Genomic DNA, 72,089 nt, shown 5'->3' on the forward strand with positions numbered 1-72,089 from the left:
TGCACGATTGGGCCTCTGCTGATTTGAATTTTGAAAATGGTTCCAATTTCTTGGCTGTCGTTTCTTGAATCCCACACTCCTGTTATCGTGAAACTCTGGCCTTTTATAGAAATGGCCCTGGAAGTTACCTTGTTGCTGGCCTCCTCCTGAGGGTTCTATTTTCCTTTTCTTCCCATCCTTTCCTTTATGAGACATGTCACTCCTACTTTCGATCACCATCGCTTTCTAAACCACTGGCACATATGAAGTTAATTTAAACATGGCCGCTCTATTCTGAATCCAAAATTTTAATCCTTGTTCAAACCTTCTTGTTTTCTTTTCATCAGTATCAACCTGATCTGGCACAAACCTCGCTAACTCAGTAAACTTAGCTTCATACTCAGCGATAGTAAGATCACCTTGTGTCAGGTTCAGGAACTTGATCTCTATTTGATTCTTCATGTACCTCGGGAAATACTTCTCCAGAAATAGCTCTGTAAACCTCTCCCAAGTTATAAACTCACATCCTTCCAATGCTCGCGTGGATTCCGACCAATAGTTCACCTCACCTTTCAGAAAGTAGCTTGCAAACTTGGTCTTTTGTTCATCTCCCACTCCGACAAAGTCAAAAGCCTCCTCAATCTCTTTAAGCCATGTATTGGCCTCCACAGGATCAACACTTCCCTTGAACTCATGTGGCTTCATATCTTGAAACTGCTTAAAAGTCACTGCAGGTGGTGCTGCTGCGTAAGATGCAATACTTGCTGCTGCATCAGTCCCAACATCTGGAAAATCACAGGATCTGTACGGCCCTCGGTACGATCCTCTCCTGAATTACTCCTCCTCTTTGGTGCCATTATTCTGGTAAGAAACAAGCAACATATATAATAATTCTTTAAGCAGTGTGTCAAATATGTAGCAATCCTTTAATACATCAAAGTTCTCAAGCATTAACTATTTTCAAAATATCATAAACTTGCTACCATATTAACACACGCGACATGATTATCACATAATCCTGCTTATTATCTCGAAAATAATAACACAAAGAAAATTTATGAAAAATTATCCAAACCTTTTAAACTCTTGCTCAAATCTCAAATAAACCAACAAACGGTGGATAGGGTTGCAACACCCCCTTCCAACCTCTTTCATCACCTCTTACTATTCTCAGAAACCAAAAGTAGCAACGCAATGACACAAAGGCCTAAGGCTAAGTGCACAACAGGGAACCTAAACAACTTAACTATAACTCAGCCCAATAACCTAAATTTAACCCTATAAGAGCTAAACTACACACACCTATCTTATGTGATCCTCCTATAACTCATCTATAACAATCCTAAGTCTGTTTCAGTGACCATAACATGTAGCTCTGATACCAACCTGTGACGCCCTCCAAACCCGAGGTCTAGATTTGGGGGTCACTAACCAATAAACCATAATAAAATAATTACAGTGGAATAATATAATAAATATGACCCCTTGCATGCAACTGGATCGATCACAGGTTATAGTATGAAACAGATACTAAAACAAACCAACTGTTATTACAACCATAAGTCTAATTAGTTTTACAACTTATTCAGATTTTATTACAAATATCTAGACTATCTAAGCTTCCTAAACTGTCTACCTGGAAAACACACAAAACTATCTATAAGCACATAACTTCTGGTAAGACCTGGAACTCAAGCTTGCCCTGGCCTAGCTGAAAGAATCAGGATACAAAACAAGTATGAGCGAAAGAAATGTCAGCAAGCAGTATATAGCTTATGATTTAGAACAACAATAATAATATATCTGATGAACAAAACCAACCAACAATACCTGAACAATACCAAAAACTGATACACGTTTTGATAATAAACAACATTTGCATATGTATTTTGTTTTGGGATTGGAATCCTCGAACCACGGTGTGTTGCCGCCGGTGATCAGCCGCGGGGCAACACCGGTATGCCGAAGCATATCCAACTAATAAAAAAGGTACCAAAGGCACATATGGGCCTAGTAAGGTGTTATATCCTGTATAACACATACCTCATGCTCGACCGCCGCCACGACCTCTTATGCAACCATCTAACCCATAAAAAAACAATTTTCAATCAAAGGAGTCGAATCAAATGACATCCTTAACCATATAACTCCCCATTTCTCATGGTACAGAGTTGTCTCAACAACCAATGGCGAAATAACCAGAACAATTAGTTATTCTCTAATCTCAATTCAAAGCTTCACTATATAGAGTAAGTTATAGTGAAAGGTAAAATCATTTAACTATTCTGAACTTAGAATAGTATAGAAATTGAATAATAGAGTAAGAATAATCATCACTTGAACGATAAGTGAAGATATAAATATTTGCAGAATAAAATTCATAATAGTATCACTTGAACAATAAGTGAAGGTAGGTATACTTGTCTGGTATGCTCGATAACTTCTTACTATAACTCTGGCTTATTGTTGCTGGCTACTATCTCTGTCTAACACTTGACCACACTCTTGTTACTCGATTTTATAAAAAAAGGACTATCTTAATTGACAGAATCAAACTCAATTGACGTAACTATACGTCTTGACGTCTACCCGATCACTTATAACTAATTATGGCATTCTAAACTGTAAACAGATAGCATGCATATCACATAGCATGTAATCATGGTATTCATATAATACGAAATCACATATTTTATGTAACACATAAGTCGGATCGTCAAAAGATAGGTTTCAGTATGTTCGGAATTGGAATTGGGTCAATAATATCATTTACCGATCAGATACCGATTCAGAAGGAATATCAAATCAAATGACATTGCAATACAAAAGAAATCAGGTCTCAAAATTATTTTTATTGGAAGCGTAATATTTTTCTGAGTCTGTATGCGTTCGTTTCGTATTAATCGGACGAACGATTTACTTATTATGAGTAAAATAAGAAATAAATAGAATTAAATCAATTAATAATAATATTAATTGATTTTCAAATACCAAAATATAATTTTTAAATGCTTAAAAATAATTTTTAGGGATTATTTGAATGAATTATAAATAATTTACATTTATTTAACTATTTATAAATGAAATTAATTGATTAAATAATTTTAATCAATTTATAAATTCATAAATAATTAACTAAAATGAATTATAAATAATTAAATCAAATTAGATTTTTGAAAATAATAATAAAAGAAACTAATTTTAGAATTTAAAATAATAAGTAAATAATTTTTAGAATTAAAAATAATAAGTAAATGATTTTTGAAAATAAAATAAATAATTTTTGGAAACAAGAAATTAATTTTGAATTAAAAATAAAAAGGAAATCTCAAAAACACTTTTCAGAATTTGGTTTCAGGACTGGGGAATCAAAGTCGGGTCAAAAAAACAACCCGCTGGGTCGATTTGCGGTTTGCCAAGAAGCTCGCCGGATCCATGTTGAACACCGGCCGGTGTTCTTGTGAGCCCAGAATCCGTCCATCACTTCCGACTACTGCAGAAGCTTTCGGAAATCCCTTCACTGTTCGATTTCGCCTGGTTTCAGTCTAGTTTTCAATCCAAAATCGATTCCAAATTACCATATCACTTATTCCCAACATCAACAACCCGAAACAACGTACAAAGCTTCGATTCCGGCAAGAACCGGGCATTATCCGGCGACCTTGTCGGAAAATCGCGAATTCAACAATCCTTTACCAAACTCAGTGATTCTGGTCTTAAATTAAAGCTTATATCAATTACAACCTATTCTAATCTTCAAAATTATCAAGAACATCACCATAATCTCAGAAATAGAATAGAAAAATCAAGAAAAACTAAGAACTCGAACTTACCTAAATCGTAATCAAAACTAACGAAATAAAATGCTAGACTACTCCTTGGAATCCCAGGAACAATTATCAATCAACCAAATCATCAAACAATACGTCTAAAATCAAAAGCGAATTTAGACAATAAACTTGAAAAATCGAATTTACAGCATACTGCACCTCGATTCGTGAAATTGGTACCAATAGAACGGGTTTGAAATAAGGATCAATTTGATATGTAGAACGTTCGATTTGGTTTCCTGGTCAGTCCAAAATCATTGATCAAAGTTTGAGAAAGAAATCTCACCCCCAATATTGTTCTTGAGTAATTCTTTTTTTCTGAATTTTTGTTAAATAAAAAATGAATAAAATAAATGTAACTTAGTATTTATACTAACAGAAAATAAATATCCAAAAATCAAAATTGGTGTTTATCCTCTAAACTAAAATAAATAGGCCCCAAAATAATAATTAAGGGGAATAATTTTAAAAACAATAACATATAAAATTTATATCAAAATTCCCCAAAAATTGCGAATAATTCAAAAATGCAAAAATACTGGGTATTTGCAATACGTATAATTTTATAAAAATAAAAACATAATTTTTGTGGGTTTTAACGTCCCGATGGGGTCCCCGTCCGTTGATTTTTGAAACACAGAAATGGTCCCTAAATTAAGAGAAAACCCCGAAAACACATAAAATACATTCAAACACGCGTAAAACGAGATAAAACGAGTACCTCGATAAGGACGAAATTAAATGCGAGTCCAAATTGCAGATCGATTAAGATAATTGCAGTTTAAACACATAACAATAACTCGAAAATTTTCTGGCCCGCACGGGAATACCAATAACAGTTATAACACATAATATCATGACAACAATCAGAATAAACTTATAAAACATATAATATTTATTCATTTAACATAAAATATTCACAAAATTTTCCCGGATATTACATCCTTCCCCCCTTAACAGGATTCTGTCCTCAGAATCAGCCTAGGAAAATAAGTGAGGATACTTGGATCGCATTTCGCTTTCCAACTCCCAAGTCGACTTTTCAACTTTGGGATTCCTCCACAAGACTCGCACTAAAGACACAGACTTATTCCTAAGCACTCTTTCTTTCTTATCTAAAATCTGCACCGGTTGCTCTACAAAAGATAAATCTGGATGAATCTCGATTGGCTCATATTCTATCTGTTAGATATATTTGTGATGTCATGTCTAATCTGTTGTGTTTAGTTTCAGATTTTAATATCAGGACTTACTGGAAATCAGAACTTACTGAAGTCAGAACTTATATCAGAACTTAAGGCCGTCAGGATTTATATCAGAATTTAAATGCAGATACTTCAGATAAGGAAAATAACTGATTTACAGGAAAGGATCGCGACTAAAACAATAGAAGATATGCATGAAGACTTAGAAGACTAGAAGACTTGTAGAAGATAATATCTGATTGATATATTTTAGGAGACAGAATTATATTCCATATCAATTAGAAGATATCTTGTAACTGTGTACTATATAAACATAGCTTAGGGTTTACACTATATGTGTTATCATTCGCGAGAAAGATTATACATTGTAACCTAGAAGCTCTTAGTGATATTGTTCATCACTGAGAGAGAACAACTATTCTATCGTAACAGAGTTTATTATTTTGAATATACTTGATTATTGTTACATACTTGTGTTGATAAATCGATTTGATTGTATAAACACTATATTCAACCCCCTTCTATAGTGTTGTGTGACCTAACAAGTGGTATCAGATCCTCTCAGTTGATATACAAACAGTGAGATCCAGTTTACAATCATGTTTGAAGAAACACAAACCCCAACTAAGCCCACAAAAACTCAAGATACTCAAAACAATCAAACCCATAGTCGATATGAAACCATTAGGGTTCCCATACTGAGAACATTTGAGTATCCTATATGGAAAGTAAAGATGACTATATTTCTGGAAGCCACATATCCTGAATACCTTGATAGAATTAATGATGGACCATATAAGCCTACCAAGCTTTCTGTTGCAGTTATTGATCAAACATCAAAGATGATACCAAAGGAGAAAGGTGATTACACAGCTGAAGACATCTCATCTATTGCCAAGGATGCAAGGGTAAGGCATCTGCTTCATAGTGCCATTGACAATGTCATGTCAAACAGGGTAATTGGATGCAAGACTGCAAAGGAGATATGGGATGCTTTGGAGACAAGATGCCAGGGAACTGATGCAATAAAAAAGAACATGAAGACTATACTCACAAAAGAGTATGAGCACTTTGACTCAAAAGCTTATGAGTCATTAACTGATTTATATGACAGGTTTGCCAAACTCTTGAATGATCTGTCACTGGTGGACAAGGAATATGATCTTGAAGATTCAAATCTAAAATTCCTTTTAGCTCTTCCTGAAAATTGGGATTTAAAGTCTACTACCATAAGAAATAACTATGACCTTACTGAAACTACTCTTGATGAAATTTATGGTATGCTCAAGACTTATGAACTTGAGATGGATCAAAGGAGCAAAAGGTATGGAAGAAAGTTAAAAACAGTTGCTCTTAAAGCTGAGGAGGAATCTTCTAAAGTGATTGTCTCAAAGAGGGGCAAAGGAAAATTTATCTGATTCAGTCTGATTCAGAGTCATCATATTCTGAAGATGATGATTCAGAATCTGAAAATTTATCTAAAATGGATGTTGATGCAGAGATGATGCAACTGTGTGCTCTTATGGTGAAGGGTATCACAAAGATAGCCTACAAGAAATTCAGAAAGGGCAAGAAGTTTTCCAAGAAAGGTGGAAGTTCTGAAAATAAAGGGTTCAGAAAGTATGATGGCAAAGGAGGAAAGTCTGACAGAAGAGACAACTCAAATGTCAAGTGCTATAATTGTGGTGATAGAGGCCACATCTCTCCTGACTGCAAGAAAGGAAAAAGTGATAAAGGCCAGGCACTTATCACAAAGAAGAAAAACTGGGCAGACACTTCAGATTCTGAAGATGAGGTAAACTATGCCTTGATGGCAAATGTTGATAGCAGTTCTAATGCTGCTGAATTAAAGGTACCTCAATCAACTTTTGCTTTTCATACTGATGATATTTTTGAGCTACGATTATATCTTAAAACCATGTTGATTAGTTTTAGAGATCAGACTTTAACACATGAAAGATTAACATCTGAAAGTATTGCTCTTAGAAACAAAAATGACTATTTAGAAAAAGAGTTAGTTATGTTCCATCAAACTCAGAAAAAAAGAGATGAGGCTTTATATGTTAGAGATGAAGTGCTAAAATTGAATAAATCTCTTAAATCTGAACTGGAAAAGGAAAAGGAGATAATCAAGACTTGGACTAACTCTGGAAGAACAACTCAGAAAATCTTAGAAAATGGAAATTGGAAAGAAGGACTAGGTTATCTAGATGATAAAGAAGAAAAGGAAACCGTGTCATCTAAACCAAACTTTACCAAGAAAGCTGAAAAGCCTAAAGTTAATCCTGTCAAATTTGTGTCAAATTCTAATATGTCAAAATCTGAAAAGATGATAGACTCTAAAATAGAAGTCAAAGAAAAGTCAACTTCTGACAAATTAAAACAGGACAAACCAGCTTCAGTAAACATAGGTTTAATGACAAAGAAGCAGCTTAAGCATAAGCTGAAAGAGATTAGAAATGTGAACAAGGTAAAGGAAGCTAGGAAAAATAGGAATGTAAAGGAAGGTGTGAATAAAAGCAGTAATTATATGCATGTTCCTAATGCTCCTAGAAAGAAATATTATAACTGTGGAAACTCTAACCATCTTGCTTCTTTTTGCAGGAAAAATAAAGATATAAACTATTTACCTCCTAGATCAGGAGTTAAGAGTCAGTATGTTAGGTTTAAACCACAAAACCCTTGTTTTCATTATGGTAGTTTATGGCATTCTATTTATACTTGTAAGGAATATCATAGTTTGTACTATGATTATTATCAAATAAAACCTTCTCTGAAGAAAGTTAGTGTAATTCCTTCTAGTGTAAATTTTGATGCAAAGTCTGATATAAAGTCTGATAAGAAGCATGTTAGCATAAACTCTGAAACTAAATCCGCTGCAAATGCTAACAAACTTAAAAAGGCGAAAGGATCCAAGCAAGTCTGGGTCTTTAAAACTAACCAATAGTGGTCTTTGTGATTGTAGGGCAACAGGAAAAACATCCTAGTTCTGGACAGTGGATGTTCAGGACATATGACTGGGAATAAAGCCCTACTATCAGACTTTGTGGAGAAAGCTGACCCATGAGTTTCTTATAGAGATGGAAACATGGACAAACTCTGGGATATGGCAATATCAATCTTGGGAATGTCATCATTGAATCAGTAGCTTTTGTCTCAGGATTTAAACACAATCTACTAAGTGTGAGTCAAATCTGTGACAGAGGTTATCATGTGGATTTCTTTGAAGAACACTGTGAAGTTGTAAGTAATTCTACAGGCAAAATGGTTCTGAAAGGTTACAGACATGGTAACATATATGAAGTCAGACTTTCAACAAACTTTGATGGTTCTGCAATCTGTCTGTTAAGCAGAGCATCAATTAAGAAAGATGGAATTGGTACAAGAGACTCTCTCACTTAAATTTCAACAACATAAATGAGCTAGTAAAGAAAGGTCTTGTGAGAGGACTACCAAAATCAGTATTTGCTCCTGATGGCCTTTGTGATTCATGTCAAAAGGCAAAACAAAGAAAATCTTCATTCAAGAGCAAAACTGAATCCTCAATTCTTGAGCCTTATCACTTATTGCATGTTGATCTATTTGGTCCAGTCAGTGTCATGTCCATTGCAAAGAAGAAATATGCTATGGTTATAGTGGATGAGTTCAAAAGATACACTTGGGTTTATTTCTTGCACAAAAAGAATGAAACTGTATATACTCTAACTGATCATGTCAGACAGCTGGATAAATTGGTTAAAGATTCTGTTAAAATCATACGATGTGATAATGGCACTGAGTTTAAGAATTCAATCATGGAAGAGTTCTGCAAAGATCATGGAATAAATCAGGAATTTTCTGCACCTGGAACTCTATAGTAGAATGGAGTTGTAGAAAGAAAGAACAGGACTCTCATTGAAGCTGCACGAACTATGCTTGATGAAGCAAAGCTACCAACCTACTTTTGGGCTGAAGCTGTGCAGACTGCTTGTTTTACACAGAATGCTACACTCATAAACAAGCATGGAAAAATACCATATGAGATGGTGAAGAAAAAGAAGCCAAATCTGAAATACTTTCATGTATTTGGATGCAATTATTTTTTTCTTAAGACTTATCCTGAACAGCTGTCAAAATTTGATCTAAAAGTTGATGAAGGAATTTTTGTTGGATATCCACTTTCCACAAAAGCCTTCAGAGTCTACAATTTAAGAACAAGGGTTGTCATGAAATCTATCAATGTATCTTTTGATGATAAAAAGATTACTGGACTTGAAGATTTCAATGATCATGATCAACTGAGATTTGAAAATGAAGATTTAAATTCTAATTCTGTAAATTCTTATGACCTAAATCCTGATCCTGTAAGTTCTGACGGGTTAAATTCTGATGTCATTGAAACTGTGGTAATTACTCCAAAGGAAAATGCACCTATTCAGGGGGAGCAAGTTAATGATCCTACCACATCTCAAGACTCTCAAGAAGCATCAGAACCTATCACTGGTTCTTCAAGTTCTTCAAGTTCTGATTCATCAAGTTCTGATGAGCCAAATTCCGATAATTCTGGAAACTCTGATTATTCAATTCCTTGATGGATTCAACTCAAATTATGAAATTTCAGAGAGCATTACTTCAGGGGGAGCATTAGAAAATGCTGATGGAGATAGCATGGATCATGGGGGAGGATCCAGTTCTAGAGATCAACTTCCATCTGCAAGAAAGTGGACCAAATCACACACAACTGACTTAATAATTGGAATTCTGAAGCCGGTGTCAGAACTAGAACAACAACATCAAATGAATGTCTCTATCATTCCTTTCTATCTCAGAATGAACCAAAGAAAGTCAATGAAGCTCTTCAAGATGCTGATTGGGTGCAAGCAATGCAGGAAGAGTTAAATAAATTCGGAAGAAATAAAGTCTGGACCCTAGTGCCAAGACCAAAGAACAGATCAATTGTTGGCACAAAATGGGTGTTCAGAAAAAAACTAACAGTGATGGCATAATTACAAGGAACAAAGCAAGGCTGGTTGCTAAAGGTTATTCTCAACAGGAGGGTATTGACTATGATGAAACATTTGCTCCAATTGCTAGATTGGAATCCATAATAATCTTTTTGGCTTATGCTGCTCACAAGAAGTTTAAAGTCTTTCAAATGGATGTAAAAAGTGTTTTTCTCAATGGAGAATTGGAAGAAGAGGTATATGTTGAACAACCTCTAGGCTTTGTAGATCCAAAATTTCCAAATCATGTCTACAGGCTTGCCAAAGCACTTTATGGCCTTAAGCAAGCTCCAAGAGCATGGTATGAGACTTTAGCTCAATTCCTTCTAGAAAATGGATTTACCAGAGGCACAATTGACAAAACTCTGTTCTACCTCAACCATGGAAAGGACTTACTTTTGGTACAAATATATGTTGATGATATCATCTGTAACACCCCCAAATCCGGGGTTAGGAATCTGGGTCGTCACATATCCATCCAATCCTTTGTCACAAATGTTAATCCCCATGATCCAACAGAACCACATCATAGACCCCAATCCTTCACACATACAAGTTATAATATTAGAAACAATACATAACCAATAACATCTATTATTACACATCAAATATACTTTCCAGGATCTTACACTATTACTCATAACCTCTACATGAAGTTATGAATATTCCTAACTCGAACAGCATCCTATCTGCATACTCTGGTCCACCTGAGCAAAGCTGCAAAGAGTTTATGGGTAATCTACGTATTCTCCATGCAATTGCCTTCTCTCCAGCATACTGGCCATCTGTTGTGATATAATATATAAAAGCAAGAGTGAGCACTATGGCTCAGCAAGGTACATATATATATATGTATATAACAATAAATGTAATTCATATTTTTCAAAGATTTCTGAAAACATATATGCTTGTCAAACTTGTAATATTCTCAAAATCAACTGTAACATTATATCCACTTTATACTTGTATCCATCTCTTTTTCAAACTTCAAGATTTTACTCGAACCAGAATTATAAACTGGATTTAATATTCACATCATGTATCTCATGATTTAAAACTCAGCCTTATCGGCCTTCTGTTATAGATTGCACAACAATTTTACAAAATGGAAGAAAAGGACTATACTAGAATAAACCACGTATCGGTGATCAGCCAAGTACGAAATTTTCTCTACTAGTAGAAGGAATACAAACCTAGCAGCCTTTGGGCTTATCAAGACATTACACGATGGTTACCCATTTCCGTGCAAGTCCAAAAGTCAATGGTCACAGAGACCATATAACTATACACTGCGCCACTCCGCGCCTGGTCACTATCCGATACCTCTCCATACCGGGCAGACCACATTCCAGTCCCAAAACAATTATATCATTTACACAAAATCCTTTATCGAAGGAATAGATCGTTCTGAGTTGACCTTTAAATAAGATGATTTATTCATCACTTTCAATTCAATTGATCCTTGGGAGTTGTCGGATTTTTGAATTTAAAATCATTTTCAAACCCTTAATTATAGTAAAGTTTTACATATATTGTTCACTTGTTTTTCATTGAGCGAGGAAGCAAAACCCTTATGCTTCTAGACTAAGTTCCCTAATGTTTTGATAAGTTTCAGATGATTGATCTCTTCCGAGAAATTTTGAATAATTTAGAAAGTATCCTTGGGAACTATGTCTATTTTTAAATGATTTTTAGAGGTACATAATATTAAATATTTACGGTCTCATAATATTTTTAAGAAGGGTTCAATGAATTGATAAAACCTTAAGTACAAAATGTTTCTCAATAAGGTTCAGTGAATTGATAAAAATCTTAATTAAATACTTAAGACAGGATTTGACATCTTATAATTATCCTTCGAATGGTTACATACATTTTAGATAGAGTGAAATGATTTAAAAACTTTTCAATATCTCTTTAAGTATTTTCCGGATATTTTAGTAACTCTTTAGGTATTACTTATAAATAAATAATCAAATAGGATATCCCTTGGGTAAATATTCGATTATCTCTTATCGTTATAAATCAAATCTCAATCGTTCGCTTAAGATGTATGTTACGCGAAAGTACTTTGTTTATTGAAATAGAAATCTTTTGCGTCCGACTCGTTCCGCAATTAAATCGATTTAAAATATCTCTGACTCCCACTATCTTGTATTATATTAAAAATTATGCTTCAATTTCTCATACTCGTATAAAACGAAGTTTGTTTTCGTAAACAATCGTATAATTTGAATGTATTGATATCATAGACAAGCATATATTTTCAAACTGTAAATCATGGCATCAATATCACAACAGTATATATAACATGGATAATTTGTGACAGGGTTTCGTAAACTTGCCTGATGTCCAAGCTCTACCTTGATGTATCCCTCTTGGTCCTGGAACCTCTACCAAGACATAATATAACCTCGGTTAGTCGGGTTAACCAATGATCGACTTATTCTAAGTAGACTCACTCTACCCGATCTTCACTCTCTCGGGTTTATTTAATTTACGATATCTCACACCTCGTTACTGTCCATTTAAAATCTCGTTCGACACACCTATGTGTTTTTCTTACAATCCTTAACAACTCTCGTGTTTTGATCATCTCCAAATTATATTATTAACTTGGCCAAAACGGGCGGTCAAAGTAGTACTTCCATAGTTGACTTTTCATTGAATTACTATTACGCGACTTGCACGCTAGCATTTTTAATAAATCGAAAAATTAAGATTTAAATGCGAAACCACCTCAAGGACTTCTTGAACGTTTTTGATAATTATCACAAAATTTTCGATATGAATTTAAATATGTGAAATCATTCCAAAGTTCGGTCGACTATGGAGTTCTACTATTCGCGCTAGTTTTACTAAAACGCTCATAACACACAAACCGTTAAATCAATCGACACGCCGTCTTCGCATGCACGATCTAGATAACTTCTACCTTTTAATCAAAAACAAACTCTGTCCTTTTTAGAAAACAAATTTCCCATATTTAATAAAAACAGGGCAGTAGCTAGGCAGTGGCTACGCGTCGTGTAGCATTACCACGCGACTCTGGTTCTAACATTTTTATAAAATTGGAAAATTAATATTTTAATGAAATTATTTTTGGGTCTTCTTCCTTACTGTAATATCCAGTTACCATGATTTTTCCATAGTCAAATTATAATTTTTAGGGTTCCAAAATCATCACACAACTTCACAATCCGTAACTGTGTTCTCACAGAAATGCTTTTCACTAAATCGGCCATAACTCCTAAACCGTAAATCGCCTCGCGATGTTCTTTATATGTACCGAAACTACAAAATAATATATAGATTTTCATATCTTGGTTCACACTTTACATATTATTTCATGGCCGAATTCTCTGTACAAACCAGAATATGTGCAACAAGTCCACTACTTAACAACCACAACAAGATCTTGCCATTTCCACTACTTGTAACCAACATCAACACATATAATCTTCAAGATTCACTCATCTAATCATTCTTTACATCATCTAGTGTAAATCCAAGAACCACATCTCATAATCATTAAAAATTAACAAGATTTAAACATATAAACCTCAAGCATTCACAATTTCTTAAATCTTGAAACCATATAACAATAATCCTTAAAATCCAACCATAAAATCTTTAAGAGTGAAGAGTTATACCTTCTTGGATACTTAGAACACCTAGGAGGAGTGTATTAACCTTTTAGAAGATTGATCTATCCCTAACAAGCCTTAGACTAACAAGAGAAATCAAGAAAACGAGTTAGTAAAATTCGGACTTACTATTCAACATCTCCTTCAAACATTTTTATAAAATTGAAAAACAATAATTTGAGTCTGAAATTTGTTATGAAGCTTACCTACGATATGGAGCAGCTACGGTTAAAATTTCATGATATTTGAGTGGGTAGATCTTAAGTTATGAATTTTTATTTCTTGAGGGTTCTTGGAAATTCGGAAATGGAGAAGGATGGAGAGAATGGCTTTCTTTTGCTTGGCTCTTGAAAGTCTGTTAGGTTATAAGTATAAATATGTGGATATATATATAAGAGCTGCACTTGGACAAGAAATAATAGAAGTATGGCTTGTGATTGTGTGTTGAATGAGAGAAATATGGAGGTATGGTGCATGTACTCCTTGTCTCCCCCTTTACTATTCACAACACTATTGTACTTTGATTGACTAACTACTAGTTACACTTTTAACTACTAGTTGGGTGTAGGATTTTGCATGGCCAACTTGCATGGCTTCCAATTACTTCCTCATTTAATTATCGTTCATGCACATGTCATTTTATTCCGATAGTTTTCTCGTAGAACGTTTCATTTCGCAAGGATTTCGTTTATCGTCTATAATCCTTTAATCACTTCCATTCCTTTCTCTTAAACTTAATAACATCTTGATGAGATGTTTATTTAACGTAGTATTCTCGGTTCTACACCATTCTTTACGGATTCCAAAACACGTCGTATGGGTGGGAATCTTCGAATTTCGACGGCTTTTGCATTCACTTATTTCGCTCGTTAAACCAGAATACGTTCTCGGATTCTCAAGATTCCACTATTCATTTATGGCTAACTCAAAATTTTTGCATAATCAAATTCAATTATTATTCACTGAAGTTTTAAAATATTACAAAATTTAGGGTTCTTACAGCCTCCCCCCCTTAAAAGGATTCCATCCCGGAATCAGTCCAAAAATAGATGGGGGTACTTTTCTTGCATGTGCTTTCTAGCTCCCATGTCGACTCTTTAATATATCAAACTTTTCAATAAACTCTCATGCACTCGACCACTTGGCCTTGGAGCATTTTCTTCTTGCGATCTATGATATGCATCAGTTGTTCCTCATAAATTAAGTCTGGCTGAAGTTTCTCTGCTCAAATTCGATCATACGTCTGAAGTCACTGTTTTAATTCCTTATCACAGACACGTGGAATACGTTATGAACTTGACAAGGGTTTGGGTTAGTGCTCACTCATAAGACAGGTTCTCTATTCTTCTTAAGATCTTAAACGATCTAACAATCCTTAGACTCAGCTTTCCTATTCTTCCAACTCTCATCACTCCCTGCCAGGGAACCACCTTCCACAATACTAAGTCTCCTACTTCGTATTCTCAGCATATTTCTTTTTATCTATCTTGGGCTGCCACCGACAAGCCTAGCTTGATAAGATCTCTAGTTCCTTTGATCTGTTGAATCAACTTGGTCCAAGTATTCTTCGTTTGCCAACCTATTTTTTTTAACACAAGGAAGAACAACTCCTTCTCCCGTACAATGCTTCGTAAAGATATATTCTCATGTTTGCATGAAATTCGTTATCGCCCATAACTTTAATAACTAAAGCTAGTCATTCCAACTTCCTCTAAAATCCATAGCATGGACTATTAGCGCGTCCTTTATTGTTTGAATGGTACTTTCACCCTTTGGTTCCTCTACAGCACTGTTACTCGCGCTTAATGCTTCGTTCTTATTTTTTACCTATTCGGATATACACTCTCTGTCGATTGATCTATATACCAAAATCTGATCATATTTCAATGCACTTGTCTTTTATCACACACTTAGCTTCAGATTTAACATCTTTTCTTATAGACACATAAAACACCTCATGGTCTCGTCACCGTTTTGAAGGAAGCACCATCTTGCATGTACTGATCGGTGTGCTTTAGAATATTGAACGTTCGATGACCTTTGAATTAGTTTTCACTGTTGGTCGACCCGCGTCAAACGATTCTAACATACTATGCTTAATATGACGCGTCTTTATCATTGTTGTATTTCGTGTCCACTTTAGCATCTTGGACATATTCACATGCATTGGAAGTTGCCATCAGTCGCTTCTAAGGGTTTGGATGACCTTCTCCATCCTCCATTGTGCTTCTGCCTCACTTTCTTCAACTTTCCACTGCGTCCCATCGTCAGGGTATCAGTGTCTCTTTCTTATGCTTGCATAATAAGTGCACTACACAAAACTTCCTGTTGGCGATAGTTTTCCTCACTCTACCTGTCGATCCGTGTTACTTAAGCAGTGCACGCTCGATCTTATCCATAAAATAACTAGAAATTAATCCAATTATGGAATCAACCTTGGGTTCTTATTTGGTACAAACACTATTGGGGTTCCTTGTCGCTAATCGTTTCTTTCGTCTTCATAACAAATTGTCAAGGGAAGATCTCGCGTTTATGATACGATAATACGCAGGCTTATTTAACCTATAAATTATAACCCCAAATAGTACCATGGACCGACTGGGTCCTTGGTAATCCTTACTCCAAAGTTACTGAAATAAATCCTTGCACTTATTAAAATCTTTGCTGGTTTCATTTTGTCCACTAATTCTTCGATCTTCTACCTTAATCCTTTGGCGTGTTGAGTATTCTCTTACTCAGCTACCAGCATTCTTTTTCTTATTTAATCATGGTCAATATTCTCTTAAGTTTCAATATGACATTAATTCTTCCTGTTACAAGATAAGTTTCCACTCCTCGTTATTCCTTCTTGTCATAACCTTCGCTTCTTTGTCAATCTTGATCGACTCTTACTTTCCATTAATTCTACTAGTTACTTTTCTGTTATCATAATTTCAACTTCATCCCTTTCAACTCTTCTTACCAGTTGTCCTGAATTTTTTTTTTGCATCTCAAGTCCCTTCTCTTACTTACAGGGTCGGCCACCACACTGGCTCTCCCTCAGTTACGGAGAACTTCGCAATCTTATTCCTTGATTAATCTTGATTATATATTTTACCTCGTGTCTTATGATACTATATATATATATATTCTAAAAATAATCACAGTCCTCTTCACAAGTTAAAATCTTTATTTCTTGTAACACGAGCTTTATCACGGTTATTCTAGGTCATGCTTAGGATGCCTCATCATAATTCGCACAAAGGTCTTCCCTCATCGTCAATTATTCCTAACATCGATCTGTTACTCATCTTTCCAATAGACCATGAAAATTTATTACCTCTAGGTCTCACAGGCTTGATCGTTCTCTAATTCATTAACCACTAACATCGTCGCAACCTTGCAAGGGTGTAACCCCAATCACGGCAGCATTTTCCTTAACGTTCCTTTACCATCATACTAAAGGTTCTTATCATAGATTCGAAACACGTTATTCCCACTCTAAAATAATTTACTCATCATGGTACTCCGGCCACGTAATCATAGTATTGAGTTTTCAATCTCACGTCAGAACAACAGTTAACATCTATACTTCCTGTTATCCACAAGGTAATCAGCCTTGGAAGAACGATTCCCAAGATATCAATATCATCTAGACATTCTTATTAAGATTTCATCCTGCGTTCTTGCATGAAAAATGCTTATGAATTCGCTTACACAATTAAATTGAAGGGTGAACTAGTGGAACAATACCTAGTCCACCTCAAGAAACATTAACAACTAGCTAAACAAAATGGCTAGCTCAATTAATTTTGGATATACAATAACTGAGTAGAACGATTAGCTAGACTTTTCCTTACATCATTTAAAATTTCAACAAGTCAGAACAATTGGCTAGTTTTTCAAGAAATTATATGCAACTAGCCAATTCAATCTGTGAGTCAAAAATCTCAACACCATAGCCATTGAAGAAGTTATGGCTACCAGGATAATCGAGTTGAGAATACAGAGTCATTGATTTCTTGAGCGAGAGTAACTATAGACTCTGAATAGAGCGTTCTTGGCATCGGAATAATCGATAGCCATTCATCAAATATTTCATACAAAAAAAGTGTTCCACCCAAAGGTGTCTCTGTAAACAGCAAGGCATTTAATAGAATTGAACTTTGAATACCAACATCAATTTGATAGTTTCATTACGATTACAACGTTCGATGTACAACCCCCTTTTGAGATAGGGGAAAAGAATTCACGAGAAATCTCTGAACACTTGATCATCTATGAGCATAACAACTTGTTACTTATTTATGAACTCGAGGGAAGAGTCCAAGTATGAAAGAAAGTAATCGATATCCAGCAAGATTTATTCATTAATTTGATAGAAAATAATTCATCAAACATTACTCGGATAATCGAAAAAATATGGATAAGCTTAAGCCAGACAAAATAATCATAAGATTTGAGAATGAAGCATATTGATCTAATAAAAGACCTTTAGATAAGTTCCAGTTTAGAGAAAAATATCAACGGTTCGTTATCCTACGAATCCAAAGTAGGAATCAACGATGTTACTTGATATAGCTTATCAAGTTGACATGATGATGGATAGTTTGAAGGGAATCGCGTGACAATAAGTGGACAACACGATTGGTCATTGATTATCCTTAACCGTCATCATTACCCACCCGGGGATGATCTCACCTCCCCATCTTCGTAATTCCATATACCAATATTCGCGCCTCTTAGCATTTTTTTTAAGTCGCTTAATAACTTGCTTTTCTGGAAATACATTCTTCATTCCTCTTTAGTTACTCGCAAAATGTTGTGCCCACACGCCTAATTTGATACGTTAGCAAAGGACGACATCCTGTCGAGAATATACACGTAGCTTCTAGTGATATCCCACTCTTGGAATCCTGCATCAGACTCCCTGGTCTTTTCCTCCAGTAGTTCAGAGCTAGCTGTGTTGATTGCAGGAGCATGAAATTTTCAGAAGTTATACTGTTGATTCTCACTTTCCGCGCTGAACCATAATGGATTAACGGATGAAATGATTTCATATTATCGCATAGCATGCTCGTATTGGGATACGCTAAAATCTTCCACATAGGACATAGATTCCTCAATGGTATAACGAATACCCTTCTTGGTACAATCGTTGCTCGTCGCGTATTTGGCCCTTATTGTCGGAAAAATACTTTCAACCAATTTAGGTAACTTAATAGCCTTAATAGTAAAAATAATTAAGCATCTTGATTCTCGCCTGATATGTCTCCTCAAGGGCAATCTATAAAGAGCTATGAGTAGCAAGACTCGGGTTATCTAATCAACCTATGGTATTGGATGTATCGTCTTCATTCCGCTTTCTTCGGAGACCCAGCTCCACTTCTATATCAATATTACTAAAAAAAATCCTGTACAATTTTCTCCTTTCCTCATCCTGTCGATCTCAAATGATTCCAACAGTCTTCGTGTAACACTTCACATAAATACTTCAATATAACTCGTGGTAGTCCATCAACAAACTCTATTGGCTCAACCGATAGACTCTCTTTTACACAAAACTCTTAGCACTCTTGTCTTTGAGTACTACAACTCATTCTCTTCCTTTAATGCTGGCTTTTCAATCGAATGCTAATAACTCAACCGATACTTCTACTCTTAAGGCTAATGTTCCCTTGAGGTACTACCGTCGCCACTACTACGTAGTAATCTGACTACGAACTCGATGACAGTTCTCATTAATTCATTTTTATCCTTACGTCTACCCGATTTTACTCCTATCGTTTCCAAGATTTATAACCTAAAGCTCTAATACCACTTCTGTAACACCCACAAATCCGGGGTTAGGAATCTGGGTCGTCACATATCCATCCAATCCTTTGTCACATGTGTTAATCCCCATGATCCAACAAAACCACATCATAGACCCCAATCCTCCACACATACAAGTTATAATCTTAGAAACAATACATAACCAATAACATCTCTTATTACACATCAAATACACTTTCCAAGATCTTACACTATTACTCATAACCTCTACATGAAGTTATGAATATTCTAACTCGAACAGTATCCTATCTGCATACTCTGGTCCACCTGAGCAAAGCTGCAAAGAGTTTATGGGCAATCTACATATTCTCCACGCAATTGCCTTCTCTCCAGAATACTGGCTATCTGTTGTGATATAATATATAAAAGCAAGAGTGAGCACTATGGCTCAGCAAGGTACATATATATATATTTATATGTATATAACAATAAATGTACTTCATATTTTTCAAAGATTTCTAAAAACATATATGCTTGTCAAACTTGTAATATTCTCAAAATCAACTATAACCTTATATCCACTTTATACTTGTATCCATCTCTTTTTCAAACTTCAAGATTTTACTCGAACCAGAATTATAAACTGGATTTGACATTCACATCATGTATCTCATGATTTAAAACTCAACCTTACCGGCAATCTGTTGTAGATTGCACAACAATTTTCCAAAATGGAAGAAAAGGACTATACTTGAATAAACCACGTATCGGTGATCAGCCGAGTATGAAATTTTCTTTACTAGTAGAAGGAATACAAACCTAGCCGCCTTAGGGCTTATCAAGACATTACACGATGGTTACCCATTTCCGTGCAAGTCCGAAAGTCAATGGTCACAGAGACCATATAACTGTACACTGCGCCACTCCGCGCCTGGTCACTACCCGATACCTCTCTGTGCCGGGCAGGCCACATTCCAGTCCCAAAACAATTATATCATTTACACAAAATCCTTTATCGAAGGAATAGATCGTTCTGAGTTGACCTTTAAATAAGATGATTTATTCATCACTTTCAATTCAATTGATCCTTGGGAGTTGTCGGAGTTTTGAATTTAAAATCATTTTCAAACCCTTAATTGTAGTAAAGTTTTACATATATTGTTCACATATTTTCATTGAGCGAGGAAGCAAAACCCTTATGCTTCTAGACTAAGTTCCCTAAGGTTTTGATAAGTTTCTGATGATTGATCTCTTCCGAGAAATTTTGAATAATTTAGAAAGTATCCTTGGGAACTATGTCTATTTTTAAATGATTTTTAGAGGTACATAATATTAAATATTTACGGTCTCATAATATTTTTAAGAAGGGTTCAATGAATTGATAAAACCTTAAGTACAAAATGTTTCTCAATAAGGTTCAATGAATTGATAAAAATCTTAATTAAATACTTAAGACAGGATTTGACATCTTATAATTATCCTTCGAATGGTTATATACATTTTAGATAGAGTGAAATGATTTAAAAACTTTTCAATATCTCTTTAAGTATTTTCCGGATATTTTAGTAACTCTTTAGGTATTATTTATAAATAAATAATCAAATAGGATATCCCTTGGGTAAATATTTGATTATCTCTTATCATTATAAATCAGATCTCAATCGTTCGCTTAATATGTATGTTACGCGAAAGTACTTTGTTTCTTGAAATAGAAATCTTTTACGTAGACTCACTCTACCCGATCTTCACTCTCTCGGGTTCATTTAATTTACGACATCTCACACCTTGTTACTGTCCATTTAAAATCTCGTTCGACATATGTGTTCTTCTTACAATCCTTAACAACTCTCGTGTTTTGATCATCTCCAAATTATATTATTAACTTGGCCAAAACGGGCGGTCAAAGTAGTACTTCCATAGTTGACTTTTTCATTGAATTACTATTACGCGACTTGCACGCTAGCATTTTTTATAAATCGAAATATTAAGATTTAAATGCGAAACCACCTCAAGGACTTCTTGAGTGTTTTTGATAATTATCACAAAATTTTCGATTTGAAAATATGAATTTAAATATCATTCCAAAGTTTGGTCGACTATGGAGTTCTACTATTCGTGCTAGTTTTACTAAAACGCTCATAACACACAAACCGTTAAATCAATCGACACGCCGTCTTTGCATGCACGATCTAGATAACTTCTACCTTTTAATTAAAAATAAATTCTGTCCTTTTTAGAAAATAAATTTCCCAGATTTAATCAAAACAGGGCAGTAGCTAGGCAGTGGCTACGCGTCGTGTAGCATTACCGCGCGACTTTGATTCCAACATTTTTATAAAATTGAAAAATTAATATTTTAATGAAATTCTTTTTGGGTCTTCTTCCTTACTGTAAAATACAGTTACCATGATTTTTCCATAGTCAAATTATAATTTGTAGGGTTCCAAAATCATCACACAACTCCAAAATCCGTAACTGTGTTCTCACATAAATGCTTTTCACTAAATCGGCCATAACTCCTAAACCGTAAATCGCCTCACGACGTTCTTTATATGTACCGAAACTAAAAAATAATATCTAGATTTTCATATCTAGTGGTTCACACTTTACAGATTATTTCATGGCCGAATTCTCTGCACAAACCAGAACATGTGCAACAAGTCCACTACTTAACAACCACAACAAGATCTTGCCATTTCCACTACTTGTAACCAACATCAACACATATAATCTTTAAGATTCACTCATCTACTCATTATTTACGTCATCTAGTGTAACATCCAAGAACCGTATCTCATAATTTTTAAAACTTAACAAGATTTAAACATATAAACCTCAAGCATTCACAATCTCTTAAATCTTGAAACCATATAACACTAATCCTTAAAATCCAACCATAAAATCTTTAAGGGTGAAGAGTTATACCTTCTTGGATCCTTAGAACACGTAGGAGGAGTGTATTAATCTTGTAGAAGATTGATCTATCCCTAACAAGCCTTAGACTAACAAGAGAAATCAAGAAAACGAGTTAGTAAAATTCGGACTTACTATTCAACATCTCCTTCAAACATTTTTATAAAATTAAAAAAACAATTATTTGAGTCTGAAATTTAGTATGAAGCTTACCTATGATATGGAGCAGCTACGGTTAAAGTTTCATGATATTTGAGTGGGTAGATATTAAGTTATGAATTTTTATTACTTGGAGGTTCTTGGAAATTCGGAAATGGAGAAGGATGGAGAGAATGGCTTTCTTTTGCTTGGCTCTTGAAAGTATGTTAGGTTATAAGTATACATATGTGGATATATGTATAAGATCTGCACTTGGACAAGAAATAATAGAAGTATGACTTGTGATTGTGTGTTGAATGAGAGAAATATGGAGGTATGGTGCATGTACTCCTTGTATCCCCCTTTACTATTCACAACACTATTCTAGTTTGATTGACTAACTACTAGTTGGGTGTAGGATTGTGCATGGCCAACTTGCATGGCTTCCAATTACTTCCTCATTTAATTATCGTTCATGCACTTGTCGTTTTATTCCGATAGTTTTCCCGTAGAACGTTTCATTTCGCAAGGATTTTGTTTATCGTCTATAATCCTTTAATCACTTCCATTCCTTTCTCTTGAACTTAATAACATCTTGATGAGATGTTTATTTAACGTAGTATTCCCGGTTCTACACCATTCTTTACGGATTCTAAAACACGTAGTATGGGTGGGAATCTTCGAATTTCGACGACTTTTGCATTTACTTATTTCGCTTGTTAAACCAGAATACGTTCTCGGATTCTCAAGATTCCACTATTCATTTATGGTTAACTCAAAATTTTTGCATACTCACATCCAATTATTATTCACTGAAGTTTTAAAATATTACAAAATTTGGGGTTCTTACATCATCTTTGGTTCTACAAATGCTAAACTTTGTGAAAGGTTTGCAAAGCTAATGCAGTCAAGATATCAAATGAGTATGATGGGATAACTTAGCTATTTTCTGGGACTTCAAGTCAAGCAAAATGAAGAAGGTACTTTCAAAAATCAATTCAAGTACACCAGAAATTTACTCAAGAAATTTGGAATGCAAGACAGTTCCACTGCATCCACTCCCATGGCCACTGCAACCAAGTTAGATAAAGATACTGGAGCATCAGTAGCTATTACTACTACAGAGGTATGATTGGCTCTTTACTCTATTTAACTGCAAGTAGACCTGATATCATGTATGTTACCTGTCTTTGTGCAAGATTTCAGGCTGATCCAAGAGAACCTCATCTAATAGCTGTGAAAAGAATTTTCAAGTACCTCAAGGGTACAGCTGATCTAGGATTGTGGTATCCTAGAGAATCAGATTTTAAGAAAATAGGTTACTCAGATGCAGATTTTGCAGGATGCAAAATAGACAGGAAAAGCACTAGTAGAAGCTGCCAATTTCTTGGAGGCAGATTGGTTCCTTGGTTTAACAAGAAACATAAATCAATTTCCACATCAACTACATAAGTAGAATATATTGTTGCAGGAAGCTGTTGTGCACAGATTCTTTGGATGAAGAATCAGTTACTGGACTATGGGTTTGAATTTCTAAAATACCCATTTACTGTGATAATCAAAGTGTTATTTCTATGACATATAATCCAGTTCAACACTCAATGACAAAGCACATCAGCATTAGGTACCATTTCAGAAGGGAACATGTGATGTAAGGTACAGTGGAATTGCATTTTGTTCCAACAGATCAACAACTAGCAGATATCTTCACAAAACCACTATGTGAAGCTACTTTTACAAGACTGGTAAATGAACTTGGAATGGTTTCAGGTTCTTTCTCAAAATTTGCTTAGTTTTTGCTCTCATGCATCAGACTTTATGATCAGTATTTACAGTTTATCTTATCTCTATATAATATGTGCTTAAATTGTAATATATTAAATACTGATTGTTATCTGATATGATTCTATATACTCTGATAGTGTTTTGAATGTTCTGTGACTATTCAATCCAATGAGGATTATTTGTTAGATGCTGACTTAGTAGTCTTTAACAAACTGTGAATCCCATGTTTGAATTAGTTGTTTATGTGGAAATCCGTAACACAAGCAAACTCTGTTTTTTATCTTAGTCAAATTTAATTTGTGTATCTTATTACTAAGTCTCAAACTAGATTTTTGCTTCTTATCTGTCAAATTCTGATGTCAGTAAATCTTAAGGATGAACTACATGCTTGATAAGGCTCACTTATCTGAAGAAAACAAAAGAAAAGAAAATTGAAGTCAGGCACTCCTTTGAGATCTAGAGTAAATATGTGAATGGGAAGACCCAAGTGCATTGCTGGTATTAAGTAATATGCATTAGAAAAGCAAATAATTTTTTCTTGGTGACTTTTCACATTCTCTGATTACTGGAGAAATACTCAGATAATAGCATAAATTCTGATAGTAGTTGTGACTCATTTACACTGAGAAGCCATTATAAAAATAATGTCAAAAGATGCATAAAATAAGCACAAACAGTTGAGGTGGACTCTTGCATAAATTTATTCAATAGTAGACTTCACAATTAAAGACAGATTTTAAGCATGTTTCTGAGTTATGCCTTATTTCTAAGATATACTGAAGTTTATCAGACTTTAATCATTATTTGATCATTTACAAATGCACACACTCTCACTCCATATGAATGATAAAAATTACTGTGGTGATTAAGTTGTTTTTGATAAACAGTTAAGTATTATTTGCATAAATTCTGAGGACAAGTTCTGATGAAAGTTCTGATGATTAAACTCTGAAGAAATCAGTCAGTATTTGTATGAAGAATCACAGATACAGTCATTCACTTTTTGAATACATAAGCCATGTTCTGATGACCGTTAAATTCTGATAATAGTCAAGTTCTGATGCAAATCCTGATGGAAACTCTGATGCTTACGTGACATTATTTAATTACTTAGCTTATTTTTACTATTTACTGTAACGGTTATATTTTGTCGGAAAATAATTAAGTGAGATAAAAACAGTGATAATCATTTGGTTTATGGGTTGCGTGTTTGTTTTGGTAACAACATGTGAGCAATTATTACTGCATGTTTACCGTGCCTACTCATTACTTTTTGACTGTTTCCATGCTGCCAGGTGTAAAGATACTGTTCTGCTTCACAAAATTAACCGTTGTCACATGGAGTGTATAAATAAGAGAGTTAAAAGGTTTTACAATCTTTTACCTACTATTTTTTATTTTTTAAACTCTCTTATTCTCTCTTTCACTCTCTAATATTTTCTGAAGCTTTTTCTTACAGGCATTTTAACAAACACATTGTGAACACATATTTTCTCACTTATTTCTTTACAGAAATGGCACCCAAAGATCTAATCTATGATGGAGCCAAGTTTGTTCCTAATAACTACATGGCTATTATTTCTAAGGACGACGCTCCTTCAAAACTTCATTTCATCCAAGACTTTCTTGCTCGAAGTGAAATAGGCTATGCACTGACCCAACCCCAGGTTCTCTCAGGCAAGCAGATTCTGGAGTTTTGGAGGACTAGTGTTTATGATGATGGTGAAAAAGCTGGGTCCGCAAGTATTATCTTTACAACAGGGGAGGATGAGCATGTGGTGACCTTGTTAACTGTTTGATAAGCACTACATTTTCCAGAAGATTGTACCTTCAATGCATCAGTTGAGGAGCCACCTCTTCAACAAATGATGGCAAATCTAGGCTATGAAAAGCCTTTGGCAAAGCTGGGACAATTGAAGAGACCCCATATCAGGAGGGAGTGGAGTTTTTTCTTTGACTGTATTACAAAAGCTTTTGCCAACAAGTGCTCAAACTTTGATGCCATACCCATAATGAGTTAGCAAATCAGGTATGCCCTTTTGAATCAAACACATTTTGATTATACAAGTGATGTTTTAGGGTTTATTGGTGATAGGATGAAAGAAGATAGCAATATAGTCTATTTTGCTAGATTTTGTCAACTTATTTATAATTTCTGTTGTCCTGATTCACCACAAAACTTTAGTGAGACAATTTTACCCTTTAAACTTCATAAAAGGGCTTTCACTGACTTATTATCTACTAGATAATAAGAAGACTGTACTAAGACTCCTACAAATTCTTCGGTCTATTAAACAATTCTTAGTAAATGCTGATACTCACACATACAGTACCATATATCCTGATGTAGCACCATCTCAACCTCCATCAGCACCTACAACCAATACACAACCAGCTCAATCCTCTCAACCTCAACCACATCCTACCATCAGAACTTATTTCCAACCTGCACAATCCTCTCACCCACAACCATCTGCTACAACATCAAGACCCAAGCCTACAAGGGTAAAATATGTTCCTAAATCTCCACAAAGGAGAAGAAGGATGATTTTAAGGGATGAATCTAATGAAGAAGAGGAGCAAGTCCAGGTTCATTCATCAGAACCTGTGATAATAGAAGCTGAAGAAGAATTTTTTTAGAAGGAGATAGCAGCTGAAAAAGATATTTTTCAGAAGGAAACAGAAGCTGAGAATTCTGGTATTTTAAAGAGGAAAAAAACTTCAAGTTCCGATGCTGCTCAAGCAACTCCTCCACCATCCAGGATATCTAAGAAAATGAGAGCAGGAAGGCATATGGCAAAACCTCTATCTGAGGATGCTCAAGAAGCTGAGGAAGGGGATCAGGAATCTCTGATCTCATCAAGACCAATAGTGATTGAAGCCTTGGCACCTCCACCTCAATCCAAAAACACTGTTCTAGACACAGTGATCACACCTCTTGTCTCTCCTATCAAAGAAAATATTCCAGTTGAAGATTCAGGATTAAGTCCTGAAATTGACCTTCATAGGCTGATCATTCCTTCTGTCCTGTTTCTGGAAGCTCCACAAGGACAAGTGACAACTCCACCTGTTTCTCCACTACATGCTGAAGTTCCAAATACTCTCATTCTGGATGTGGAAACATATGAAGTTGTACTAGAATCTCCTACAGCCACACACACATTGTGTTGTCAGAAGATGAAGAGTTTCTTGCAAGTTCTGAAGAGTCAACTCCAGTTAACACACCATCTCAAGTTCTTGGAAATGAGGCATTGATTAAAAAGTTTGTTGAACAAGATGCTCCTGTTCCATGGGAAGAAACTCATAGAGGATTTGAATGGACCATGAAGTGGAATGAATCTGATTTTGTTCCAAGCTCCAAAGTTCTATCAGAACATATTGCTAAAGCTGATGAGTTGATGACAAACTCTGACTTTAAAGCTCAACTTAAAGTGACAGCTCTCAGTACTAAAAGCCTTCAAGGTCAACACTCCATTACTCATGCTAAGGTTGATAATCTACAGGAAAATACTGACAAGCTGGACCTGATGATCAAGCTGGAAAAGAACAGGTTTATCAGACCTATTCATGAGAAAGTAGAGGCTATTGAGAAGGTTCAAGAAAAGCAACAGGCCCAACTAACTGAGATCCTGCAGAATCAAGCCTCTCAACAAGCTCAACTGAATGAAATTCAATCTTCAGTAGAACTTCTTCTATCTTTACTCCTACCAGATGATGCCAAAAAGGTGGAGAAGGTCATGAAGTCCAAATGCTCAACTAGTCAAGTACTGAAGAAGAAGGATGATAAGGAAGATGACCAGGGAAACCCAAGCAAGGGTCAAGGTCAAGGGCAAAGCAGCAAAGTTTCTTCAAGGAAACTAATTTCTGACTCTAGCAAATATTCTACACAAAAGAAGACAAGTTCTAAAGCTGTAGATGCTCAAACTCTGAAAGCAAGTTCTGATGATCAAAGTCTGATATCAATTTCTGATCTTCTCATTCAAGGTGATAGTCAAGACTCTCAGGAGTTTTTGCAAACTCTGAAGCTCAAGGGAAGGGAGACTCAGTCTATTATAAAGATCCCAAGATTCAGACACTTGATGAAGAAATTGCCAGAAGATTATTTCTCAAGCATAATCCTGGAATGGATTTAGAGACTTTAAAGAAGGAAAAAGCTAGATTTGCAGCTGAGAAGACAAATCTTAAGTCTAAAGCTTATGATGCAAAGAAACCTCCAAGGCCTAAGGCAAAAGGCATTGTGATCAAGGAAAAGTCTGAAGCTTCAAAGCCCAAGACAAGATCACAAGTTGAAATTGATCCCAAGGATAAAGGGAAAGGAAAGATTGATGAACCAACTAAGCCACAGGAGATGAAGATTCCTCAAATCCTGATGAAACAAGTGTGCAAAATGGTTCAAGTTTTTGATAATACAGCTGCTGAAGATGAAACTGTTAAAACTATGAAAAGAAGGGAGATAATCGAAGAATCTAAGACAACCTCTGAAAAAGCTCAAGTTGTTCAGAGTGAAGAACAACAAGCTAAAGAAGAAATAACAAATCCTGATCAAATCATCAAAACATCAACCTCTGACAGTGCTCAAGTTGATTGAACAAATTGACAGTTACTAATAAGAGAAAACTCCTATGAAAGAATGTTAATCCATTAGATCCTAAGAATAGCCAGCTGCTATCTGATTTCATGATTGTTGGATTGAAAGCCAGAGAAGCAAGAGACAGAGCTGGATTAGGTTCTGAAGAAGCCAAAATCAAGACAGGAGTTGAAGTACTTACAAGAGATCCATTTTTATTGACTGACAACCCTCTTGAAGAAGTTACACAAAAACACCTTGATAAGATTTTATCTGTTCAAGTGGTACTGGATGCTCATGATAAAAGTAATGTCAAAGAAATGCTGATTCCGTTTCTTGAAGATGGAAGAACATACACGATGTCAGAATCAGATGTGCTGAATAAATCTCTGAAAGAACTTCAATTCTTTCATTATCTTTTGGAGATAAAGTCTGAGATTACTAGAAGATGGTCAAATTTCATCATGAAGACCATAAGGGATAAAGCAAGAATTTTTGGATCAAGAGTTACAGAATTTATTCCAAATATAGTTGAAGATGATGGAAGTGAGACTCCAATGAAGAAGGATTCTGCTAAACTTGAAGTCATTCTGAAAGAGAAATGTATGTACTGCAATGAAGACTCTTCTCATCCAAGAGTAATCAGACTTGGTAATGGTTTAGAAAGAAACCATATCTCAGCACTTAGGACTGCAATCTACCAGATTGGAAGTCAGGGTGAAGAATTGAAGTAAGTCAAAGCTACACTAGCTCAAGTCCTAAGGAATACAGAAGAGAAGCTGATATCAAACTTTGTCAAGAATCACTTTGGATTCAGATTGACTCAGTAAAATTGGTAAAAGCTACAGGGACTGTAAGTTGTAGTTATTTTTCTAAATAAACTCTTATTGTATTTGTACTTAAATGTTTTTGACATCATCAAATCTATTAACTTGTATATTTTTCATAATTTACAAGTTGGGGGAGATTGTTAGATATATTTGTGATGTCAGGTCTAATCTGTTGTGTTTAGTTTCAGAACTTAATATCAGGACTTACTGGAAATCTGAACTTACTGAAGTCAGAACTTATATCAGAAGTTAAGGTCGTCAGGATTTATATCAGGACTTAAGTGCGGATACTTCAGATAAGGAAAGCTGCTGATTTACAAGAAATGATCGTGACTAAAACAACTTAGAAAACTAGAAGACTTGTAGAAGATAATATCTGATTGATATATTTTAGGAGACATAATTATATTCCATATCAATTAGAAGATATCTTGTAACTGTGTACTATATAAACACATCTTAGGGTTTACACTATATGTGTTATCATTCACGAGAAAGATTATACATTGTAACCTAGCAGCTCTTAGTGATATTGTTCATCACTGAGAGAGAACAATTGTTCTATTATAACAAAGTTTATTATATTGAATATACTTGATTACTGTTATATACTTGTGTTGATAAATCAATTTGATTGTATAAACACTATATTCAACCCCCTTCTATAGTGTTGTGTGACCTAAAACTATCACATGATTTGAATCAGGAAAATAACGCTTCAAAATTGACACGTGGAACATACTGTGGATATATGCTGCATGTGAGGTGATAACGCTAACTCGTAAGAAATCTTTCCCACACGCCTTAAAATCTCAAAAGGGCCAACATAACGCGGACTCAGCTTTCCTTTCTTTCCAACTCTGGATAAACCTTTGCAAGGTGAAACCTTCAATAGAACTGCTTCACCAACTTTAAATTCCATATCTTTTCTGGAAGGATCAGCATATTTGCGTTGACGATCTTGAGCTGCTACTAATCTTTTCCAAATGAGTTTTATTTTCTCTTTCGTCTGCTGGATCAATTCTGGACCCAAAATCTTTCTCTCCCCAACTTCTTCCCAACATATTGGAGATTTGCATCTCCCGTACAAGGCTTCGTAAGGCGGCATTCCAATACTAGAATGATATCTGTTACTGTAGGAGAATTCAACTAATAGAAAATGTTCATCACAACTTCCTTCAAAATCTAGCGCACATACCCTTAACATATCTTCAACAGTCTGAATTGTCCTTTCACTTTGACCATCTGTCTGCGGATGATACGCGGTACTCATGTTCAGCTTCGTTCCGAGACAATCTTGAAAACTTCTCCAAAATCTTGAATTGAATCGAGGATCTCTGTCTGAAACTATGGATACTGGAATTCCATGTCGTGTCACAATTTCCTTCACATATAACCGAACCAATTTATCCATTAAGAATCTTTCATTGATAGAAAGAAGATGTGTTGACTTCGTCAATCTGTCAATAATAACCCAAATAGCATCATGATTTGCCTTGGTCCTCTTTAATCTAACTACAAAATCCATCGCGATATATTCCCACTTCCATTCTGGAATGTCCAGTGGTTGTAACAGTCCACTGGCCCTTTGATGTTCCACTTTAATTCGCTAGGAAGTGTAACACTTACTTACCCATTCCACAATTTCCTTCTTCATACTGGGCCACCAATAGTTTTTTCTTAAGTCTTTGTACATCTTTATACTTTCGGGATGAATTGAGTATCTGGAGTTGTGAGCGTCTCGAAGAATTTCATCTTTCAGCTCGGCTACGTTGGGTATCCAAATTCTGGAAGAAAATCTTAAGATTCCTTTATCATCCTTTTGACTCCCTATCTCTTCTCCAGTCAAACTGTCTCGTTCATGACTCAGTACTTCTTCCCGATATCTTCTTATCTTCTTTAATAGTTCTGGTTGAAAAGATATTGCACATAACACATCTATAGACATACTTGGGGTACTGACCTCTATTTCAAGCTTCTCAAATTCCTTGATCAATTACTCAGATTAAGTGATCATATTTAACCTTTCTTTCCTTCTTAGTGCGTCAACCACCACATTTGCTTTGCCTGGGTGATAGTTGATAGTACAGTCATAGTCCTTCATCAATTTTAGCCATCTTCTCTGCCTCATGTTCAATTCCTTCTGGGTGAAAATATATTTCAAACTCCTGTGGTCCGTGTTGATCTTGCACTTTTATCCATATAGGTAATGTCTCCATATCTTCAATACAAACACTATTGCTGCCAATTCTAAATCATGAGTTGGATACTTCTCTTCATGTGGTTTCATCTGTCTAGAAGCGTAGGCTATCACCTTGTCATGCTGCATCAAAACACATCCCAATCCTTTGTACGAAGCGTCACTATTGATCACAAAATTTCCTTGATCATCTGGCAAGACTAGCACTGGTAAAGATACTAATCTATTCTTTAATTCCTGGAAACTCTCTTCGTACTTCTCGTCCCATTCAAACTTCTGGTTCTTTCTGGTGAGCTTTGTTAACGGCGTAGCTATCTTCGCAAAATCTTGCACGAATCTTCTGTAATAACCTGCCAATCCCATGAAACTTCTTACTTCTGTTAGTGTTTTTGGCCTCTCCCAGTTGATTATAGCTTCAATTTTGGACAGATCTACTTCCACTCCTTTATTGCTGATCACGTGCCCAAGAAATCGTACTTCTTTTACCTAAAATTCACACTTGGAAAACTTTATGTATTATTTCTCCTATCGTAGTGTCTCTAGAACTATCCTTAAATGCTCTGCATGCTCTTCTTCTGTCTTGGAATATATCAGAATGTCATCTATGAACACGATCACGAATTTATCCAAATACTTCTTGAATACTCGATTCATCAGATCCATGAAAGCTGCTGGTGCGTTAGTTAATCCATATGCCATTACCAAAAACTCATAATGCCCATATCTGGTTCTGAATGCGGTCTTCGGAATATCTTCTGGCTTGATCTTCAGTTGATGATATCCCGATCTTAAATCAATCTTAGGAAGCCATGCTACGCCTCTCAATTGGTCAAACAAATCATCGATCCTTGGCAACAGATACTTGTTCTTAATGGTTAGCTTATTCAATTCTCGATAATCGATACACAGTCGCATACTCCCGTTCTTCTTCTTAACAAACAGCATTGGTGCGCCCCACGAAGATATACTGGGTCTTATAACTCCTTTATATAAAAGATCTTGCAACTGAATTTCCAATTCTTTCATCTCCACTGGTGCCATTCGATACGGAGCTTTAGAAACTGGTTCTGTTCCGGGTGCTAAATTAATCGCAAACTCAATCTTTCTGTCGGGAGGTAATCCTGGTAGATCATTTGGAAAGACATCTGGAAACTCATTAACAACTGGAATTGCTTCTGGTGCTGGAACTTCCTTGCTGGTGTCTATCACATGGGCCAAATACGCCTCACAATTTTAACGCAATAATTTCTTTGCTTGAGCTATCGTTAAGAACTTCTTCTCTTGCTTATTCCCTCGAAATATCACCTTCTTCTTACTATCCAAGGTCTAAAGACTTACTTTCCTATTCTTACAATCAATATGAGCGTTATTATCTGACAACCAATCCATTCCTAGGATAACATCAAATTCTCCCAACTTAAAAGGTATTAAGTTGGCATAAAAATGATATCCCGCTATCTCGATATCACACCTTGGGCATACTCGGTCGACGGGAACTTGGTTTTTATTAGCTAGTTCTATCATTAATGCTTGTTTTAATAACTTAACTTCGCAATACAGCTTATCGACAAAACTTTGAGAAATAAATAACCTTGTAGCTCCAGAATCAAATAGAACTTTAGCATCTATGGAGTTGACTGGAAGCGGACTTGTAACCACGTCTGAACTCTGAATAGCATCCTTCATAGTCATGTTGAATGTCCTGGCCTTTGGCTGGTCCTTTACTGGTGGTCCTTCAATCCTTGCCACATTAGCTGTTGGTTCTGTTCTCTGGCAGTCCCTGGCAATATGCCCCATCTTTCCATATTTAAAGTACACTGTCCCTGATTTCTGAGCTGTAGTCTGACTTCGACACTCATTAGCATAGTGCCCATTCTGATTGCACTAGTAACACAACATATTAGCCTTACAAATCCCAAAGTGCCTTCTACCATAAAACATACAATCTGATGCTGGTGGACGATTGGGCCTCTGCTGATTTGAATTCTGGAAACGGTTCCCATTTCCTGGATGTGGTTTCTTGAATCCCATACTCTTGTTATCGTGAAACTCTGGCATTTTATTGAAACGGCCCTAGAAGTTACCTTGCTGCTAGCCTCCTCATAAGGGTTCTATTTTCCTTTTCTTCCCTTATTTCCTTTCTGAAACATGTCACTCCTACTTTCGATCACCATCGCTTTCTGAACCACTTCTACATATGAAGTCAATTTAAACATGGCCACTCTATTCTAAATCCAAAACTTCAATCCTTGTTCAAACTTTCTTGCTTTCTTTTCATCCGTATCAACCTGATCTAGCACAAACCTCGCTAACTCAGTACACTTAGCTTCATACTCAACGATAGTAAGATCACCCTGTGTCAGGTTCAGGAACTTGATCTCCCTTTGATTCTTCATGTACCTCAGGAAATACTTCTCCAGAAACAGCTCTATAAACCTCTCCCAAGTTATAAACTCACCTCCTTCCAATGCTCGCGTGGATTCCCACCAATAGTTCACCTCACCTTTTAGAAAGTAGCTTGCAAACTTTGGTCTTTTGTTTAGCTCCCGCTCCGACTAAGTCAAAAGCCTTCTCAATCTCTTTAAGCCATGCATTGGCCTCCACATGATCAACACCTCCCTTGAACTCAGGTGGCTTCACCGCTTGAAACTGCTTAAAAATCACTGCAGGTGGTGCTGCTGCTTGCTGCTGCGTAAGATGCAACACCTGCTGCTGCATCAGTCCCAACATCTGGACAATCACGACATCTGTACGACCCTCGGTACGATCCTCTCCTGAATTACTCCTCCTCTTTGGTGCCATAATTGTGGTAAGAAACAAGCAACATATATAATATTCCGTCAAGCAGTGTGTCAAATATGTAGCAATCCTTTAATACATCCAAGTTCTCAAGCATTAACTCTTTTCAAAATATCATAAACTTGCTACCATATTAACACACGCGACATGATTATCACATAATCCTGCTTATTATCTCGAGAATAATAACACAAAGAAAATTTACGAAAAATTATCCAAACCTTTTAAACTCTTGCTCAAATCTCAAATAAACCAACAAACGGTGGATAGGTGTTAGGGCGAAAACACACACTAATATTCACGCAAGTATACGCGTTCGCAAGTAATATAGAATACTTTCTAGTTCGTTCCCACAGAGACTCAGACTAATTTATTGTCTAATTAAACTCACTCACCAATGTATGATTACTTCTCAATGTTAAGACACTAACACTTAGAATTGTTGACTAAATATTAACTACAATTAACTACTTAATTAATCACTTAATTAACACTTCAAATTATCAATAATAAAACACTCATGAGATCACAACTTCATTACTACTTCCTTCAATAGTCATTGTTAATTCCTTTAGCATGTGACAGTGATGATATTAATCAAATAACACAAAACTGATAAAAGCCAACTTTCATTGTACTAATACCATTCTACCAAACATCCACAATTAAGATAGAAGTTGAATAGTCATCAATTATGTTGAGTTCCTATATGTCTACAGAAATTGACAACACAACGATTTAAGCACAAGTTATTCCTTTTGATTATATAGGGCAAATAAAACTGTTAGAGTTACCCACTAATCATGCACAACGTACATGAACCTACGCTAGCATGGCAAGTTCTAAATCTCAAGATCCACCGTCGCTTCACAAGAGATTAACACCCTATCTTATATGTTCGCGACGCACATAAGACGAATACGCACAACCAATACTAGATGTCATACAATCATCACACACTAAAGTATTAAACAATTAACTAAAGAATTCCATAGTAAATCCATTGCAACCCCATGATCACGATTAGCCCATAATAGCACTTATCGTCATCATGGGTTCATATGAAATCATGATAAACAAACACAAGAAAATAATAACTAAACTAATTATATTAAATCAGAGTACGTCACAAGAGTAAATAGGTTCAAGGTAAGAAAACTAGCATCCAACGTTACAACGAATCAAGAATCACAAGAAAATATGCTTCCTCTTCGTTGCTGTGTACTAAAACGGTCTTCTTCCTTATCTCCTTCGTTCCTTGCGTAATACCACGATCCTCTCTCTTGAAAACGTCTCCAAATCTACTTATATAATAGTCCCATAAAACTCAGATTACATAGAAGTGGAAACCAAAAAGAAATAGAAGTCCTAAAATATTTTATCTTTTTTTCCCGACCCTGCGCGGCCGCTCAGCATAGCTGAGCGGGAGCTCAGCTTCCTGCGCGGCCGCTCAACATTGATGAGCGGGCGCTCAGGACCCTTCTGGAAATTTCCTGAGTTTCCTCCATTTCTTCGCCGTAATCTGCCCATTTCTTCCCTCTCTCAACGATGAACACATGCCGAGGCTTATTCTTGATGATTACTCCTCCGAAATACAACTAATACCCTGAAATGCACAAACACTAGAAAAACGCATCAAATACACAAAATACTTGATTTCAATGCACCAATTTAAGCCATTTTAAGATGTTCTAAGTGGTATAAAATGCCACTTATCACACCCCCAAACTTAAATCGATGCTTGTCCTCAAGCGTCACAGACTCAAAAACAAATAAAAACATGCATGAATGCAATCTATATGAAAATGCAGCGATCCCCCTTACTACGAACGAACCAACCAAATTGCAACATCTCAACAAATGCAGTTAGACGACTAAAGATCAATAAACTCATGCAAACGAACATACAGCCAGAAACGTGGTGTGTGCAGATGCTTAACATATATGCTTCGGAACTAGACCAATTATTATGACTCGACTATCCTCAAGGCAATCACATGATTATACAAAGAATAAAAATTCTAGGCACAAAGTGATATACAACACTACAAGAATTCTGGAGCTTATTACGGAATCATGCTTTTTATTCACAACACAAATGCTTATTTGACCGTGCAATGAGTGAGGTCCACAAAAGACTTATATAATGGTATCCATGTAACGAGCGTTAGGTTAGCGGATCCCAGACTCTAAAAGCCTTAGGTCACTAGGCACAAAGTCCCCTGAGAACTTAATAACTCGAATACCAAAGAGCCTACTCATGATCAATTATGCATAAACACCACAAAAATTATTATATATATATATATATATATATTTTTTTTTAATATTTCTGAGCAAGTGTGTTTCGCTCCATCTTGCTCAACCCTAGACTACTCGCACAACATGCGAGCCGGCTACTAGCCATTTGACGCCTAGCCATAACTAGCAACAAAGTCCATTTTTACTCCAATTTTTTCTTTTTTCATGCCTTTATCACTAAGAACCTATTATCGAATTCTAAGCATAATAAATAGATTAACCTCGAAAACAATCAAATCATAACAACAATCTAGCCCTTACGCATTCTCTAAGACTTAGTGAAATTACAAGTGCTTCTAGCATGCATATCAACCTACACGACTTAATATCACTTTAATGCTATCACTACACTCGCATCAATATCACAGTCGATAAATCATCGCAAAAGGGATCATGGTAAATGCATGAGCTACATGACATGATAAACAAATAAAGCTATATAAAAAAATTATATGGCATAAATTATACAACTATATGAACTAAACTATCATGAATATGCAGCTATATGACACACACACAGTATTCCTTAACTACCACCCCCAAACTTAAAATCTTCACTATCCCCAATGAAGGTAGTAGAAAGGAACACAGGGTATACCTACTCGGAGTCATCATCATCATCACCCTCAGTGGGTAGAGTATCAGGCGGCGGGTATGCAGAGTCCTCACCAAAAACTGGCCATTGGATATCAGCTCCAAGGCCCCGAAAAGCAGTCCCTAACGCAAGGGTGAGCCCTGAGCGGTCGCTCAGCAAAGCTGAGCGGGCGCTCAGGGGGTCACTGGAAAAAAAATTTTCAGTCCCGTTTTTCTGATTTTTTTTGTGTTTTTGGATAGGTTATTAACTTCTAAGGGTTCCTGTAACAACAAATCATGGGTTGCCTCCCACGCAGCGCTTCTTTTTCGTCATTAGCTTGACGTTGTGTACCTTTCTCAAGTAGTCAACAAAATGACACTAACCACTTCTCGGTTTCCCATATCCCCATAGTAGTGCTTCAAACGCTGACCATTAACCTTGAATGCTTGGTCCGGATCATTCTCAAAAATTTCCACCGCTCCATGTGGAAACACAGTTTTGACAATAAAAGGTGCAGACCACCTCGATTTCAACTTCCCAGGAAAAAGTCGGAGACGAGAGTTGAATAAGAGAACTTGTTGCCCCGGCACGAATAACTTAGGATGTAGCTTCCTATCGTGCCACCTCTTCACCTTTTCCTTATACATTTTGTTATTCTCGTACGCTTGAAGTCGAAATTCATCAAGTTCGTTAAGCTGAAGCATTCTTTTCTTACCAGCTGCATCTAAATCCAGGTTCAACTTTTTCAATGCCCAGTAGGCCTTATGCTCAAGCTCCGCACGTAGATGACATCCCTTACCGTACACCAACTGAAACGGGGACATACCAAGTGGAGTTTTGTATGCTGTTCTGTAAGCCCAAACAGCTTCATCGAGCTTTAAAGACCAATCCTTCCTTGACGGACAAACAACCTTCTCTAGAATGCGCTTGATCTCTCTGTTAGACACTTCCGCTTGACCATTTGTTTGCGGATGATAGGCAGTAGCCACTCGATGATTCACATTATAACGCTGCATCATTGAAGTGAACTTACGGTTGCAGAAATGCGACCCTTCATCACTTATGATTACCCGAGGTGTTCCAAACCTTGTGAAAATCTGCTTATGAAGAAAATTTAGCACTGCCTTTGCATCATTTGTCGGTAAAGCTTTGACTTCTACCCATTTTGAGACATAATCGACTGCCAGTAAGATGTACTGATTATTGCAAGACGAGACAAAAGGCCCCATGAAATCGATTCCCCAAACATCAAAGACCTCGACTTCAAACATCACATTTAACGGCATCTCATCCTTTCTCGTCAAATTTCCCACTCTTTGGCAACGATCACACCTTAAAACAAACTGATGAGCATCCTTAAACAAAGTAGGCCAGAAAAAACCTACTTGCAGAATACGAGCTGCCGTCTTCTCACCACCGTAGTGTCCACCATAAACCGTGGAGTGGCAGTCTCGTAATATCCCCTCCGTCTCACAGAACGGGATACATCTCCTGATGATCTGGTCAGCTCCCTGTCTAAACAAATATGGTTCATCCCACATATACCACTTTACCTCATGCAGAAACTTCTTCTTTTGAGCTGAGGTCAATTTAGGAGGCATTACATTGCTGACGAGATAGTTTACAATATCTGCAAACTATGGTTCTTCCTCCTGAACTGCAAACAATTGCTCATCCGGAAAAGATTCATTGATTAATGTCCTATCTTGTGAAGTAGAATCAGGATTCTCCAACCTAGAGAGATGGTCAGCTACTTGATTCTCAGTACCTTTTCTATCCTTGATCTCTAACTCAAATTCCTGAAGTAAAAGCACCCAACGAATGAGTCTCAGCTTCGAGTCCTTCTTGGAAACCAGATAGCGAATGGCTGCATGATCAGTGAATACTGTTACTTTAGTACCAAGTAGATTAGATCAAAATTTCTCGAAACCAAAGACTATAGCCAAGAGCTCCTTCTCAGTAGTGGTGTAGTTCATTTGGGCCCCATTTAAGGTCTTACTCGCATAGTAGACCACATGGAAGAGATTTTTCTTGCGCTATCCCATAACTGCACCTACCGCATAATCACTCACATCACACATCATCTCAAACGGTTCTTTCCAGTCTGGTGTTGTAATAACTGGTGCAGTGATCAAACTCTTCTTGAGAGTCTCGAATGCCGCCAAACATTCATCATCAAATTTGAAAGGCACATCTTTCTCAAGCAAATTGCACAACGACTTAGATATCTTTGAAAAGTCCTTGATGAATCACCGATAAAAACCCGCATGACCAAGAAAACTACGAATTCCTTTCACAGAATTAGGTGGTGGAAGATTTTCAATGACTCCCACCTTTGCCTTGTCCACCTCCAGACCCTTGTTAGAGACCTTATGCCCAAGAATAATGCCTTCACGCACCATAAAATGACATTTCTCCCAATTGAGCACCAAATTAGTTTCCACGCACCTTTTGAGTACGGCGCGAAGATTATTCAAACATTCATCATATGAATGTCCAAAGACGGAGAAGTCGTCCATGAACACTTCGACATTATTTCTAATCATGTCAGAGAATATAGCCATCATACACCTCTGAAAAGTGGCCGGTGCACCACATAACCCAAACGAAACTCTGCGAAAAGCAAACGTGCCAAATGGACAAGTGAAGGTAGTCTTTTCCTGATCCTCTGGTGCAATACAAATCTGATTATACCCTGAATAGCCATCCAGAAGACAAAAATACTCATGACCAGCCAACCTGTCAAGCATCTGATCAATAAACGGAAGAGGGAAGTGATCCTTCCTTGTGGCTTTGTTCAATTTTTGATAATCCATGCATACTCTCCATCCTGTAACTGTTCGAGTGGGGATTAGCTCATTCTTTTCATTTGCTACCACAGTGATACCTCCTTTCTTAGGTACACATTGTACGGGGCTCACCCATGAACTGTCAGAAATAGGATAAATGATGCCTGCATCCATCCATTTCAGAATTTCTTTTTTCACCACCTCCTTCATGATAGGATTCAGTCTGCACTGCTGTTCAACAGTCAGCTTACTACCTTCCTCTAGTAGAATTTTATGCATACAATATGAAGGACTTATCCCCTTGATGTCTGCTATGGTCCATCCAATAGCCGATTTGAATTCTCTCAAAATCCTTAAGAGCTTGTCTTCCTCACTACCTGAAAGGTCAGATGAAATAATAATAGGTAAAGTAGATGCATCACCTAAAAAAGCATACCTCAAGTGTTCAGGTAATGGCTTGAGCTCCAAGGTAGGTGATTCCTCTATTGATGGTTTGAGCTTTCCTTCAACATTCTTGAGGTCAGAAGTACCAAGAGATTCAAACGGCAAGTCCAGCTTTCGCTTCCAGGGAGAAGCGTTTAGATATTATAATTGCTCGTTGCCATCTTCATCATCGCTATCAAAATCCCCCACTAAGGCCTTTTCCAATGCATCAGACATTAGCATGCGATCGAGTTCCGAAGTAACCGCAGAATCAATCACATCCACTTTTAAGCACTCCTCATCTTCTGTAGGGAATTTCATTGTCTTGAATACGTTGAAAAGCTTATCCACCTTAACTAGCACATCCTCCACTATGCCCCTTGGGTAAGTAATGGAACGATCAGCCAATTGTAGAGACATGTATGTGGGTTTTGGATCAGGCAAATCCAACTTTTTAAAGATCGACAACGGCATCAGATTAATGCTTGCTCCCAAATCACAAAGGCACTTGTCAAAAGTCAACTTGCCAATGGTGCAAGGAATGGTGAAGCTACCTGGATCTTTCAGTTTTGGCGGTAACTTTTGCTGCAGAACAGCGCTGCATTCTTCCGTGAGAGCAACGGTCTCAAGGTCATCCAGTTTCACCTTCCTTGAAAGAATAATCTTCATAAACTTCGCATAACTAGGCATTTGCTCCAGAGCCTCAGCGAAAGGTATATTGATGTGAAGTTTCTTGAACACCTCCAGAAACTTACCGAACTGTCTATCCAGCTTTTGTTGCTGCAATCTCTTAGGAAAAGGTGGTGGAGGATAGAGTTGTTTCTCCCCTGTATTACCCTCAGGCAGAGTGTGTTCAACAGTAGTCTTCCTTGGTTCCACCGCTTTCTCCTTTTGCTTAACTTCTTCATCTCTAATTTCAGCTTCTCCTTCTTTTGCCTTTTCAGCATCAGCAACTTTTCCAGACCTTAAGGTGATAGCCTTGACTTGCTCTTTAGCTTCCTTCCTGCCTAGTACTTCCGTGTCACTGGGAAGAGTGCCAGGTTGACGATTGAGCACTGCATTGGCTAATTGACCGATTTGATTTTCCAAGGTCTTGATAGAAACCGCCCGACTCTTGCATAACATCTTAAGTTCCTCAAAATCAGCACTAGTAGGTGCAGCTGCACTTCCCTGTTGAGGATATGATTGCCTTTGAGCATATTGCTGTGGTTGCTGGAATCCAGGTGGGTTAAACTATTTACTCACTCCTTGCTGATATGGTGGCTGAATAGCATTCTGATTATTCCCCCAGCTGAAATTTGGATGATTTCTGTTATTAGGATGATAGGTCGCTGGCACAGGCTGCTGTTGTCGCTGATAATTATTCACATACTGAACAGATTCATTGACTAAAGAACACTGATCCGTAGCATGAGAACCTGCACAAAGCTCACAAACTATAGCTATTTGATTAACTCCATATGTAGCCAGCGAATCAACCTTCATTGACAGCGCTTGAAGCTGTGCTGCAATAGCGGTGGCTGCATCAACTTCCAGAATACCTGCTACCTTACCAGGCATCATCCTCTGAGTTCGGTTTTGATGCTCATTTGCAGCCATAGTCTCGATAAGATTATAAGCCTCAGTATAGCTTTTAGCCCATAAAGCGCCTCCAGCTGCTGCATCGAGCATGGGCCGAGATTGGGCCCCCAAACCATTATAGAAACCCATGATCACCATCCAATCAGGCATTCCATGATGTGGACACTTTCTCAACATTTCCTTGTAGCGTTCCCAAGCTTCGCACATAGATTCTGTAGGTTGCTGCGCAAACTGAGTAAGAGCACTCCTCATAGCAGCAGTCTTTGCCATTGGATAAAACTTCACCAGAAACTTTTGCGCAAGATCTTGCCACGTAGTGATGGACCCAGCTGGTTCAGAATGTAACTAGTCCTTAGCTTTGTCCCTTAGTGAGAATGGGAAAAGTCTCAGCTTGATAGCCTCATCAGTCACGCCATTATATTTAAAAGTGCTGCAGATCTCGACAAAATTCCTTATGTGCATGTTGGGGTCTTCAGTCGCCGCTCCTCCAAAAGAAACAGAATTCTGTACCATCTAAATAGTGCCCGGCTTGATTTCAAAGGTGTTAGCTTGAATGGCCGGATGAAGAATGCTTGACTGAATGTCATCAATTTTTGGCCGAGAAAAGTCCATGAGAGCTGGATCAGCTTGAACAATACGATCACCCATGTTTATTGGTTCTTTCCGCTCAGTTCCTGAATCCGAATCTTTAAAATCTAACTTCTCCGGAATATCAAGAACTTCGTCTCTCTCCTCAGCTGTATCTAAAGTCCTCTTGCGAGTACGAGAACGAGTTTGCATAAATGCTCGCTAAAGTACCTGAAACACAACCGGAAACAATAAGTAACTACTACGTCCACATCACTGAGTCCTAATGACCAATGATGGTACGTACATAAACTAAACAAATACGCCGAGTCCCCGGCAGCGGCGCCAAAAACTTGTTAGGGCGAAAACATACACTAATATTCACGCAAGTATACGCGTTCGCAAGTAATATAGAATACTTTCTAGTTCGTTCCCACAGAGACTCAGACTAATTTATTGTCTAATTAAACTCACTCACCAATGTATGATTACTTCTCAATGTTAAGACACTAACACTTAGAATTGTTGACTAAATATTAACTACAATTAACTACTTAATTAATCACTTAATTAACACTTCAAATTATCAATAATAAAATACTCATGAGATCACAACTTCATTACTACTTCCTTCAATAGTCATTGTTAATTCCTTTAGCATGTGACAGTGATGATATTAATCGAATAACACGAAACTGATAAAAGCCAACTTTCATTATACTAATACCATTCTACCAAACATCCACAATTAAGATAGAAGTTGAATAGTCATCAATTATGTTGAGTTCCTATATATCTACAGAAATTGACAACACAACAATTTAAGCATAAGTTATTCCTTTTGATTACATAGGGCAAATAAAACTGTTAGAGTTACCCACTAATCATGCACAACGTACATGAACCTACGCTAGCATGGCAAGTTCTAAATCTCAAGATCCACCGTCGCTTCACAAGAGATTAACACCCTATCTTATATGTTCGCGACGCACATAAGACGAATATGCACAACCAATATTAAATATCATACAATCATCACACACTAAAGTATTAAACAATTAACTAAAGAATTCCATAGTAAATCCATTGCAACCCCATGATCACGATTAGCCCATAATAGCACTTATCGTCATCATGGGTTCATATGAAATCATGATAAACAAACACAAGAAAATAATAACTAAACTAATTATATTAAATCAGAGTACGTCACAAGAGTAAATAGGTTCAAGGTAAGAAAACTAGCATCCAACGTTATAACGAATCAATAATCACAAGAAAATATGCTTCCTCTTCGTTGCTGTGTACTAAAACAGTCTTCTTCCTTATCTCCTTCGTTCCTTGCGTAATACCACGATCCTCTCTCTTGAAAATGTCTCCAAATCTACTTATATAATAGTCCCATAAAACTCAGATTACATAGAAGTGGAAACCAAACAGAAATAGAAGTCCTAAAATATTTTATCTTTTTTTCCCGACCCTGCGCGGCCGCTCAGCATAGCTGAGCGGGCGCTTAGCTTCCTACGCGGCCGCTCAGCATTGCTGAGCGGGCGCTCAGGACCCTTCTGGAAATTTCCTGAGTTTGCTCCGTTTCTTCGCGTAATCTGCCCATTTCTTCCCTCTCTCAACGATGAACACATGCCAAGGCTTATTCTTGATAAATTACTCCTCCGAAATGCAACTAATACACTGAAATACATAAACACTAGAAAAACGCATCAGATACACAAAATACTTGATTTCAATGCACCAATTTATGCCATTTTAAGATGTTCTAAGTGGTATAAAATGCCACTTATCAATAGGGTTGCAACACCCCCTTCTAACCTCTTTCATCACCTCTTACTATTCTCAGAAACCAAAAGTAGAAACACAATGACACAAAGGCCTAAGTCTAAATGCACAACAGGGAACCTAAACAACTTAACTAAAACCTAGCCCAATAACCTAATTTAACCCTATAAGAGCTAAACTACACGCGCCTATCTTATGTGATCCTCCTATGACTCATCTATAACAATCCTAAACCTGTTTCAGTGACCATAACCTGTAGCTCTGATACCAACCTATGACGCCCTCCAAATCAGGGGTCTAGATTTGGGGGTCACTAGCCAATAAACCATAATAAAATAATTACAGTGAAATAATATAATAAATATGACCCCTTGGATGCAACTGAATCGATCACAGGTTATAGTATGAAACAGACACTAAAACAATCCAACTGTTATTACAACCATAAATCTAATTAGTTTTACAACTTATTCAGATTTTATTACAAACCTCAAGACTATATAAGCGTCCCAAACTGTCTACCTGGAAAATACACCAAACTATCTACAAGCACACAACTTCTGGTCAGACCAGGAACTCAAGATTGCCCTGGCCTAGCTGAAAGAATCAGGATATGAAATAAGTATGAGCGAAAGAAATGCTCAGCAAGCAGTATATAGCTTATGATTTAGAACAACAATAACAATATATCTGATGAACAAAACCAACCAACAATACCTGAACAGTACAAAAAATTGATACACGTTTTGATAATAAATAACATTTGCATATATATTTTGTTTTGGGATTGGAATCCTCGAATGACGGTGTGTTGCCGCTGGTGATCAGCCGCGGGGAAACACCGGTATGCCGAAGCATATCCAACTAAAAAAAAGGTACCCAAGGCACATATCGGCCTAGCAAGGTGTTATATCCTGTATAACACATAGCTCACGCTGGACCGCCGCCACGGCCTCTTACGCAATCATCCAACCTATAAAAAAATAATTTTCAATCAAAGAAGTTGAATCAAATGACATCCTTAACCACATAACTCCCCATTTCTCATGGTCCAGAGTTGTCTCAACAACCAATGTCGAAATAACCCGAACAATTAGTTATTTGCTAATCTCAATTCAAAGCTTCACTGTATAGAGTAAGTTGTAGCGAAAGGTAAAAACTTTTAACTATTCTGAACTTAGAATAGTATAGAAATTGAATTTAGAGTGAGAATAATCATCACTTGAATGATAAGTGAAGATATAAATATTTGCAGACTAAAATTCATAATAATATCACTTGAACAATAAGTGAAGGTAGGTATACTTGCCTGGTATGCTTGATAACTTCTTACTATAACTCTGGATTATTGTTGCTGGCTACTATCTCTGTCTAACACTTGACCGCGCTCCTTGCTACTCGATTCTATAAACAAAAGGACTATCATAATTGACATAATCAAACTCAATTGACGTAACTATACGTCCTGACGTCTACCCGATTGCTTATAACTAATCATGGCATTCTAAACTGTAAACAGATAGCATGCATATCACATATCACGTAATCATGATATTCATATAACACGTAATTACATATTTCATGTAACATATAAGTCGGATCGTCAAAACATAGGTTTCAGTATGTTCAAAATTGGAATTAGGTCAATAATAGCATTTACCGATCAGATACCGATTCAGAAGGACTATCAAATCAAATGACATTGCAATACAAAATAAATTAGGTCTCAAAAGTATTTTTATTCGAAGCGTAAAATTTTTCCGAGTCTGTACGCGTTCATTTCGTATTAAACGGACGAACGGTTTATTTATTACGAGTAAAATAAGAAATAAATAGAATTAAATCAATTAATAATAATTGTAATTGATTTTTAAATACCAAAATATAATTTTTAAAAGCTTAAAAATAATTTTTAGGGATTATTTGAATCAATTATAAATAATTTATATTTATTTAACTATTTATAAATGAAATTAATTGATTAAATGATTTTCATCAATTAATTAAATTCATAAATAATTAACTAAAATGAATTATAAATAATTAAATCAAATTAGATTTTTGAAAATAATAATAAAAGAAAATAATTTTAAAATTTAAAATAATAAGTAAATAATTTTTAGAAATAAAAATAATAAGTAAATGATTTTTGAAAATAAAATAAATGATTTTTGGAAATAAGAAAATAATTTTGAATTAAAAATAAAAAGGAAATCTCAAAAACACTTTTCAGAATTTGGTTTCAGGACTGGGGAATCAAAGTCGGATCAAAAAAATAACCGGCCGGGTTGATTCGCGGGTCGCCAAGAAGCTTGCCGTATCCGGGTTGAATACCGACCGTTGTTCTTGTGAGCCCAGAATCTGGCCATCACTTCCGGCCACTGCAGAAGCTTCCAGCAATCCGTTCACTGTTCGATTTCGCCTGGTTTCAGTCTAGTTTTCAAGCCAAAATCGATTCCAAATTACCATATCATTTATTCCCAACATCAACAACCAGAAACAACGTACAAAGCTTCGATTCCGGCAAGAACCGGGCATTATCCGGCGACCTTGTCGGAAAATCGCGAATTCAACAATCCTTAACCAAACTCAGTGATTCAGGTCTTAAATTAAAACTTATATCAATTACAACCTATTCTAATCTTCAAAATTATCAAGAACATTACAGTAATCTCAGAAATCGAATAGAAAAATCAAGAAAAACTAAGAACTCGAACTAACCTAGATCATAATCAAAACTAATGAAATAAAATGCTAAACTACTCCTTGCAATCCCAGGAATAATTATCAATCAACCAAATCATCAAACAATACGTCTAAAATCAAAAGCGAATTTAGACAATAAACTTGAAAAATCGAATTTACAGCATACTGCACCTCGATTCGTGAAATTGGTACCAATAGAACAGGCTTGAAACAAGGATCAATTTGATATGTAGAACGTTCGATTTGGTTTCCTAGTATTTATACTAACAGAAAATAAATATCCAAAAATCAGATAAGGGTGTTTTTATCCTCTAAATTAAAATAAAGAGGCCCCAAAATAATAATTAAGGGGAATAATTTTAAAAATGATAAAATACAAAATTTATATCAAAATTCCCAAAAAATTGTGAATAGTTCAAAAATGCAAAAATACTGGGTATTTGAAATACGTATAATTTTATAAAAATAAAAACGTAAATTTTGTGGGCTTTAATGTCCCGGTGGGGTCCCAGTCCGTTTATTTTGGAAACACAAAAACGATCCCTAAATTAACAGAAAACCCCGAAAATACATAAAATACATTCAAACGCACGTAAAACGAGATAAAACGAGTACCTCGATTAGGACGAAATTAAATGTGAGTCCAAATTGCAGATCGATTCTTATAATTACAGTTTAAACAAATAACAATTACTCGAAAAATTTTCTGGCTCGCACGGGAATACCAATAACAGTTATAACACATAATATCATGATAACAATCAGATTAAACTTATAAAACATATAATATTTATTCATTTAACATAAAATATTCATAAAATTTTCCCGGATATTACATCCACCCCAGTGCTAACCTTACCATACAACTCATGAATTTTTGTGATTTACAGTGACGCATCTCTCAAAGGACTAGGATGTGTGTTAATGCATAATGGGAAAGTAATCGCTTATGCCTCAAGACAATAAAAGGAATATGAAACAAGATATCCTACTTATGATTTGGAGCTAACAGTGATGGTTTTTGCTCTTAAAATCTGGAGACACTACTTATATGGAAAGAAAAGTGAAATCTATACGGATCATAAAAGCCTGAAGTACATCTTTACCCAGAAGAATTGATTATGAGGCAAATAAGATGGTTAGAATTAATCAAGGACTATGATTGTACCATAAATTACCATCCTAGAAAGGCGAATATGGTTGCAAATGCCTTAAGTCGAAAGGAGAGATTGAAGATGCTAGTAGCATCCGAGGAATTGATATGAGAAATTGAGAAAATGGAAATGGAGATATATAAAGATTCCTGTTCATGCGAATGAAAGAAATTATGAGTTTCGAGTACAAACACAAATAATAGAAAAGATTTGACGTTGTCAAGAAATGATGATGGAAACTAATAGACCCGAGTTGATAGGAGAAGAAGTTCTAAGTTTAAAGGATAACCAAGGAGTTATGAGGTTTGCCTCAAGAATTTGGATTTCCAGTATGACATAATTAAGGAGGATATTATGAATGAATCCCATAATTATAGGTACTCTATCCATCCTGGAAGCACGAAGACGTACCAAGATATAAAGAAAATTTTCTGGTGCCCCAACATGAAGAGAGAAATTGCAGAATGGGTAAGTAAGTGTTTAACGTGTCAGAAGATAAAAGCCGAACGTCAGAGATCAAGTGGTTTACTACAACCCATAGAAATTCCTGAATGGAAATGGGAACATATCACTATGGATTTCATTGTCGGATTACCAAGATCTAACGGCAACCATGATGCCATTTGGGTTATAATTGATCGATTGACCAAAATCTACACATTTTTCCCAATCAATGAAAGGTACACCATAGATAAATTAGTCAATTTATACTTGAAGGAAGTCGTGGTTAGACATGGAGTACCAGTTTCAATTGTGTTGGATAGAGATGCAAGATTCACATCAAGATTTTGGAGAAGTTTTCAGGAATGCTTAGGCATGAGACTAGACATGAGTACAACATATCATCCCCAAACAGATGGACACAGTGAAAGGACTATACAGACAATTGAAGATATATTGAGGGCTTGTGTCTTGGATTTCAAAGGAAATTGGGATGATTATTTGGTGCTAGTAAAATTTGCTTACAACAACCATTTTCACTCAAGCATAGGAACCCATTTGAAGCACTCCATGGTAGGAAATGCAGGTCGCCAGTATGTTGGGAAGAAATAGGATAGAGAAAAAAATTAATGGACCTGAATTGATTCAACATATTGAAATTATTAAGAAAAGGTTAATAGCCACCCAAGATCGACAAACGAAATATGCTGATTTGGGACGAAAACATAAAGAGTTTAAGGCTGGAGATAAAGTATTGCTAAAATTGTCGCCTTGGAAAGGAGTCATAAGGTTCAGAAAAAAAAAGTAAAATTAAGTCATAGATGTATTGGTCCGTTTGAGATTTTGAAGAAAGTAGGTCTTGTGTCTTATCAGTTAGCATTACCACCCGATCTTCAATATATCCACAATATGTTTCACATATCTGTTCTAAAGGCTTACCATCCTGGTAATAGTCATGTACTGGCCTACGAGCCAATAGAAGTTCAATCAGATCTGACATACACAGAGCAACCTGTTCGAACTTCTGATAGAAAGGTCCAGAGGCTAATAAATAGGGAAATCAATTTGGTAAAGGTAATTTGGAGAAACCATTCACTAGAAGAAGCTACTTGGGAACATGAGAAAGAGATGCAAAGAATTACCCCTCACTATTCTCTAACTACGCTGATTCCGAGGACGGAATCCTTTAATGGGGGAGACTGTAACTCCTGTGAAATTTCGAGTAGGTAATTTATCATACCATTTATTTTATAACCTACCACGATAACTGAATTTATCGGAATGATGGTTATATTTTTTTAAGCCTAGGGAAAAGAGATAGAATTTATTTTTTTGAAAGTAGCGGGAACTATAATTTTAAAAAAATATTATAAATTTCCTAAATATTAATTTATTTCCGCTACTGAGTAATTTTAAAATTTATCAAGAGCCTAGTAGTTGAATAATTTCGATTTCTATTACGGAGAATTTTATTTGTTATCTTTTAGCATTATATATCGAATAACATTATATATCGAATAAATATTATTATTATTATTTTAAGAAAAAACTTTTGAACAAGTATTATATTTATATATATATAAATATGTATATATTCGAATTATTATTTATTATTATTATATTTATCCAAAAAGGGTATTATCAAAAGATATTTTTATTTTGAAATTTTATGAGAAAAGGTGTACTTTTGACTATTAAAATTAGAAAATGAAGTGACAAATAAAAATTTGGTTATTTATGATTTTAGTAATTTAATTAAGTCTAGGTAATTCAAGAGAGAACTAAAAGTTTCTAAATTAATATTTTAACTAAGATAACAATGGTTAGTTTCTTAGTTAGATTACATTTACCTCTATATAAATCCTAATTGCATTCCCAATTTCTACACATTAGTTCATTAGCACAAAGAAATTATATATATATATAAGAGGAAATTAGCGAGGGAGTAATCAACTAGTAATTTGGGTTCAAAATCAAAGGTACAAGTGGATTCTTGGTGCAAATTATTGAAGATGATTAAAAGGATATCAAGTGAGCATAAATTTGGGTTTTGATAATCATCTCTATTCTCAAGGTAATGATCTTATTTTTTGCTAAATAAAGGTAATGATCTTATGATCATTTTCTTAATTAATTAAATTATTTAGAGTCCTTTAAATTAGATTCTAGTTTTTATTGTGATTTAGTGATTAATGGGTAGGTTATAATTAGTGTGATGCGATTGTTATTTTGTTTACTCGGTTGACTCGATTAATTTTTATATAAATGATCGTTTTTGTTCGTAAATAATCATATTTTTTTCGGGGCCTTTATTATTGTTTTGGGCCACAATTTGGATTGACCAATTTACAAAAGTAAATTTGGGCTAGAATTGATATTAGATTTTTGTTGATTGGTTGTTTTGGGAAAATGGAAGAAGTAAATTTTTTTAGGAGGAAGGCAAGTAAAATTTTGGGGTTTTGATTGGTTTTGGTAGCTGGGAAATCGGACACCACCACAGCAGCGGTGGTGATAGTGGCGGATATTGACTAAGAGAATGGGGAGTAAGAGATTGAAGGGGGAGGATGATGGTGTGTGTGTTTGTATGTGATGGTGTGTGTTTGTATATGTTGTGTGTGTGCGATTTGTGTGCGCGTGTTTGTGATTTGTGTGTGTGTCTGACGGCGGATCCACCACCGATGATGGTGGTGGTGGTGAGAGAGAGAGAGGTGAAAGAAGAAAGAGAGAGAGGGAGAAGACAGAGAGCAGAGAAAGAGAGAGAGAGATGAGGGAGACAGCGAGAGAGATAGAGGCAGAGATATTCGAAGAAAGAGAGAGGCCGGAGTTTGGCCGAAAAACAAACTTCGGGACGCATCTAAAAATTTTGTTTGGACAGAAGTGTAGATCGGGAAATGGGGAGTAGAAATCAGGAAGAAAATTCAAGGTTGGACCTCGCCGGATTTTGGCCGGACCACCGACGGACGGCGGTTTCCGCCGGTGGCCGCCATAGTCGCCGTTAAGTAATAGAATGGAGTGTTGGGGAAAAAAGGTGGGAGTAGAAAAGAAAAAGGGCTGAATAGTAATTTAATAATTCAATTAATTGAAATGTTTGTAAAGAAGAAATAATAATACTTACAATTGAATAAATGGAGGATAGAATAATAAAATAATAATAGAATTTAAATTGAGTGTATTTTATTATTATAAAATTCCGTTTGGAGAGTAATTCTATTTAATTTTGAAAGAAATTGGATAATTTTGCAGGAGTTTATAAATTGTAATAAATAAAAATATTGGGTGAATTTTTCTTAAAATAATTTTTGGAGTTAAATAGGAAAGGATTTGAGTAAGAAAAGAGGATTTAAAAATAATATAAAATGAAAATTTAGTTCTTTAATTCAAACTTTGGGGATTTAGTGAAAAGAGATATGGTAATTATCGAATAGTCGATAAGTATAATCTAATAACGATAACATTTATTATCACTAAAATATTTTGGGTGAATAATTAATTTTAAATTATTAACGTAAAAAAATGTCTTATCGGAAAGGACTTCTTTTGCGAGTCATGCGCAGATTTTCTTTTTAGATTGTTAAATAAATTAGGCGTGCGGCGTAGTATCAAATTAAATCAGAAATTGTATTTATAAATAAATAACATCATATAATTTGGGATATCGTATTTACTTAAAAATAAAATGTATTCTTATCAAATATAATTCGAGGACAAGTAATATTAGATTATTTAAATGATTAATATATTTACTCCTAAGAGCTAAATAAATTCTCCGATAGTTAATAAATATTTTCATTGGAGTTTATTATTTTAGAAAATATTTATACTAAAATATTTTGGTATGATAATTATTTTAGAAGTTTCCGAGGTGGAATTAAATAATTTGGGAAGGTGATTTCCTACTAGTGCGCTAATTATCGAATACAAGGCAAGTTTTCTCTCCTCCCTTCCTATTTTTGACTTATATATTTTGCTTATTGATGGTGAATATTTCGGATTTAAATTTTGGAGACCTCATTGGTGATTATTTTCTCTCGATCAAATTTCCTAATTAAGTCCCCTTGCTAAATTTCCTAATTATAACAAAATAATAACTTGAATTTTTTTCTTGACTGCTCCTATCATTCAGGAAAGTTACTTTAGTCTATCCGACGAATATAAATTTCTATATTCGTTTAAATCATCCTTAAACTTATGTCGATTCATCAGTTAGAACGATTATTTAATACCTTTAAAAATTGAATTTATCTTTATCAATTCACTGAACCCTTCCAAAATTCATGATTGATAAATCAATTATTATTTCTTTCTTTCTATTCTTACATAAACACCTTCGAATCTATCTATATTTCGGAAACATTTGATCTTTTCGTTTGACATGATTATTCTCATTATTCGAGATAATCCTTGTGCTTAGAGTTTATCGATATATCGTTCATATCGATGTTAAAGTAATATCCTTACTAAATAAGAGACTGGTTTATTGTTCGAAACTGGATATGTGATGTGATTTTGAAATATTGTGATGAGATGTGAATTGAGAATTGAATCGAGATGTGTTCACCTGTACTGGTCAACGTGGGATTTGAACCACGATATTTATTGTGACAGTTTGATATGTGGACATGTTATTCGGCTCGAGTGCAACCGAGGGTTAAGTTGTTAACCCTTCTTTTGTGCTAGCAAGTGTGTATTAGGCGTTCTTACGAAGAGTCGTGATCGGGTGAGCGTAAGATTCGCAAGAGGACGGTACATTACGATAGTTGATCATATCATTGATGTAGTGACCAGTTAATCTTGCATCAAGTGGTATTGTGCAAGATAAGATCGAAAAGCTTCTTTATTACATTTGTGATGTGATAGTAAATCATACTTGTTGAGCACTCGGTTGCTCACTCTTGTTATTCTTGTATTCTCCAAATAAGTGAAGGATAGGATTGACAGACTATATGATCAGTCAAGGCAGAGGAAAGGGAGGAAAGGGAAGAAGCATGTTCGCGGTGACAACATCTAGTGAATTACGTTATAATTATTATAATATGTCATAAGTAAAACTACTATCCAGACTTTAGTAGGTTTCTGTTGTATATGTAATAAACAGGTTTGTGCGAGAGACTCGGTCCTGAGATCTGTGGAGTGGAGTCCATAATGAATGATATATTTGGCTATGGTTTGTAATAATACAGGTGCTCGAAGCTTGATATCGTGACGACCTGAATCTACGACAAGGTGGATTTGGGGGCGTCACATTTTTAGATAGAATAGTATATCATAAATATAATTTTATTGAAATTAAATTATAAAAAGAAGTTTGTAAAATACTAATACATAAATTTCAGAAAATAATTTTATGAAGTGTTCAACTTTAGAAAAACAGTATTGTTATATTGGTTTTATTAGTTGAATTTTGCAATTTTCCTTTTACATGTATATCTTAGTTTGTTTATTATATTTTCTTTCAACCAGCGAAAAAAAATTCAGCCCTAGTAGATTTAAAATCCTAGGTTCACCCCTGGAGTCATGCATAATTCGAACTGGATTTAATCGAGTCGAGTCAAGCCGACTCCTTTAATTAATTGAAATCTAAATCTCTTCCCAAACTCAAATCGTTTATTTCACGAGTCGAGTTGGCTCTTTTAGCTAAATGAGCCGGTTTTAACAAGTCGGATGAGTAGACTCATTTGATTTGACCTTTAATTGAGCCTTGACATCTACCTAAACTTAACTCCCTTATTTTCATGAGTTGAGTCTAACCGGCTCGTTTACTTAAATCAGCCAGAACCTCTATCCGAACTCGGCTTGTTACTAAACAAGCTGAGTCAAACCCACTTAAATAAATTCGATCTGGATGAGCTCGCGAGTTGCCCAACTCGAATTATAACTCTACGAATATATATATATATATATATTGCCTTTTGAGGATATTTAATAACTAGTTTCCATACTTCAAAAATATAACAATGAGATGACAAGCATTTGGTATCACTATCATATTGATTTATCGAAAACAAGTAGAGAGAATATTATGAAAAAACTAGATTCACGGGAAAAAACTTTAAGACTTAGTGGGTTTGTATGCTTATGCCATTTAAATTATATATTTCCATTGGTAACTCTCGCCTCTTCGATAGTACATAAATTTAACGGGCATTCCAACTATTCAGCAGACCCAATTCATATTAAACGTTTCAAATAATTTAATTTTTAATTAAAACAAATTATTGATCATAATCACAACGATACCGCTCCTTAAAAGATCTATAACCATAAACTAATAATTTGGAGTATGTCTATCTGATTCACCAATTTCAATAATAAAATTTAATATGTTAAGTCAAGTGAATCGATAAGACATCAAATAATAGATCTAAATTTCAACTACTTACACATATGATACAATCACCTATTATTTTACACATTAGTCATTTTTTTATCATTGCTCATTTTTATGCACCCTAAAACTATTAAGCATTTATACTCAAATACAGAGTTCTAGCCTAATATTATTAATAACTATTCTAAACATACATGATACTTGACCTATCTCCAATCTCAAGTGACAACCAAATTTTAACTTAATTTTTTGGGTTTTTAAAGTCATTAACCAATATATCTCATTTACAATTATATTTACTAATACATCCTTTATTCAAAAAAATTATAATTTTAGATTAACTACAGTTAATTATATAACTTAATATTTCAAACGGACATATATACCCTGTAAATGACCTGGATGGAACTTATAATGAGAATTATGTTATGAAACTTAATATGTTGATGAAACTTGATTTTCTCACTGTTATACAAGTTTTTCAGAAGTTGTCCAATTTTATATTCTTTTGGGGAATTCATTATTAGTGATAGTTCTTATCTTTCATAAAAACCTTACTTTTTTGGTTACAAAAATTAGCATGTCAAAAGAGTTATTTTTTAAGTAATAATGGGAAAATGTTTACTTGTATAATTTTTTACTTATTTTTTCCCTTGGTTATAAAAAAGATGATTACATGTAAAATAAATTAATTTATTAATGAAATTTAAAGCTTGTATATGATACTTATTTTTTTACATGTGATCATTTTCATATGTTAAAAAAATTATTCCCTCCGTCCCCCTCAATTCTTTACATTGGGGGACAGAGTCTCGACACGTAATTTAATATTCCTATTAAATATGGTTGCATATTTTTTTTTAAAATTTTTGTCCTTATAAATAAAAATATAATACTCAAATTTTATACGAAAAAATAAGTTAAAAATTAATCCTGAACTATAATTTATAATTTCCTTAAAATGCGGTGAAAAAATGTAAAGAAATGAGGAGGGCAAATGTAGTAGTTAGTTTAGTTAGTGGAAAAAACAAGTGTATCTGTAAAAATTTGTATTTTTGTGATAACACAATGATAAATTTGTGACTTAATCAATTTGAGCTTAATATCATTTTTTCTCATATGTTTTAACTTAAGATTGATTATTGATATGTCCATATTATTACATATTATTAATATATTGTTAGATATATTTGAGATGTCATGTCTAATATGATTCATGTTAAGTTTTCAGATCTTAACAAACAGAACATATCAGGACTTACTGAAATCAGGATTTACTAGAAGTCAGAACTTAATATCAAAACTTAAGTTCATATCAGAACTTAAGTGCGGGAAGACTTTCATATAAGGAAGGAAACTGATTTACAGTAGAAGATCGAGACTAAAACAAAAAGAAGATATGCATGAAAAGAGTTAGAGCACTAGAAGACTTGTAGAAGATATCTGATTGATATATTTTAGGAGACAGAATTATATTGCATATCAATTAGAAGTTATCTTGTAACTGTGTACTACATAAACACAGACTTAGGGTTTACACTATTTGTGTTATCATTATCGAGAAGATTATACATTGTAACCTAGCAGCTCTTAGTGATATTTGTTCATCACTGAGAGAGAACAACGGTTCTTATTGTAACCGAGTTTATTCAATATACTTGATCTTTGTTACATACTTCTGTTAAATCGATTTGATTGTATAAACACTGTATTCAACCCCCTTCTACAGTGTTGTGTGACCTAACAATTGGTATCAGAGCTTTTCAATTAACACACATATAGTAAAGATCCAAACAATCATGTCTGAAGAAGCACAAACTCCAACCAAGCCCACCAAAACTGAAGAAACTCAAAAGACTCAAACCCATAATCGATATGAGACTATTAGGGTTCCCATACTGAGACCTTCTGTGTATCCCATATGGAAAGTGAAGATGGCTATGTCTCTGGAAGCTATAGATCCAGAATACCTTGACATAATTAATGAAGGACCACATAAGCCTACCATGCTCTCTGTTGTAGTTGTTGATCAACCAGCAAAGACCATACCAAATAAGAAAGGTGAGTACACAGCTGAAGACATCTCATCTATTGCCAAGGATGCAAAGGTAAGGCATTTGCTGCATAGTGCCATTGATAATGTCATATCAAATAGGGTAATACATTGCAAGACTGCAAAAGAGATATGGGATGCTTTGGAGACAAGATGCCAGGGAACTGATGCAATCAAGAAGAACATGAGGACTATACTCACTTAAGAGTATGAGCACTTTGACTCAAAAGCTGATGAGTCTTTAACTGACTTATATGACATGTTTGTCAAACTCTTGAATGATCTGTCACTGGTGGACAAGGAATATGATCTTGAAGATTCAAATCTAAAATTTCTTTTAGCACTTCCTGAAAATTGGGATTTGAAGTCTACTACCATAAGAGACAACTATGACCTTACTGAAACTACTCTTGATGAAATTTATGGTATGCTCAAGACTTATGAACTTGAGATGGACCAAAGGAGCAAGATGGAAGAAAGTCAAGGGCAGTTGCTCTTAAGGCTGAGGAGGAATCTCCAAAAATGGCTGCCTCAAAAAGGGGCAAAGGAAAGGCTCTCATCATAAAGTCTGATTCAGAGTCTACATATTCTGATGATCATGATTCAGAAACTGAAAGTTTACCTAAAATAGAAGCTGATGAAGAGATGATGAAATTATGTGCTCTTATGGTAAAGGGTATTACAAAGATAGCCTATAGGAAACTCAGAAAAGGAAAGAAGTTTTCCTGGAAAAGTGGAAGTTCTGATAAGAGGGAGGAAAGTCTGACAGAGGAGACAACTCAAATGTCAAATGCTACAACTGTGGTGAAAGAGGCCACATATCTCCTGACTGCAAGAAAGGAAAAAGTGATAAAGGCAAGGCACTTGTCACAAAGAAGAAAAGCTGGACAGACACTTCAGATTCTGAACATGAGGTGAACTATGCCCTGATGGCAAATGCTGATAGCAGTCCTGAAACTGCTGAATTGAAGGTACCTCAAACAACTTATGCCTTCCATACTGATGATATTACTGAGTTTAGATTATATCTTAAAACCATGTTTATTAGTTATAGAGATTAGACTTTAACATGTGAAAGATTAATACCTGAAAATCTTGCTTATAAAAAGAGAAATGATTATTTAGAAAAGGAGTTAGTTTTTCTTCATCAAACTAAGAAAGAAAAAGATGATGCTTTATATGTTAGAGATGAAGTGTTAAAATTGAATAAATCTCTAAAAGCTGACTTAAAATATCAGAACTTGGACTAACTCTGGAAGAACAACTCAGAATATATTAAGTAGTGGAAACTGGAAAGAGGGCTTAGGTTATGGAGATGATAAAAGTGAAAAAGGAACTGAACAAATTGAGCCAATTGTTGTTAAACAGACTACTAAGCCAAAGGTAAATCCTGTTAAGTTTGTAGCAAAAACTGTAAAGTCTGATTCTGAAAAGATGAAAAAGTCTATAACAGAAGTCAAAGATAAGTCAACTTCTGACAAATTAAAACATGATAAACCAGATGAAGTCAATATAGGCTTAATGACAAAGAAGCAGCTTAAGCATAAGCTGAAAGAGATTAGGAATGTCGACAAGGTAAAGGAAGCTAGAAAAAATAGGAATGGAAAGGAATGTGTGAATAAAAGCAATAATTATATGTCTGTTCCTAATGCTCCTAGAAAGAAATGTTATAACTGTGGAAACTCTAACCATCTTGCTTCTTTTTGCAGGAAAAATAAAGATATAAACTCTTTACCTCCTAATTCAGGAGTTAAGAGTCAGTCTGTTAGGTTTAAACCACAAAATCCTTGTTTTCATTGTGGTAGTTTATGGCATTCCATTTATACTTGTAAGGAATATCATAGTCTGTACTATATTTATTATCAAATAAAACCTTCTTTGAAGAAAGTTACTTTAATTCCTTCTAGTGTAAAGTCTGATGCAAAGTCTGATATAAATTCTGATAATCAGAATGTTAGCATAAACTCTGAAACTAAATCCGCTGCAAATGCTAACAAACTTAAAAAGACCAAAGGATCCAAGCAAGTCTGGGTCCTTAAAACTAACCATTAGTGGTCTTTGTGATAACAGGGCAACTGGAAAAATATCCTAGTTCTGGATAGTGGATGTTCAGGACATATGATTGGAAGTAAAGCTCTGCTATCAGACTTTGTGGAGCAAGCTGGCCCAGGAGTTTCTTATGGAGATGGCAACATGGGAAAAACTCTGGGATATGGCAATATCAATCTTGGGAATGTCATCATTGAAACAGTAGCTCTTGTCTCAGGACTTAAACACAATCTGCTACGTGTGAGTTAAATCTGTGACAAAGGTTATCGTGTGGATTTATTTGAAGAACATTATGAAGTTGTAAGCAATTCTACAGGCAAAGTGGTTCTGAAAGGTTACAGGCATGGTAACATTTATGAAGCCAGACTTTCAACAAGTTCTGATGATTCTGCAATCTGTCTGTTGAGTAGAGCATCAATTGAAGAAAGCTGGAATTGGCACAAAAGACTCTCTCATTTAAATTTTAACAACATAAATGAGCTTGTAAAGAAAGATCTTGTGAGAGGACTTCCGAAATTAGTATTTGCTCCTGATGGTCTTTGTGATTCATGTCAAAAGGCAAAACAAAGAAAATCTTCTTTCAAGAGCAAAACTGAATCTTCAATTCTTGAGCCTTATCATCTACTGCATGTTGATCTATTTGGTCCAGTCAATGTCAATTGAAAAGAAGAAATATGTTATGGTTATAGTGAATGAGTTCACAAGATACACTTGGGTGTATTTCTTGCACAAGAAGAATGAAACTGCATCTACTCTAACTGATCATGTCAGAAAGCTGGATAAGTTGGTCAAAGATTCTGTTAAAATTATAAGAAGTGATAATGGAACTGAGTTCAAGAATTCAATTATGGAAGAGTTCTGAAAAGAGCATGGAATCAAACAGGAATTTTCTGCACCTGGAACTCCACAACAAAATGGAGTTGTAGAAAGAAAGAACAGGACTCTCATTGAAGCTGCACGAACTATGCTTGATGAAGCAAAGCTACCAACCTACTTTTGGGCTGAAGCTGTGCAGACTGCTTATTTTACACAGAATGCTACACTCATAAACAAGCATGGAAAAACACCATATGAGATGGTGAAGAAAAAGAAGCCAAATCTGAAATACTTTCATGTATTTGGTTGTAAGTGTTTTGTTCTTAAGACTCATCCTGAACAGCTGCCAAAATTTGATCTAAAAGCTGATGAAGGAATTTTTGTTGGATATCCACTTTCCACAAAAGCCTTCAGAGTCTACAATTTAAGAACAAGGGTTGTCATGGAATCTATCAATATATCTTTTGATGATAAGAAGATTACTGGAGCTGAAGATTTCAATGATCATGATCAACTGAGATTTGAAAATGAAGATTTAAATTCTGATTCTGTAAATTCTGATGACTTAAACTCTGATCCTGTAAGTTCTGACGGGTTAAGTTCTGATGTCATCGAAACTGTGGTAACAACTCTAAGGGAAAATGCACCTATCCAGGAAGAGCAAGCTGAAGATCCTACCACAACTTAAGACTCTCAAGAAGCATCAGAATCTGTCACTGGCTCTTCAAGTTCTGATTCATCAAGTTCTGATGAGCAAAATTTTGATAATTCTGAAAACTCTGATTTTTCAAATCCTGTAGGATCCAACTCAAATTCTGAAGTCTCAGAGAGCATAACTATAGGGGGAGCATCGAAAAATGCTGATGAAGATAGAATGGATTATAGCGGAGGATCAAGTTCTAGAAATCAACTTTCATCTGCAAGGAAGTGGGCCAAATCACATACACCTGACTTAATAATTGGAGATCCTGAAGCAGGTATCAGAACTAGAACTGCAACATCAAATGAATGTCTCTATCATTCTTTTCTATCTCAGAATGAACCAAAGAAAGTGGGAGAAGCTCTTCAAGATGCCGATTGGGTGCAAGCAATGCAGGAAGAGTTAAATGAATTTGAAAGAAATAAAGTCTGGATCCTAGTGCCAAGACAAAAGAACAGATCAGTTGTTGGAACAAAGTGGGTGTTCAGAAAAAAAACTGATTATGATGGTATAATTACAAGGAACAAAGCAAGGCTGGTTGCTAAAGCCTACTCTCAACAGGAGGGTATTGATTATGATTAAACATTTGCACCAGTTGCTAGATTGGAAGCCATAAGAATCTTTTTGTCTTATGCTGCTCACAAAAAGTTTAAAGTCTTTCAAATGGATGTGAAAAGTGCTTTTCTCAATGGAGAATTGGAAGAAGAGGTGTATGTTGAACAACCTCCAGACTTTGTAGATTCAAAATTTCCAAATCATGTCTACAGGCTTGATAAAGTACTTTATGGCCTTAAGCAAGCTCCTAGAGCATGGTATGAGACTTTAGCTCAATTCCTTCTAGAAAATGGATTTCACAGAGGTACAATTGATAAAATACTGTTCTACCTCAACCATGGAAATGACTTACTTTTGGTACAGATATATGTTGATGATATCATATTTGGTTCTACAAATGCCAAATTCTGTGAAAGGTTTGCAAAGCTAATGCAGTCAAGATATCAAATGAGTATGATGGAAGAACTTAGTTATTTTCTGGGACATCAAGTCATGCAAAACGAAGAAGGTACTTTTATCTGTCAATCCAAGTACACCAGAATTTACTCAAGAAATTTGGAATACAAGAAAGTTCAACTGCATCCACTCCCATGGCCACTGCAACCAAGTTAGATAAAGATACTGGTTCATCAGTAGATATTACTAACTACAGAGGTATGATTGGCTCTTTACTATATTTAACTGCAAGTAGACCTGATATCATGTATGCTACCTGTCTTTGTGCAAGATTTCAGGCTGATCCAAGAGAACCTCGTCTAATAGCTGTGAAAAGAATTTTTAAGTACCTCAAGGGTACAGCTGATCTAGGATTGTGGTATCCTAGAGAATTAGATTTTAAGCTAATAGGTTACTCAGATGCAGATTTTGCAGGATGCAAAATAGACAGGAAAAACACAAGTGGAATCTGCCAATTTCTTGGAGGCAGACTGGTTTCTTGGTTTAGCAAGAAATAGAAATCAATTTCCACATCAACTGCAGAAGCAGAATATATTGCTGCAGGAAGCTGTTGTGCACAGATTCTTTGGATGAAGAATCAGTTACTGGATTATGGGTTAGAATTTTCTAAAATTCCTATTTACTATAATAATCAAAGTGCTATAGCTATGACATGTAATCCAGTTCAACACTCAATGACAAAGCACATCATCATAAGGTACCATTTCATAAGGGAACATGTGATGGAAGGTACAGTGGAATTGCATTTTGTTCCAACAGATCAACAACTAGCAGATATCTACACAAAACCACTATGTGAAGCTAATTTTACAAGACTGGTAAATGAACTTGGAATGGTTTCAGGTTCTTTCTCTAAATATGCTTAGTTTTTATTCTCATGCATCAGACTTTATGATCAGTGTTTACAGATTGTCTAATCTTCATGTAATCTGTGCTTAAATTAAAATACATTAAATGGTGATTGTTATCTGATGTGGATCTATATACTCTGACAGTGATTTGAATGTTTTATGACTATTCAATCCAATGAGGATTACTGTGCTAGATGCTAACCTAGTAGTCTTTAACATACTAGAAACCCCATGTTTGAATTAGTTGTTTATGTGGAAATTCATTAACACAAGCAAATTCTGATTTTGAGCTTAGTCAAATTTACTTTGTGTATCTTATTACTAAGTCATAAACTAGATCCTTGCTTCTTATCTGTCAAATTCTGATGTCAGTAAATCTTAAGGATGAACCTAAATGCTGATAAGCCTCACTTATCTGAAGAAAAGAAAAGAAAATTAAAGTCAGGTACTCCTTTGAGATCTAGAGTAAATATGTGGAAGGGAAGACCCAAGTGCATTGCTGGTATTAAGTAATATGCATTAGAAAAGTAAATAAATTTTTCTTGGTGACTTTTCACAATCTCTCATTACTGGATAAATACTCTGATAATAGCATAAATTCTGCTAGCAGTTGTTTACACTGAGAAGCCACTGTGAAAAAGAATTCTAAAAGATGCATAAAATGAGCACAAACAGTTAAGGTGGACTCATGCACAAATTTATCCTATAGTAGACTTCATTATTAATGACAGATTTTAAGCACTTTTCTTAGTTATGCCTTATTTCTAAGATGTACTGAACTGACTTTAATCTATATCTGATATTTTGCTAATGCACACATTCTCACTCCATATGAATGATGAAAATTAATGTGGTGATTAAGTTGTTTTTGATAAACAGTTAAGTGTCATTTGCATAAATTTCTGAGGACAAGTTCTGATGGAAGTTCCGATAATTAAACTCTGAAGAAACAAGTCGGTATTTGTATGAAAAATCACAGTAACAAACATTCAACTTTTGAGTACAGAAGCCATGTTCTGATGACTGTTAAAATCTGATAAAGTCAAGTTCTGATATTAAATCCTGATGGAAACTCTGATGCTTACGTGGCATTATTTTAATTACTTGACTTATTTGTGGTAAATACTAAAACGATCATATTTAATCAGAATATAATTAGGTGAGATAAAACAGTCATAATCATTTGGTTTAGTGGTAAACGTGTTTGTCTTGAAAAACTGTATGTGCACAGTAATTATTACTATTTCTCGTGCCCATTAACTTCTGCTTTAACTATTGACTGTTCACATATTGCCTAAATCATTACACATCGGTCTTGGGAGACGCTCATTAAGATAACTCTACACTTCATCATTAATTAGTCCTCTAGTCCCATTTGCAATTTAACCAAAATTTTATCTCAGACATATCATCTTCTATTCTCACACAAAATCATTCTCTCTCTTTTAATTCTCACTATTTTCCTCCTTCATAAAAATGGTTCTTATAAACATGTTTATGAACTATGAAAACTTCAACGTCGAGTTCAGTTGTGGTGACTGAGAACATGAATGGCACGTCACTGCATTCCTGATGAGATATGGAACTTGGTTTCACAAGAGGTTAGGACAAATCTCTTGCTCTTTGAGATGGACTATCAACTCCATCTTGATCGCCTGGAAAAAGAACGGAGAGAGGCTCTTCTTCAGCAAGAACGGATCATCCGTCTTGCTGTGCTAGTTGTCAGCAGGAGGAGGAACTAATCGATAGCTTTCCTTCTTAGACCAAGGCTGTTAATGTTCACCATCTTAGACTAGGATTATCTTGTAATCTTTTGCATGTAATCTACAAAATTCATAAAATGTACTCTTTTGATATTTTAATAAAATTTCTTTTGATTGCAAGATTTAGTCTTTGTTTATCTCGTATTATTTGCATGTGAATGTTCTCATTGAAGCCTGTTAATCTTTACTTCATCTACTTGAACTGTATTTCTTGATGAATGTTTTGATTAAAATTGTGGTTACTAATAATTTGTGAAGATTTGACAAACAAATGTTGAATTTGAATCGACATATCTTGAGTTACACTTGAAAAGGTAGAAGCAATTGAGAAAGCTCAAGAGAAGCAACATGCCTAAATCTCTGAGGTCCTGACTAATCAAGCTTTTCAACAAGCTCAATTGAATGATATTCAATCTTTAGTGGAACTTCTCCTCTCACTTCTATTATCAGATGATGCCAAAAAGGGGGAGAAGATAGTTAAGTCGAAATGCTCTAATGATCAAATACTGAAGAAGAAAGATGATGAAGCTGATGACCAGGAAACCCTAGCAAGGGTAGAGGTCAAGTTCAAAGTAAAGGGCAGAGCAGCAAGGTTTCTTCAAGGAAACTATTTACTGAAGCAAGCAAATCTTCTACTCAAAAGAAGACAAGTTCTGAAGCTGCTCAAACTCAAAATCTGATAGCAAGTACTGAAACTCAAAATCTGATATCAAGTTCTGATAAGCAAAGTCTGATGACAAAGCCTGATGTTCTGATACAAGGTGGAAGTCAAGATTCTCAAAAGTTAATGCAAACTCTGAAGCTCAAGGGAAAGCAGACTACTATCTACTACAAGGATCCCAAGATTCAGACACTTGATGAGGAAATTGCTAGAAGATTATTTCTGAAGTATAATCCAGGAATGGATTTAGAAAATCTCAAGGAGGAAGAAGCTAGATTTAAAGCTGAAAAGATAAATCTAAAGCCAAAAGCTTCTGTTGCAAAGAAACCTCTAAGGCCTAAGGAAAAAGGCATTGTGATCAAGGAGAAGTCAATTTATGAGGCATCTAAAGCCAAGACAAGATCACAATCTGAGATTGATCCCAAAGACAAAGGAAAGGGAAAAGTTGATAAACCAACCAAGCTACTAGAGATGAAAATTCTTCAAATCCTGATGAAACCAGTGTGCAAAATGGTTCAAGTTACTGATGATAATCTTGTTGAAGATAAAGATGTTCAAATTATGAAAAGAAAAAAGATTTCTAAAGAATCAAAGACAATCTCTGACAAAGCTCAAGTTGTTCAGATTGAAGAACAGCAAGCTATAACTGAAACAACAAGTTCTGATAAAGTCATCAAGTCAACCTCTAACAGTGCTCAAGTTGATTTAGACAAGATGGAAGTAGCTGATAAAAAGAAACTTCTTTGGAAAAATGTCAAACCATCTGATCCAAAGAAAAGCCAATTGCTCTCTACTTTCATGACTATTGGGTTAAATGCTAAAGAACCAAGAGACATGGCCGGGCTAGGTTCCGATGAAGCTAAGATCATGACATGACATGAAGTTGCTACTAGAGATCCATTTCTATTGACTGACAGACCTCTTGAAGATGTTACACATAAACACCTTGATAAAGTTATCTCTGTTCAAGTGGTACTGGATGTTCATAACAAGCACAATGTCAAGGAAAATTTAATTCTATTTCTTGAAGATGGAAGGACATATCAAATGTTAGAATCAGATGTGCTAAACAAATCACTCAAAGAACTTCAATTATTTCATTACCTTTTAGAGGTAAAGTCTGATATTACCAGGAGATGGTCAAATTTGATATTGAAGACCATCAGAGATAAAGCAAGAATTTCTGGTTCAAGAGTTACAGAATTCATTCCTAGTATTGTTGAAGATAATAGAAGTGAAATTCCAATGAAGAAGGATTCTGCTAAGCTTGAAGAGATACCGAAAGAGAAATGTCTGTGCTACAATGAAGATTCTTCTCATCCTAGGGTAATAAGACTGAATGATGTTTTAGAAAGAAACCATATCTCTACTTTAAGGACTGCAATCTACCAGATTGGAAGTCAGAATGAAGAGATGAAGCAAGTCAAGACTACACTCTCTCAAATCCTGAGAATTAAAGAAGAAACCATATCTCTACTTTAAGGACTGCAATCTATCAAGCTTTGTCTAGAATCATTATGGATTCAGATTGACTCAGTGAGATTGGTAAAAGCTACAAGGACTGTAAGTTGTAGTTAGTTATCTAGTTAAACTCTTATTTGCATTTGTACTTAAATGTTTTTGACATCATCAAATCTATTAACTTGTATATTTTGCATAATTTACAAGTTGGGGGAGATTGTTAGATATATTTGAGATGTCATGTCTAATATGATTCATGTTTAGTTTTTAGATCTTAACAAACAGGACATATCAGGACTTACTGAAATCATGATTTATTGGAAGTCAGAATTTAATATCAGAACATAAGGTTATATCAGAACTTAAGTGCGGGAAGACTTTCATATAAAGAAGGAAGCTGATTTACAATAGAAGATCGAGACTAAAACAAAAGAAGATATGCATGGAAAGAGTTAGAGCACTAAAAGACTTGTAGAAGATATCTGATTGATATATTTTAGGAGACAGAATTAATTCCATATCAATTAGAATTTATCTTTTAACTGTGTACTATATAAACACAGACTTAGGGTTTACACTATATGTGTTATCGTTATCGAGAAGATTATACATTGTAACCTAGAAGCTCTTAGTGATATTTCTTCATCACTGAGAGAGAACAACAGTTCTTATTGTAACAGAGTTTATTCAATATACTTGATCTTTGTTACGTACTTGTGTTAAATCGATTTGATTGTATAAACACTGTATTCAACCCCCTTCTACAGTGTTGTGTGACCTAACATATCTATTTTATGTCCGTTTTCCTAATTTTATTAATAATAAATTGTTTTACTTTGTTTCTAGGAAAATAAATAAAATCAGAATTTGAGTTGAAAAAGGTGCAAATAAGGAAAGAGGTGGATAATTCTAGAAGTCAAAGGAATCGGAAGATAAATAGAATACTTATTGGAGAAGAAGAAGTATTTACTTTTAGAATCCTACTTGTATTCCAAGACCCAAACCCTCATATTTTCCCTATATATATGGGTCTCCCCTCTTGTATTTTACACACCCAAGACACCCAACATACCAAATTAGTTATCTGTTTTGTTCATCTTTTATCATGTGTAGCTAAATTTCTTCCCTAGGATGAAAATAAAGTTAATTTAATTGATTTGATATCTTCTCGTTCCTATAATTTGATTCTCATGATTTTTCTTGGTGCTTAATTGTTTAATTGACGAAGTGATTTTGATATATTATTGTTACCAGATTTATTTTTCATAGCCTATGCTTGCTCCATGAATTTTTGATGGGTTATTTTTAGATAACAAGTTTCATAGTATATGCTTGTCTCGTTAATTAAAATTTATTTGTGAAGAAAAGAGAAATGCTTTTAGGGCGAGTTGATAATAATTGTGATTGATTAACGGATTCAGATTCCTAGGTTTTCCATTTTATTTGATCTATTTGCTAATTAGGTTGATTCAAACTCCTCTCAAATCTTATTATCTAGTTTGCCTGATTTAAATTGTTAGGGTTTTAAAAATTCACAGTCTCTGTGGATCGACCTGTATTTGCTACAATTAACCACTATGCACTTGCAGTTCTTATTATTTTACACATCAAGTTTTTGACGCTGCTGTCGGGGACTATTTTTAATTTTTACTCGATATTTAATTCTGCATACTAGTTTTTTAGTTTTCTCTTTTTTTAGGGAATCATGAAGCGGAGGAAAGCTTGGACATGAAGATCGCTAGAAAGCATCACCGTCCCTTTTGGAATTTTGAAAGCGCTTTTCGGTATTTCGTATCACCTCTCAAATTTTACTTCTTCTCACTTTTATTATTGATTAATCCAAAAAAAATATTGAATATTTGAACAATCCAAAAATATTAGTTAGTTAATTGTTAAAAACCAATTTGTTGCATCATTCATTCTCTCCTGTAGGATCACATCGTCTAGATTTTCTTTTTGTATTTATTGCTTTCCATCTTATACAATTGTGGTGATTGCTGGAGGAAAGAGGTACGTACAATTTAAAATAATACACATAGTGTAGTGCATCCATAAGTGTTTATTATCTCGTTCTTTATGAGTTCCATCATCTAATAAAGCTTAAGGGAGCCACCATATTCCAAGATAAGGTGAGGGATTTCATCACCTTTTCCTCGGCCCGCAAATTACTAATTCTTTCATCTTGCATTTACCTACCTTAATAAAATTAAGTAAACATTAGCCCCTAGGATTTCAAACTCAATTAGGAAGGTACCTAAAAGCGGGAGTAAATTTGGAATTATTTGAACTTTTGGTGACAAGACAAGTGTATCACTTACCTGGCCAATTTGGATTGGTGACTAGGCAAGCGGTTCTCTAATTTAGCGCCTTATTTACAAGGAAGTGCCCCCGCTTACCTAAAAAATCAGTTTGAATAAATCTAGGCTTATAGACTTTTTGGTGGTCCAAAAAGTTAGGAGCTGTCTAGATTTTTTTAGGAATACCCCTAGATCTAAGTTTTTTTTCTTTTTTATTTTCCAATTTTTCTTGGGTTTTACTTATTGCTCTTTTCTACTATGTGTTTACTTGTCTTATATGCAAAGTAATTGGGTTCAAGACCGTTCATCTAGATTAATAAGACACTCTAAACTTTCATCTCCTAAAGTAGTAAGGCAACTCGACTTCTCTTCACCCACTAAAATTGAATCAAAAGAAGTATAAATTCCACTTATAGTCATGGCTGTCTCACTTAAAGACCGTTATTACCCTGCGCGTTCCACTGAACCCTCATGCATAGTCCTACCTCAAGTAACCGTAAATAATTTTGAAATCAAACATCACAATATTAGCATGTTACCTAGGTTTGCTGGGGTAGATGGAGAGAATCCATATCTTTTCATTCGAGAATTTGAGGAAGTGTGTGCTTTACAAAAACTCCAACAACTTAGTGAAGACTCTATTAGGCTCAGACTTATTAACTTTGCTTTAAAAGAAGAGGCTAAACAATGGTTCTATAGTCTACCCGTTAACTCTATTTCCACGTAGGATGTATTTGTGTCTATCTTTCTTAAAATATATTTTCCAAACCATAAGGCAAACATACTTAGAAATGAAATCAACCAATTTCAAGAAAATCTAAATGAGTCTTTTTGGAAGTATTTTGACAGAATTAAAAAAGCTATTGTCTAAGTGTCCTCAACATGGTATAGAAAAATGGAGACTCTATAAAATTCTTTATGAAGCCTTAGACAGTCAAACCACTGCTTTGTTAGAGTCTATGTGGCAAGGTAAATTTATGGATAAAAATGAGGAAGAAGCTTGGCAGTTCTTTTAGGAGTTAGCTGAGAAAAACAATATCGTGGGAGTCAACTAGGGAAACTAATCCGGAACCTGAAAGATCTAAGGGCTTACATGTAGTTAGTAATTTTATTGCAATCGAAGCTAAGTTAGCTACACTCACTAAATGTCTAGAAGCCTTAGAAACCAACAACGCGTCTTCTCAATTTTCTATCTGTGCAAACTGTAGTTCTCCTAATCATGTGATAGAGAATTGCTCTGAAATTGAACAAGTCAATACCATGTTTCAACCTACAGTTAGGAATGATCCATATGCACCCACATGCAATCCTGGTTGGAAGAATCACCCCAATTTCTCATGGAACCAAGGTCAATACAATCAGTTTAATCAAAATTCTCAACCTGCTTTTCAAAAGCCCAGTCCTGGTCCATACCTAGCTCAAAATCCCAATTCATATCCTCCTCAAACCCTTGGTCATTATCCTAACTCAGTCCCCTTGAATCCTCCTGGTTTTAGTAAACCTGGTAAGAAATTAAATTCCATTGAAAAGAGTATGGAGGCATTACTTAAATCTCAACAATCTTTCATGCAAGCTATGACGCAAGATAGGCAGTTGCTAAATTCAAACACACAAGCCATATTTAAGCTAGAGGTCCAAGTTAGTCAATTGGACCAAGTAATGTCTCTTTAAAGTTTTATTTTTTTTTGTTATTTAACTAAAAAAGTACATAAGTATATATCACATCCCATGTAAATATATTGAACTTCTTCTTCTTCTTCTTCTTCTTCTTTTTCTTTTTCTTTTTCTTATTATTATTATTATTATTATTATTATTATTATTATTATTATTATTATTATTATTATTATTATTATTATTATTATTATTATTATTATTATTATTATTATTACACCACATATTTAATGCCCTAGTGGTAATTAGCTTATAAAATAGAAAATAAATAACTAGTAGAAATATGATTTAATTGTTAAATATTACTAAGTCCGAAATCGTGTTAATCCCTTCAACAAAGTTTACCTCATATGTGTTGTTTACTTAATAAAGACAAAAATAAGTTGATTTTAATTTGTGATCTTCATTCCAAAAGGGTATCATTTTATTTCACCCTTATAAACATAATGTAAAAAAAATATTATGGGTATGCTAGTAAACATATTTATATTAATTGATGAATTAATTATATATGTATGTGATTTATATATGAGTTTAAGTTGACTATAAAACATATTTATAATTATTTTATAAAAGAGAATGTATTTATAAACTGACTTATTATTTGGTACATATTGTACAATTTTTTTAATTTTTTCAATAAATATTACTCCATCTGTACCTTAATACTTTTCCCATATACTGAATGACACAAGTATTAAGAAAAGGAAATCATTAGCATTGTTAACACCAAAAAGTTCAAAAAAAACTGGAAAACAACAAATTTAGATTCCCGCCGAATTCATGGTTACAAGTGGCTAACTAAAATTATTTACATACATCAGTAAGATTACAAGAGACAATTTCTAACAACTAATCAAATTGTAGGATTACATGCACACTGATTATGCTAAATTACAAGTGGGTTACAATTAAATTTTAGAACTATAAATTGAAAAAAAACAATTGCATCATTGCTTTACCCCCATTTGTTCAGAATGAGTTAAATATTCCCTTTTGATTTGAATCAACCAGCAAAAAGACACGGAATGCCATACAACATGTCAACAAAGGGTCATAACTCACGGAGAAAAAGAATACAAGTGCAACCTAATACAATAACTGAGATAAGCACGGGGGACAGAGCATGCATAAGAGACTTGGTCGTACAACTTAAAGTATCTTTAACTACATCAAACAGACTGATAAAATGGGGACTAATTAAACCTTACACAAACCCTTTACATCCTTCTTTGAAAGAGGAAAACCTATTTTAAAGGGTTGAATGGGATCTAAAATTGTTAATGGGAGATACACCAACAACAAAGAGGCAATATTATCTCATGTACAACTTTATTCACATTGACGAAAAGTGGCTTTATCTAAGCAAAAAATCACAGAGGGTTAACCTGTAAAAAAATGAAAAAGGCAAGTACATGGCATCCAGGTTAAGTAAATTCATACCTAAAGTTATGTTCACAGCATATGT

At 35.1% G+C, this 72,089-nt stretch overlaps 1 non-coding gene across 1 annotated transcript; it reads left to right on the top strand.

The window, feature by feature from the left end:
- Positions 1–42,445: 42,445 nt before the first annotated feature.
- Positions 42,446–42,552, top strand: LOC141709445 (small nucleolar RNA R71). Its single transcript, XR_012570020.1, has one exon. It is a non-coding gene; the product is annotated as a small nucleolar RNA R71 (small nucleolar RNA).
- The last annotated feature ends 29,537 nt before the right edge of the window (positions 42,553–72,089 follow it).

Source organism: Apium graveolens, chromosome 2 (genome assembly GCF_009905375.1).
Source record: "Apium graveolens cultivar Ventura chromosome 2, ASM990537v1, whole genome shotgun sequence".
In the NCBI taxonomy this organism is placed as follows: domain Eukaryota; kingdom Viridiplantae; phylum Streptophyta; class Magnoliopsida; order Apiales; family Apiaceae; genus Apium; species Apium graveolens.